This window comes from Crotalus tigris, unplaced genomic scaffold (assembly GCF_016545835.1).
Source record: "Crotalus tigris isolate CLP2741 ecotype Arizona unplaced genomic scaffold, ASM1654583v1 scf7180000020703.81597, whole genome shotgun sequence".
NCBI classification, from domain to species: Eukaryota; Metazoa; Chordata; class Lepidosauria; order Squamata; family Viperidae; genus Crotalus; species Crotalus tigris.
Window position 1 is genome coordinate 13,938 of NW_024098141.1, and position 67,660 is coordinate 81,597.

The 67,660-nt window shown below is 45.6% G+C and overlaps 3 protein-coding genes across 5 annotated transcripts in view; 1 reads left to right on the forward strand and 2 right to left on the reverse strand.

Moving 5' to 3' along the window:
• LOC120319374 (vang-like protein 2-A) overlaps positions 1–1,233 on the forward strand; it is a 13,437-nt gene extending 12,204 nt beyond the window's left edge. Inside the window, exon 7 of the mRNA XM_039368183.1 lies at positions 1–1,233. This exon is cut by the window's left edge and continues 311 nt beyond it. The gene's annotated coding sequence lies outside the window, so the exon portion shown is untranslated.
• Positions 1,234–7,761: 6,528 nt separating this feature from the next.
• LOC120319375 (T-lymphocyte surface antigen Ly-9-like) lies at positions 7,762–21,546 on the reverse strand. Of its 2 annotated transcripts, none has more exons than XM_039368184.1 (7): positions 21,279–21,546; positions 19,437–19,622; positions 17,607–17,867; positions 14,939–15,061; positions 12,524–12,562; positions 11,913–11,974; positions 7,762–10,066 (listed from the first exon to the last, which is right to left on the reverse strand). In XM_039368184.1, the coding sequence occupies exons 1-7, from the start codon at positions 21,316–21,318 to the stop codon at positions 9,956–9,958; spliced, it is 822 nt and encodes a 273-aa protein (XP_039224118.1). In that variant the 5' UTR covers positions 21,319–21,546; the 3' UTR covers positions 7,762–9,955. The 2 variants fall into 2 exon arrangements, with proteins under 2 accessions (XP_039224118.1, XP_039224119.1); XM_039368185.1 differs by lacking the exon at positions 21,279–21,546 and adding an exon at positions 20,290–21,262.
• A 5,786-nt stretch (positions 21,547–27,332) lies between these two features.
• Positions 27,333–59,351, reverse strand: LOC120319373 (SLAM family member 5-like). Of its 2 annotated transcripts, XM_039368180.1 has the most exons (10): positions 59,201–59,351; positions 48,563–48,883; positions 46,876–47,133; positions 45,240–45,275; positions 37,917–38,012; positions 36,952–36,987; positions 34,599–34,651; positions 32,427–32,525; positions 29,144–29,245; positions 27,333–28,658 (listed from the first exon to the last, which is right to left on the reverse strand). In XM_039368180.1, the coding sequence occupies exons 1-10, from the start codon at positions 59,253–59,255 to the stop codon at positions 28,587–28,589; spliced, it is 1,128 nt and encodes a 375-aa protein (XP_039224114.1). In that variant the 5' UTR covers positions 59,256–59,351; the 3' UTR covers positions 27,333–28,586. The 2 variants fall into 2 exon arrangements, with proteins under 2 accessions (XP_039224114.1, XP_039224116.1); XM_039368182.1 differs by lacking the exon at positions 45,240–45,275.
• Positions 59,352–67,660: the final 8,309 nt, after the last annotated feature.

Here is a 67,660-nt window from a genome sequence, read left to right on the forward strand (position 1 = left end):
GCCAGGACGGGGGGGGGGACAACGGCCTGGTGCCAGCCTGCATCTCTCCGGTTTGAGAGGGTCCCTGGGCTCGGTGGGAGACCCTCCAGGGCGTCTCTGGATGCCAGAGCTTCCCCCTCCTTCTCCCCCCTCCCCTTTATGACCCCAACTGAGGGGAAGGGCAGGGGCCTTCCTTCCTTCCTTCCTTCCTTCCTTCCTTCCTTCCTTCCTTCCTTCCTTCCTTCCTTCCTTCCTTCCTTCCTTCCTTCCTTCCTTCCTTCCTTTGTAGCAAAGCCCGCCCCAGGAACTGAGGAGGCGTGTGGGTGACAAGGACAGCATCACCCCTCCCTCCCTCCCTGAGGAATTGCTGGAAGTTACCTGTGCCAAATTCTAAGGGCTAACTCTGTTGGCGCTCTTCACCAGCACCTGCAAACATAGTTGGGCTATGGAACTTTTGTGAATGTCGTTTTCTACAAAACTACACGCCGGCACGTGCACACCCAGACCCAAGCCCAACGTCAACACAACGTCGTCGCTCAAGGCTGTTGTCGTCTCCCTGGGTCTCTGAGGTCCAACTGCACAAGGTTTGGGGGGATCCCCCAGGAAGATCTGGTGGTCCAAGGGGAGAGAGAGAGAGAACCAACCCCTGCCCTGGAGCCATCGATTCAGCCTCTCGAGGTCTTGAGCTGGAAGTTCAACAGGTCAATCACAAAACGTACTTAAAGGCTGGAAGGGGGAAGAGGGTGGGAGATTGTTTAAGACGAGGATGGCTTTTTTGTTAAAAGATCTCTGTGCTTTTTAGAGAAGTCCCGTGTGTTGTAAATACTTTTCCTCTGAGTCACTCGCTCTGTCATTGGTCTGTGGTTTGAGCAAGCTTTGGTGTGAGGTGGGGGTGGGGGTGGCACATGAGGGGTGAGGTGAGCAAGGTCCCCGCTTCCTGCGTTTGAGACAGCAGGACTTTTTTTTTCTTTTTCTTTTTTGCACTTTTGCATGTGCAGAAACTCGATCCGGCTGTTCTTTTTGGGAAGATTCCTGTGGGAAGATCTGCATTCTGACTTACCCGTCCCTAAATTTCAGAGCCCCCCCCCACCCAGCACAAAGCAGCTTGCAGAGGGTTTTCCTGTCCCACCCCCCAAGTTACTGATCAGCTGAGGACCAATCACTCACCAGTAGAGTGATGGCATCACTCTGAGGCCACTGTTCTCAATCTTAGCCATTTTTAAGATGGGTGGACTTCAACTCCCAGAATCCCCCAGCCAGCGACATGGCTGGCTGGGGAATTCTGGGAGTTGGTCCACCCATCTTAAAAGTGGCTAAGGTTGAGAAACACTACTTTAAGGTGACTTTGAGGTCCTAAAAAGACACTTTTTTTGCTGTTCGTTTTTCATGATTTTTTTTTTTTAATGTCACCATAATATCCCAGTTTTTATGTTGGGGTTTTGTTGACAGCTGTTTCTTTTTAATCTAATGTGGGTTTTTTGTTATTGTTTAAATGACTTTCTGAACAAAAATCTGGTAGAGGTTGCAAATAGGGTGTTCAGCTGGTGTTGGGGCTGCTGTTCCAGTTGGGGGTCTTGCATCGAAGGGGGGGGGGAGAGGCCTCCTGGTATATCACTGTGATTCGCCTTTTTAAAATAATTTTAATTCCTGGGAGAGGATCCAGCCACCGTAAGCAACCTATTGAAATTGCATTGGTGGTTTTGCCTTGAACAAATGGTCTTAAAGCCTTTATCTAAATCATGGCCTTGGCTTTGGAGGGTGATGCCTTTTAAAAACAAATCAGTGCTGACATTGGAGCTTGCGTTATATTTATATATTTATACGTTTTCTTCATTCCTCCCCTAACATTCCCTGAAGTGAGCGACTGATGGAGACTAGCCTGAGCTCCTTTGAGGAGAGCTTTCTGCTACAGATAGTCCTCGGCTTACTGCTGCTTAGTGACAGTTTGAAGTTACAGCGGCACTGAAAAAGTGGCTTATCTCCGGCTTGTACACAACCGTTGCAGCATCCCCATGATCCCATAAACAGAATGGGGCTCTCGGCAACTGGCATGTACTTATGTCAGTTACATTGTCCTGAGGTCACATGATCACCACCTGCCCAGCTGGCATCTGACAAACAAAATCAGTGGACCAAGCCAGATTTGCTTAATGACCACATGATTTACTGAACAACTGCGGTGGCTTAATAGCTGTGGCAAAAAATGTCGTAAAATGAGGCACAACCCACTTAACTGTCTTAACGATGGAAATTCTGGGCTCCACCAGCGATCCACTCTTGACTTTGGAGGGTGGTCTCTTGGTTTAGAGCTGTGCTGGCTGCGGAATTCTGGGAGTTGAAGTCCACAAGTCTTCCGAAGTCGCCAAGCTTGGGAATCCCCCCCCCCCAGTTTGGAGGAATTTTTGGGTGGCCGTTAGAGCAGTGGTTCTCAACCTTTTTAATGCCGCGACCCCCAACCGGTCGTAAGTCGAGGACTACTCGACTGGTGCAGCACCGTTTGCAGAATGGGACGTTTGGCGGGCTCAGCAGGGCAGAGACAGCCTGGACAATTCCTATTGGCTTTGGAAAGCCAATAGAATTAGACTCTATTCAAGAGAGTCTCTTCTATTGGCTTTCAAAAGCCAATAGAATAAAAGGGAGGAGCACAGCTAAGGAAAAGGGGGAAAAAATGGCGGACTGCGTTGTTTGGCGACCCCCGTGAAATGGTCGTTCGACCCCAAATGGGGTCCCAACCCACTGCATTAGAGGATACAGGTTGATAACAGAATAGGAGTTCCCCCAATCAGTTGCACTTGGGAAAATCCAAGCACAGGTAGTCCTTGACTTACAACCACAATTGGGAAAATTCGTCGTGAGGCATCACATGACCACGTCTGACTTTCATGACATTTCTTGCCATGGCCATTAATGGAATCGTCTTTGTTAAGGGAGGCGTCACACGACGGGCAAAATTGCGACCTTCCCTGCCGGCTTCCCCATCAACTTTGCTTGTCAGAAGCTGGGACGGTCACAACTGGGAATCACGTGACTTTAGGACTCTGCCACCCCTTGCACATGCAAATTGGTTGCCAAGAAGCGGGATTGTGACTCCCTCGGACACGGGACCCTGCAGTAGTGTTAAGTGCAAGGGCTGTCAGGCGGTCGTTCAGCAGCACCGTTGTAACTTGGAGTGGTCGCTAATGAGTGGTCATAATTCGAGGACTATAGAAACTTTCTAATCTTCATGGGGGGGCAGGGGGTCTTGTATTTGTTGCCCACCCTTGACCCTCTTAAATTTGAAAGCACATCCAGACCTAGTCTCTGAGAAGTAACTTCTTTGCTCCCTTTCCATGTGATTTTCAGAGTTGGAGAAAAGGGTTCAAGGGCCCATCCTCCCCTCTTAACGCTGGAAGCGTTAAGACAGAGACCACTTTTCTTCTCCCTAGCTCAAACACACATACGCACATGCACACCGAATTTAGGAAACCCATTTTCTGACATTTTCCCCCCAAAAAATAAAAGCAGAGAAACCTTGTGCATGCATGTAGAAAATTGTAAAATGTAAATTTTTTTAATATATAAAATTTTGTTTTTACCGTTTGCAGTGGTACTAAGCATTACAATAATGTTAGTCGAGGGTTTTTTTCATAAATAATAGGAAGTAAAATTGTACATTTTTTTCTAAAAAAAAATTAAATAAACATCTTTTGGAGCTTTGGGTATTTCTGTTCTGCCTGGCCTGGTGATGTTTTCAGGGAGGGAGGGAGGGGCCGGGGGCGCTTGTGGGGGCTGGTCCAGCTGGGGAATCGTCCCTGGTTTTTATTAGAATTGAGAGCATCCCTGGCCACAGAGGAGAGGCCCACCAAATTTGGACAACCATTTGTCTGGGATGGCATAGGGCAGGGGTAGGCCACCTTGGCTCTTTGATGACTGGTGGACTTCAACTCCCAGAATTCCTGAGCCAGCCATGCTGAGGGGAAAGGGAGAGGTTTCCAAGCTGAGCCCTGCTGGCTGAGGAATTCTGGGAGTTGAAGTTCATGAGTCATAAAACAGCCAAGGCCTGCCCCTGGCCTAGGCCTAGGCTGCTTTATGACTGGTGGACTTCAACTCCCAGAATTCCTGAGCCAGCCATGCTGAGGGGAAAGGGAGAGGTTTCCAAGCTGAGCCCTGCTGGCTGAGGAATTCTGGGAGTTGAAGTTCATGAGTCATAAAACAGCCAAGGCCTTGCCCCTGGCCTAGGCCTAGGCTGCTTTATGACTGGTGGACTTCAACTCCCAGAATTCCTGAGCCAGCCATGCTGAGGGGAAAGGGAGAGGTTTCCAAGCTGAGCCATGCTGGCTCAGGAATTCTGGGAGTTGAAGTCCACAAGTCATAAAAGAGCCAAGGTTGCCTACCTCTGGCCTAGGCCACTTTATGACTGGTGGACTTCAACTCCCAGAATTCCTGAGCCAGCCACGCTGAGGGGAAAGGGAGAGGTTTCCAAGCTGAGCCATGCTGGCTCAGGAATTCTGGGAGTTGAAGTCCACGAGTCATGAAGGGGCCATAGTTCCCCCATGCTGGCTCAGGAATTCTGGGAGTTGAAGTCCACGAGTCATCAAAGAGCCAAGGTTGCCTACCTCTGACATAGGGTCTCCTGCCTGAGTAGGGGGTTGGACTAGAAGACCTCCAAGGTCCCTTCCAACTTGGTTATTCTGTTAAATGGGTTTCTTTTGCCAAGAAGAGGGAGCCCAGGTGACAGGTCTGGTAAGACCTCACTGAATTGGGGCAAGGAAAAGTTCACCTCCTAAGTCATTGAGTCTGCTCTTGGTGGTCTTGGTCTTCTCCTCCTCCTCCTGCTGCCACTTCAGGTGTCGGGGGACATACAGAGTTCTGTTTCTTGCACATCTGCTCTTGGTGGAACTGGCGTTTTGAGTTCCCCTAGCACTGAGCTGGAGGACAGACGCAAGGACCTTGGATCCAGCTTTTTGTGGATTCTTCCCCCCCTTTAGAGGAGACTTCTCTCCAGAAACCCCCTTAAGAAACCGTAGTTGACCCTTCCTGCTTTCGGTCTAGTGTGGTGTTTCCCAACCTTGACAATCCCCTCTCGGATAGGGCCTATTTAACTAGCTAGTGTAAAATAAATGTAAAGTTTTATATATAAGAGCTGTGGACACAACAAAGGAGGAGAGAGGTATACAATTGGGAAGGGATATTAACCCACAGTTAGTGGAACCCTATTCCCATCATAAGACACAAGAAAACATCAGATCGAACCCTCCCCCTGATACGGCAGGCGTTGGTATTATCGGAAGAGGAGGGGATGCAAGGTTACTAATGCCTCCAAAGACCAATAGTGGAGGGATAGGGAAGGGCATCCGGAGAAAAGAACATAACGTTATAGACACATTTTGGTTATCAGCTGGCCAATCAGGGCCAGTAACACGGTCTAGGAGCCATGCGCAAACACTACTTAAACCTACTTAAACCACCTTTATTGTAATGGCCTTTTAGCCCTGACGATGCTGAGGAGTTCCCCCAGCGAAAGCTTGGCAACTTTTTAGTATAAGTGTATTTTTAGTAAAGTATTCTTACCCTCCCGGTGATCGTGTTTTATTCTTTTATTCATAATTATGCCTGGGAGTCGCATTTTTACCAATGTTCTTGAGTTATATATATATATATATATATATATATATATATATATATATATATATATATATATATATATATATAGGAGGAGACCATACATGTATTCAGAGGAAGGCCTAAAGAGCCAGGAGACCCACTCCTTCCAACCAGCGAGAAGAGCCTTTGGGGATGTTTGACTTAAGTCCCTCAGTGAAGAAAGGTCAGATAGAGGCTGGCTGCTCTGTAACATCTGGAGATCTTCTGGAATGGTGGAAATGCTTTTGCTATTTGACAGGATACTAGTAGGATGGTTGAGCTAGTGGCAGTCACAGGAGAGTTAAAAATATTCAGAAAGGTCAGAAGTATGAAAGATTGGGTCAAACAGCCAAACATACTGTCATGGTTCTGACAGATGAAACTCTTCAAAGAACTTTGAGACATTGTTTACCTTAAAGAATCTTTATTGGAGTAGCATAGCTTGGGCACTAACATAGTTGAAGCCAAAAACTGGATTCCCCTCCCCTGAGCACATTATTTATTTATTTATTTATGAGACTTATATACCGCTTTAAGTGCAAGCACTCTCTAAGCGGTGTACACCAGTAAGCAATGTATATATATATTTACATTGCCCCCAACAATCTGGGTCCTCATTTTACCTACCCCGGAAGGATGGAAGGCTGAGTCAACCTTGAGCCGGTGAGATTTGAACTGCTGACCTGCTGAATACAGTCAGTTAAAGTGGCCTGCAGTACTGCACCCTAACTGCTGCGCCACCTCGGCTCATCACATAGTATCAAGCACAATTCCCTCCTCCAATTAACTGTCCTAAATCACATTCTCCAATTAGTTTGAAATGCAGGCTCTCCCTCCTGTTCTCCAACCTGCCAGTTCTTGTCATCTCTTATTTCGAGCTCTGAATTCACACACTAGTACAACATTGTTGCATCCAACTAACTCCCATCACATTCCTCCTCCTGCCCCAGCATCATCTAATTCTAAGAGTAAAGCATAAGAAAGAAAAAGGCTGCATCTTCATATGTTGTCAAAGCAAGAACATCCAATGTTAGCAGCCTTGACACATACATTAACTTAAATCACCGGCACCACAGATTATATAAAAAGACTTTCAACTGGTATTAACTTGGTGGTTCATTCATAAAAAAGTCTTGAAATTAAAAAAGCAAAGCACATATATCTTCAAGAAACCCATTAAAAACGACACTGTTAATCTAGGATGCAAATGATTTGGTCAAAAACACAAGGCCTTGGGCAGGCAGGAACGTATTTGGAATGGAACAGCCCTATCCGTAGCTCAGAAATGTATCTTGAACCTTCTAGGAAAATTGCTAGAGGAAGTTGGAACATTTATAATATTATGAGTCCTGAAGGAAGGAAAATGGCAACAGTTTCAATTCAGTTTCTGAATGATCAAGCGACGTTTTGCAAAGATTTTTTTTTCCAATGGCGTCTTGGACATTGTAGAGCAGTGATTCTCAACCTTTTTAATGCTGCGACCCCCAACCGGTCGTAAGTCGAGGACTACTCAACTGGTCGTAAGTCGAGAACTACTCAACTGGTGCAGCACCATTTGCAGAAGGGGACTTTTGGCGGGCTCAGCAGGGCAGAGACAGCCTGGACAATTCCTATTGGCTTTTGAAAGCCAATAGAATTAGATTCTGTTCAAGAGAGTCTATTCTATTGGCTTTCAAAAGCCAATAGAATAAAAAGGAGGAGCACAGCTAAGGAAAAGGGGGAAAAAATGGTGGACTGCGTTGTTTGGCGACCCCCGTGAAATGGTCGTTCGACCCCAAATGGGGTCCCGACCCACAGGTTGAGAACCACTGTTGTAGAGAGAGGTGTGAATGGGGTTTCCCCTCCGAAGTTACCACAGCAAACTTCCCAAAAAATATTCAAGATTGCCTGTCACTATTTTCCTTCTCAGAGATACGGAGACATAAAGGTCCTTCTTCAAAGGAACGTTGTTGTAGTTAGGCATCCTGGATTTGCAGTTCACAGTTAACTAAATTTAGAGATGTGAAAGTCGCACCTCTTGCTTGGAAGGGATCATAATCCCGTAAGTGTTAAGATTACACCAAAGGATCGTTTAAACCTGGAGGGCGAAGACTTAATGGCTTACTTTCGCTCAAGAGGAGGTTAAACTGAAGGATTAACACAATTCAAAGAACATCTAAACCAATTTAACTCCTGGCGTTTCTTTATTTACAATAAGGGATTCATTACAGGATCAATAGCTGGATCATCGGCTATGACAGGAACAAGAAAAAAATTGCTACTTCTGTTTGGGATGGCAAATCGCAAGTTTTACAAAGGAGGAAATAATAGATTAAATATTACTCCAGATTATATAACAAATTGATATTAAACTTGGAGCAATAGACGGGCTTATCTAGCTCAGGGTTGAACAGATGCGTCCTTGATGCTCTCTGGTGGTTTTCCTGCAGATGTTTCAGGACCCAACTAGGTAACATCGTCAATGCCAGAAGGAAGTGGGGTGTGCAGAGGAGGAGGACGACAACTCTGGGGTGCTTGATACTTTTTGAGCTTAGTTGTTTTGTTACAGACATTTTATTATCCAACTAGGTAACATAATCAGTGCTAACTGAAGCGTAATCATTGAAATTCCTCAACATGGATCCCAACATTCAAACATTTGAGGCTGGTGATGTTACCAGGTTAGGTAATGAAATGTCTGCAAGAGAACAACCGAGCTCACAGAGAACCGAGGACCCCCAAACTTGGAACAGGTTGACAAGTATCTATATACAGTATGAGCCTCCCCTCCCCAGGTGTGTCTGCCATTGATCCCAGGTGAGCTTCGTTTCCCCCCCCCCGCCCCTTTGACCCATCTCTTCCCCCAGCAGTGGACGTTTTCTTGGCAGCTCCTAGTCAGAATTTGTCTGCTCCTAATTGAGGGAGCCCCTGCAGACCAGGAGTTGGTTTTTACCCCCTGGTGGGGTTTCCACAAGAGGCCGAGAAGTTGCATTTGGCCCCTGAAAGACGGGCATCGTTTGCTTGGCAAGCAGACTGGCAGTTGGTCACAAGGGTGGGAATTTGGGGAAAAGACGTATCATGAGATACTACTCACATTTTGAGGATCCCGTGGGGATCTTCGGCTTCTCCAGAGAAAGAAGAAGAGATGTGCCACTTCATGCCCTTCTCCATAAGGATCGTGCAAGTTTCTGGAAGCCAGGGGTTAGCGAGGGCAGACCTCTTTCTCGTTCCCCCCATATTGTAATGTTGAAATATTATACAGTAGTTCATTTTATAATAGTTGCAAATCTACATTCTCTGTTTTGTCCCCCCCCCATTTTGCAATTATTCATTCCATTTTGTAGCCTCTCTCTTGCCGAGTCTGACTCATCCAGACCATGACAATCTTCAGAGACCCAGTCAGAGTTTCCACTGTGACCACCATTCAAACCAGGATAGGCGCAGATAAGTGGGTATCACCTACAGACTGATGATACAGCATCCTGAATTGGTGGATGACTCCTTCCAGTAGTTTCACACAGATGTTCAGTATGATAGGGAGAGGAATAAGACCTCAGACACCCAGAAAGGCAATCCTCATTTGACCTCCCACTCAAAGAACAGAGGTCTTCTAGTCCAGCCCTCTGCCCAGGCAGGACATCCTACACCATTCTGAACAAACGGTTTTCCAGTTTATTTTTGAAAACCTCCAGTGATGGAGCACCCACAACCTCTGGAGGGAATCCCTTCCACTGGTTAACTGTTCTCACTGTCAGGAAGTTTCTCCTTAGTTCCAGGTTGCTTCTCTCCTTGATTAGTTTCCATCCGTTGCTTCTTCTCCTGCCTTCTGGTGTTTTGGAGAATAGGTCGAACCTCCTCTTCCTTGGGGCGGCCCCTCAAATACTGGAACACTGCTATCATGTCACCCCTAATCCTTCTCGTTAGAAGAGACATTCCTAGTTCACTCAGTTGTTCATTGTATGGTTTAACCTCCAGAACTTTATCATCTTTATTGCTCTTCTCTGCACTCTTTCTAGGGTCTCAGCATCTTTTTTCTACTGTGTTGATCAGAACTGGATACAGCATTCTAAGTGTGGTCTCTTCCACTTCCAATTTTTGGAGGTGGTCCAGAAAGAGAGTCTTGTCAAAAGTGTCAAAACTTATGGTCCTGCTCCTATGGTGCTGGTTTTGCCACCAGGGAAGTTGGAGATGCCAGTCTTGGAAGCCAGGGGCTGCCGTGTGTGTGTGTGTGTGTGTGTATGTGTGTGTGTGTGTGTGTGTGTGTGTGTGTGTGTGTGTGATTCCAGAGCTTCTCACCTGGGGTGGCCAGCCCTCTTTCCCACCACAAATTCCTTAAAATGGGGAGAAGGCAGTGACCCAGAATCTGAAGCAAAAATCATGCTTGAGTTGGAAGTTGCTTCCGTGTATCGGAGGCGTTTTCCTGGTTGCTGATGGTCGATTCTGCTCCTGCAGTGGACGTGTTGTCCTGAGAGAAAGGTTTAATGCCCTGCAAGGAAGAGCAAAACCCCTTTTATTTGTCCAAATTAATATTGTAGCTCTAAAGCAGTTATTTTTTCAACCTTGATCACTTTAAGATTTGTGGACTTCAACTCCCAGAATCCCCCAGCTAGGCTGGGAAATTCTGGGAGTTGAAGTCCATAAGTCTTAAAAGTTGCCAAGGTTTCACACCCTTGTTCTAAAGCCTCAAGTAGTTATTAGGGGCCTTTCGGAGGGAAAGAGTCAAATTATAGCAGTCCAATTTAAAGCCAAAGGCAAAATGCGTGGGTTTTATCCACTCTCTTCTCGAAATGCTGCTAAAATAGCAAAAGGGAGGCAGAATTTGACCCTGCTAATATTCTTGCACTTGCAATAAATAAAGTTAGTCACCATGATAATGAGATCTTTGGGGAAAGCTACTGGAGGGACTAGAAGAAAGAAAACCAGAAACGAGACTATAAGAGAAAGAATTGGCACAGAACCAATCTTAAACTACACACAACAACAGCAAATCGAATGATTTGCTCCTCTGGAGAGGATAGACCCTACCAGGCATATGCAAAAAGAGGAGCGGGTCATAGAACACGAGGCAGGCCCAGAAGAAGATGGGGAGACAGCCCCAGAGACACAATACAACAGCATCAGGTAACAATGGTTAAGGGTGCCAGAAGAGCAAGAAACAGAACTTTGTGAAGGAGGGGGAGCAGGAGGAACAGTGAGAAGGGGGGAGGAGGAGGAGGAGGAAGGGAGAAGAAGGAGAAGAGAAGAAGATGGAGAAGGAGGAGCGGAAGGAGGAAGAGAAGAGGGAAAGGAGGAGGAGGAGGAGAAGAGGGAGGAAGAGGAGGGAGAAGAAGAAGGAGGAAGAGAAGGAGAAGAGGAAGAAGGGAGAAGGAGGGAGGAGGAGGAGGAGAGGAAGAAGAGAAGAGATGGAAGAAGGAAGAAAAGAGGGAAGAGGGAGAAGGAGAAGAGAAAGGAGAGGAAGAGAGAAGGAGGGAGAAGGAGGAGAAGAGAGGAAGAAGGGAGAAGAAGGAGGAGAGGAAAGAAGAGAAGGGAGAAGGAGGAAGAGAAGGAGAAAGGAGACAAGGGAGAAGAAGGAGGAGAGGGGAGAAGGGAGAAGGAGGAAGAGAAGGAGAAAGGAGAGGGGAAAAGAAGAAGGAGAGGAAGAAGAGAAGAGGGAGAAGAAAGAAAGGAGAAGAGAAGGTGAAGAATTAGTAGAATTATTCTTGCAGCTCCTGACTCCTGGTGGCAGCAGACATTTAGGAAAGGCTCACCCCGGTCAAGGTGAGCAGTTGAGGGACTCCTGTCCATCCCTCTGGCGAGAAGCCATTTCTCCTAGGAAGAGGAGCCATCTTTACAGGTGGTCCTCGACATAGGACCACAGTTGAGCCTGCTTATTAAGGTTGCATGTCATGATGGCCAAAAAATGACTCAGTCACGTGATCAGCCAGTTTTTACCACTTTTTTGTGGTGGTTGTTAAGCAAATACAATGCTTGTAAAGCAATCACAGTGGTTGTTAAGCGAACCAGTGATTCACTATGGTTTTGTTAAAGTGCCACTTTTGGGAAAAAACATCATAAAACGTGATCACGTGACCGCAGGATGCTGCAAACAGCCTTAAATGTGACCGCGTTACGGAGCGGGTGAACTTCGGCCAGGTGATTGTGGAGAGGGCCCGACTGTCGGAAATGGGTTGTAACCAGCCCCAAGGTAGGTCTGTTGCAACCCGAATGGTCTGTTAAGCAACTGGTTGTAAGTCGAGGACTCTTTCTATTTCTCACGCCATGCAGAAGACCAGGCAAAGGTGGGAGCGGGAATGGGGCTCCCGTTCCCCTCCCCACAAGGCATAACCGATTACCTCAGGAAGGAAGCTGACCTCTGCCATCTGTTCCACCGAAGGAGGCACCTCATTGTCGGAGTCTGAAATGAGAATTCGCTCTGTTCATGCTCAGGATGGGGAATGGGTGCTCCACCTCCAGACCTGTTAGAACTACAACACCCAGCATCCCCCACCATTGAATGTGCTATCTGGGGCTGCTGGGAGTTGAAAGTTGGCAAGGTTGGGTTCCTCTCCCCCCCCCGCTCTAATTTACAACCCTGATGTAGGAGATGACCAGGCTGAGTCCAAGGGAGGGAGGGAAGGGCCAAGTGGGTCATCAGCCATGAGTCCCTTCGCACCCACAAGAGAGCTAAGTCCAGCCCACCTCGAGTTCTGTTGACTCTTACCTGCCGCCATTTTGCTTTGACCGTTAGTTGGCCAGATTCTTATAGAGAGCATGAGCTTGCAGTCAATGTTTATGTTCATTTGAACTGCATGGACTTCCTGATTTATTGAGCATGACACCCTGTTTACTGCTACATGAAAGTACAAACCCCCAATTCACAGGACCCCAGAGCGGGCACTCAAGAAATGTGAATGTGGCCCGGCTGTGGCTCTTGATGAGGGCTACGGTTACAAAGAGGATGTACCTGAAGATTCATTGATGGACTCCATGCTGCTGTGGATTTCTGTCAGATGGGAAAGAAAAGAGACATGAATTCTTTGGAGGATCTGCTGCTTGCGTGCATGATGGCCTGCTGCAGGCGTTATGCGGGGTACCCCACCCCCTGCCCTGCATCTTGCCCATGGGCAGGACTGGTGGTTGATTCGTTGGCTAGTCCTGCCAGCCTTGGATTGGGGTGTGAGGGTTGTGAAACGTCAGTCAAGATCCTTCCCAGAGATCTGAAGTCATGGAGAATTAATCTGCCAGCAAGTAAACTTTGATCAAGCTACTATCTCTTCAGTGGTAGCCCAGGGAGTCCTCACTTAAGGACCAGAACTGGGTCCAGCTACTTGGTCATTAAGTGAAATTGTTGGCAAGTGAAACCACAATTGTACTTACAATCTGACTTCAGCTTTTCTTTGCTTTACAGACTGCAAAGATTGTCAGAGTAATAACTGGTTGCAAAGTTACTTTTTCATCATAATTGTAACTTTATGAGGCAGTCACTAATCTGTAGTAATCTGGCAGGAGGCTCCAAGTAGGACATAAAAGGGACTGAGACATAACCTGTTGGCCACCTGCTTGCTAAGTTTCCATTTTAAGGCAGGGGGTTGGACTAGATGACCTACAAAGTCCCTTCCAACTCTTGTTATTCTATTCTATTCTATTCTATTCTATTCTATTCTATTCTATTCTATTCTATTCTATTCTCCAGGACTTGTTTAGGTGCCAGTACTGGAGGTTTCAGTCACACAGTCTGGTTACTGAATTAATCCATAGTCTGCTTGCACTAAATTATAAACTGGCTGGATGGGCTGAGCTGGAATTCCTGCTGAGGCAGCCTCCCCTAATCAAATTGTCATGTTGCACAACATTCACTTGGTTATGCACGCAGGACATTTTTTTTGGCAGAGGTGAGATTTTATTCCAAGCCACTGTCATTCCTGGTCAAATCTACACTGTGGTTTTTTTAGCCTTACAGAATCCAGAATAACAGAGTTGGGAGGGACTCAGAGGTCTTCTAGCCCAACCCCCTGCTCAAGCAGGAGCCCCTATGCTGTTTCAGACAAATGACTGTGCAGTCTCTTTTGGAAGACCACAACTGCTGGAGGGAAGCCATTCCACTGATCGATTGCTCTCACTGTCAGGAAATTTCTCTCTAATTCTAGTTTGGATCTCTCTCTCTCTCTGTCCAAATGCACCCTTCTCCAGTAAATGGGAGGGGTGGAGGTGGAGAGGATTTGCCCTGCTGCTGAGGGTACTTTGCTTGATCAAGAGCCCCTGGGGTCAGAGAGCATCCCTTCTGCTAAGGCAATCCGCCTCAGATTTAGGGAAGGAGAGCAGTTGCAGGTAATTTTGGCTCGGCTTTGCCCAGCCCTTCTGGCCTAAAGCCCCTCTCGCCGAAGGACTTTGCAAGATTGTCTGCCCTCAAACAGGTGCAGGTGCCCAGCAGTGGTCAATGTGGCTCTCCTCTTTTCTCTTTAAGTTGTATGGATTTCAGGCAAATGAGCTAGTGCCTGCACAAGGGGGTTCCCGGAGATTCAGTGGAAAAAGATGTATTTCTCAAAAGATAAGCCTCAGATGTGGCTGCAGCAGGGAGGATGTTGTTAACCAAGGCAAATTTAGAGCAGTGTTTTTTTACACTTGCAAACTTTAAGATGGGTGAATTCTGAGAGCTGAAGTCTGCACACCTTATGCAACAGGCATCCAACTTGAAGATTTGTGGGCTTCGATTCCCAGAATTCCCCAGACAGCATAACTGGGAGTTGAAGTCCACAAGTCTTCAAGTTTCCAAGGCTGGACACCCCAATCTTGAAGCATGCTGGCTGAGGAATTCTGGGAGTTGAAAACAACCCATCTTCAAGTCATCAAGTTTGAAAACACTGATTTAGAAGAAAGGAAGACAGCGTTTCTAAAACCTGGGATGAAATCCAGGGAACAAAGGAATAACACAATTGGAAGGGACCTTGGAGGTCTTCTAGTCCAGCCCCCTGCCCAAGTAGGAGACCTTATAACGTTCTGAACAAATGGCTGTCCAATCTCTTCTGGAAAACCTTCAGGGATAAAGCACCCACCATTTCTGGAGAAAAACCATTCCACTGGTTATTTCTCCTCACTGTCAGGAAATTTCTCCTTAGTTCTAGGTTGCTTCTCTCCCTGATTAGTTTCTACCCGTTGCTTCTCGTCCGGCCTTCAGGCACTTTGGAGAATAGCTTGACCCCCCTTCTTCTTTGGGGCAGCCCCTCAAATATTGGAAGACTCCTGTCATGTCACCCCCTAGCCCTTCTTTTCTCTAGACACATCCAACTCCTACAACCATTTATCATGTGTTTTAATAATTATTATTCATTGGTTTTGCAAATAAATGTTTCTGCTTAAAGAACGAAAAGTGAATTCTCACCTCTTCCTCTTTTTCGTCTGTACATTAAGAAGAGGACCAGCAAGATCACAAGAACAATCAAAAGCGGGACGATATATTTAGCATAAAAAGATGCCGAGAGGTATTTGCTGGGGATAGACGGATCTATAGGAACCCAAAATAAAAGCAAAGTCAATTAGATCCTTCCCCGAACCCTATTTTTTTCTAGCAAAATTGCAGAGTGATTTAAGCATTTTTATGATTTATAGCAAGTCTCCCCAAAAATGACCCACCAGACTGGTAACCCCAACCCAAATGATGGGCACCAGGTTGGGGAAGGTTGGGGTACGGATTTAACTCTCATCAACCCCGATCAGTACACCCAATGGGGGGGAGCTGCCAGCCCAAAATACATAACTCTGGTATTATGGTGTATTTAATCATAGAATAATGGATTGGAACGGTCTCGGTAGATCATCTAGTGTAGCCCAGGGACTCACTCCTACAGTAGGCAAGGATGCTCTTGAGATTCATCTCTGGTGACCATGCGCAACACGCTGGCAATTGTCTTCAACTTCCTGAGAGTACAAAAGCCATCATCAGCCAGAGGAACAGGCTGCCACTGGGAGTGGTGAGGTTTTTCAACACAGGCTGGATGGTCGTTGGTCACAAAATCCTTGTCAGTCCTGCACTGGAGAGGAGTTGGATTGACAGAGGAGAATATTTGTAGCTCAGGGATGAAATAAGGGGTCCTTGGTGCTCTCTGAGCTTGGTTGTTTTCTCGCAGACGTTTCATTACCCAAACTAGGTAACATCATCAGTGCATGGTGGCTTCTAAATTCCCTCCAATTCCATGATAAGATTGACAAGAAGTTGCGCCATCAACATTAGCCCAAACTCTGCGTCTGGAAATTGAAGAGCCTGCTCTTCTTAACTGTAGCATTAACCTTTGTTAAATATTCCGTGTTATCTACCAGTTAGACTCAAATTCAAACTCTGGACATTCCGCTCTGCTACCTGAGGTTATACATTTTCCTGGGTGAGTCATACCCAATGAATTTTCTTCCTGTGCTCTCCTGCGCCAGGGCCCCCCAGGACTGCAAACACCTTTTGCCACCCTCTGGTTAGACAAGGAAGATGGCTGTGCCTTAAAGGCCACCCTGGATGCCTGCCAGGTGCTCCGTGTCTCCCGCTTTTGTTACAAACACGATTTTAATTAAAGAGAAATAGAAACAGAGAAAAAACTGTAGATCCCTTGGTGCTCTCTGAGCTTGGTTGTTTTCTTGCAGCCATTTCATTACTAAACTAGGTAACATCATCGGTGTTGGTGAGTGTGGGGTTTTCTCCCTATTTATATATAGTATTTTGCTCTGCCAGTAGTGGGGTGTGGTTTTCTCCTTGGTAGTTCCTTAATTAGGTTATTGTTTTTCTGTTTGATTGTTTGTCTGGTGTTAATCCCTGCTTACCTGGGTGTTGGTTACTGGAAAGGATATGTTCTGATCTTTATGGTTCCTTCTTAGTTTTATTAATTGTCTTTTTGCAACGGCATGTAAATGTAGTTTATCCCTATGGGTCTGTTGATGACTGATTTGTCAGAGGCTAGACTTCTAGGAATCCCTTATTTTTTGGTTTAAGATAATTTCCCAGTTGAAATTATGGTTGAGATTCTTCATCTGTTGTGAGATTAAAGAGTTTTCATTGTGTCTTTTGGCTGCTAATAAGCATTCATAGATGTGCTCTGCTAGTCTTCCATCTGTTTGTCCTACATAGTGGCTGTTACAGTCCTTTCACTGTAGACTGTGGATGATTTTGCTTTTATTGCTTGGGCTGTTGGGTGTTTTGGTTTACTTAAGGTGCTGTGGAGGGCTTTAGTTGGTTTCTGTTGGCAGTTTTATCTGCAGAGTTCTTTGAAGACGAACAAGGATGAATAAGGATGATCTAGGAGCGTCATTTTGGGTACTGAGATCAGCGATATATAAATGTAATAAATAAATATTTATAAATATCATAACTATAATCATAACTATAAATATAATTTATAAATATCATAAATCTCCATCTTCTTCTAAATGGATTTTTTGACTGGCACAGCTACTGCAGCAGCCATGTTGTGTGTGTGCCAGCCTTTGTCTTCACAACTTCAAATGTACCCACTGGACGACCCCCAAACGTTGCTGTACCCCTGGGTGAAGCCCTCTGGTGCTGTCAGAATCCAATTATATTTCATCTCTAGTTATCAATTATAAAAAAACCCATTTCTGCCTTCTAGGGATTCTGCCATACAATGAAGGGAAGGGGGTGAACAAAGGGGCTTTATGGCTCTCACTTCCTTCAGTACACTTCAAAGGGACTGGATATGTGTATTGCCAAAAGAGCTAACCATAACAATGGGGCTATTACCTTTCATGTAGTTCTCTCTGAAGTCTCCATCCAGTCGGCAGTAAGGAAAAGGGGGTGGGAGCGTAATGCCTGAGACTGTCGCTGGAAGAATGGGGTGATTGGGTGGGGCTACTGGGGAACCCCTTAAAACCTTGAATGGGAGAACTTGGACTCCAAGTCCTGTCTAGAACGCCTGCAACCATTTTCTCTTAATAAAGGATGCCTGTTGGAAGAATTATTCCAAGAGTTCTGTCTTCTTAAGATGCAAAGTGGGGTGGGTCCTTACAGGTGCATTAACATCACCCGCTTTTGTAGCAGAATCTGCACTCACCCTGGCAATGCTCCTTCAGCGAAATCACACTGGAACTTTCACCCGCCTGGTTGCGAACAGTGCAGATATAGTCTGGGACGCCCTGCTGAGGCTTCTGGGAGATCTGCAATGTCTGCGCCGTGGAGAGAACCTCGCTGCCATTGACCTGGAGCCAGGTGAAATTCAGGTGGCCTGCTTCTTCTTCTGCCCCAGCACAGCTCAGGAGGACCTGGCAGGTCCCGTTCTGGGCCTGGACGATGATGGTGGGGGCCGCCAGCCTCCCTGAAGGAGCCAGGAAGGGGGAGAATCAGTCGCTGTGATGTGGGGACAACGTTTGGGGGAGAAAGGAGGCCTCCATTTTAAAACTATAAACTTTTCTTTGAAAATATTTCCAAAATCAATAAATTCTAATACATCTTCTTTTTTTTTTACTTCCTTTTGACATTCGGCATCTGGATTTTGTGCTTCTGATGGAAAATAATGAAACTTTGATTTTGACTTGGCTGATTAGATAAGCTTATTGTTATAGAAATGGTTCTCAACTTGCTACAGTTCATTTAGTGACCATTTGAAGTTACAACGCCACTGAAAAAAGTGACTTATGACCGTTTTTCACACTTAGGACCCCTGCGGCATTCCCCCCATGGTCACGTGATCAAAATCCGGATGCTTGGCCACTGGTTCGTATTTATGAGGTCGCAGCGTCCCGGGGCCACGTGATCCCCTTCTGCGACCTTCTGACAGCAAAGTCAGTGGGGAAGCCGGATTCACATAACAACTGTGTTACTGCCCTAACCGTGATTCATTTAAAAACTGTGGCAAGAAAGGTCATAAAATGGGGCAAAACTCGCTTAGCAACAGTCTCGCTTAGCAACAGAAGCTTTGAGCTGAATTATGGTTGTAAGTTGAGGACCACCTCTATTATTGCATAAAAGGGACAAGTTGGGGTGGAAATGTTACCATCTTCGGTTGTGCTAAAAGGAGTCGGAAGTCAATGCCTTTTTTTTTTCTTTTTCCCCTTCTACCCCGCACTTTCTCCTCTTCCCTTTTCCCTCCCCTAGATTCCAATTATTTTCATTTTCTTTGTATTTTATATTCTGATAAACTAATAAAATTTCAATCATGGAGACCGGGGTTGGACTAGATCAGTGGTTCTTAACCTTTTTGAACGAATCGCCCCCTTGAGCCAATGAGGAAGTTGTCATCGCCCCCCTCCCCCAACATCACCTCTCAATCACGACATAGGAAAGAATTCTTCAATTTACTCAATTTTTTTTTGTTTTCTTTAAAATTATTCATCAGGACATATCGATGCAAATAATTTATTTCCAGTCTTTTTCCCATATCTCCCATATTCTGGCTAATGGTGCCCCACTATATGGGTAGAGGCTGCAGCGCAACGCGCATGAAGATAAGCGATGCATCTTCACATATGTACGGCGTTCTGTACTGAAGCTAGCTGGAGGAACATTTGAAAACACAATTCAATCCACTAAGAGCGAGCGATCTGATGTTTTTGTATGACAAATATACAGCGATTCACTGTACGAAAAAGTCTCAAAAGTGTCCCCAAAACTTCTTGCTCCATCGCCCCCATATCGCCCCCTTTTTGTTACTTTGCCCCCGCGTTGCCCCTTTTAGTTCCATCACCCCCCCTGAAAAATGAAATCGCCCCCTGGGGGGCAATATCGTCCAAGTTAAGAACCACTGGACTAGAAGACCTTCAAGGTCCCTTCCAACTCTTGTTATTCTTTGGTTATAGCTGTGCACCCTCAGGGAAACCGGATGGCAGCCTTGAAGAAGGCAAGGCTCTGGGATTTGTATTCCTTCCCCCCTCCTTTGGAAGCTTACTGGCTTTGTAGTCAGGGCTGCTTTGCCCGGTCAGGAGAGGGCCGCTTGTGCTGACCACCCAGGCTGATCTCCAAGGGGCGCTTGTCTCATTCTCTGGCATCGTCTTGTTGCTTCTGCTGAGCCCGTCTCGAAATTCTTGCTGAGACCCCTTGGAGTCTTTGGAGTCATGATCCACCCCTTGGAGGGCTGGAAAAATTAAAAAAAAATGACATTGCAAGGTATCACTGCAAGGTCTTCAGCAAATAGAACATCTCCCCTATACTTTAAATAAGTCTATTTTCAATCTTTTTTTCAGAGGTCTTGGTGGTGTTCCAAGGCTGTAAATGTGATCCTGCTGAAATTGTACACATTCAGATGAACCAGGCTGCTAAAACAGGCTGCTATTTAGCCAACATCTGATAAATCAGTCAGAACTGAATGTGCAGCCAACCCTGGCTGATAAACCATGTCATCTGTTCCTAACCAGGATCTGCTACATGCCCCGAATGTTGCATGCTTTCAACAGATGCTGCTCCCTCCTCCATCTCAAGGTAGGGTATTTTTCTCCCAAGTACCACAATTAATAATAAAACAGAATACTGAATTAAATTAAATTAAAAATTAAATTAAATTAAATTAAATTAAATTATTAGGGAGACGACCTTGCAGGTGCGAGGCAAAATACCCATAAAAATACTGATGCCCCCAGTCTTGTTTATCTCCAGGAGGGACCCCTCCTCTGCAACCAGACCTTGCCGAGGCCAGGGGATGGAGGTGCTGGGCCTCTCCGGATTGATGCTGCAATTCCCACACCCTGTGGGAATGTGACACACAAACAGGGCCACTTCAGGATTGTGAAAAAATGCCACCCTACCATTCTGAAGAGGATAGGGCCTGTGTAGTTTGAGTGCGTGGCGTTTGGAACTCAGAATGCAGCCTCCGATTATTACAGGTGATTACAGATAGACCTCGATTTATGACTATGATTGAACCTGGAATTATAGTCATAAATCATGCCAGTTATTAACAGAGTCACCACTTGACTGCACCAGATTTTACAATCTTTTTTGCGATCAGGCCATTAAGTGGATCATTTTAGCCAATGTTTTTTGTTGGAAATCAGAAGTAAACACTAGTTGCCAGCGGAAAAACAAAAAAACATCGTAAATGGGCTGTGCTGTGTTCAGACAACTCATTAATCTCAGTTAACAAACTGACCCATTTTCTGAGCTTTCAATCCTTTGAACCATAATCTAAGTAAACAGGATTTGCACACCTGGCTTGACTCCCCCCAAAAGGGCAGAAACCACCTTTCATTTTAACCAAACTTAGCATGTGATGGAAATGAAGCTGCTGGCTCTTTAACACAAATGAAGCCTGTTGCATGCATTCAGCTCTTAAATTTCTTTGCTGGGTCTTTCTCTGCTTTTCTCATTTTTTTAAGCTCTTTTGTGAGCTGATTCAAACAGGGAAATTTGGGGGGAACGAACGAAAGAGTGGGCGTGGTTAGTTCAGTTTTTAATTCTCTCTGTTTCAAACTGCTCACAAGAACTTCTTCAGAACTTGCTCCACCTATGAAGCTCAACTTCATTTTTGGAAAATGGCTCATCGTCCTGTCACAATCTGTGCTTTCCCAGGGTTTTTCTTTTGGTTTTGCGTCTGCAGCTGTGGGCTGGGGACAGGAATCCCCCGTCCCCCCCAGGCCCCTTTCTGTCTCAGGGTTCCTCCTGGCCAGAGGAAGTGAAGCCGAGAAGAGTCCCAACTCTCCTGCTGCCGACCTCGCCCAACGTGTTTGTCCTGTTCCTTCCTCTGCCGAAACGTGGCTCTTCCCTACCCCAAAATCTTCCTGACTCGAGAACTCACCTGCGAGAGGAAAGAAGGCCATGATCCAAAGCTGCCACATGCTTTCTCTGGTTTTTTTTTCGTGACCAGTGGCTCAGGTGGGACAGAAGGAACCAAGAGAGTTCCTCTTTCAGGGTGGCTTTGCTTCCTCTTCGCAGGAGGAAGTCGAGAAGATCTGAAGAAATCTCAGGATGATTAAGACGAAGTTGTACGTGCCTCTTCTTGCTCTTTTCTGTTTAAGAGTCGGCTCAGGCGCCTGGCCACGTCCAGGCTGAGCTTCCATCGCTGAACCTGGGACCTCCTCCTTGGACTGTCCTGAGCGCCTCCTCAGCCCACCCGACTGGTCCTCTTTCCAAGGAGGCCACTCAGGTTCTCCCCATCCTCTAAACCAGGGGTCTCCAACCTTGGACTTCAACTCCCAGAATTCCTCAGCCAGCCATGCTGAGTTGAAGTTGAATTCTGGGTATTGAAGTCCACAAGTCATAAAGTTGTCAAGGTTGGAGACCCCTGTTCTAAACCACCTCATGTTTTCTGCTGAAAATCCCTTCCCTGCTGTCAGCTGCTTTGTGGAGAAGAACATGGAGGTCCAAAGTCCACAACGTGGGACCCCTCACCTCCTCCTCCTCCTCCCCCTGCAGCCTGCTGCCCTCAGGGGAAGGAGGAACATGAGAGAGGAAAGGGAACACACATGCAAATACAGAGGAAGGGAAAGCTGTGCAGATAGGTGAGTGGCTTTCTATCTTTGGATGGAGGCAGCTGGATAACAAGAGAAGCTGATCCACTTGGTAAAGCCTGTCAGACACCCAGCTCACATTCCCCCCCCCCCCCGGCCGGCCACAAACAGCAGATTTGGGCACCAAGAGCCAAAAACTGACTCCCTGCAACTCAGGGGATGGTTTTGGAACAGGTTTTCGCAAACTCAGCAAATTTTAAATGGGTGGACTTCAATTCCCAGAATTCCCCAGCCAGTATGCTTAACCCTAACCCAGTGGTGGGATTCAGCCAGTTTGCACCACTTTGGCAGAACTGGTAGCTACTTTTTTGTTGCCTAAGCCCAGAATGGACTTCCAGAAGCGGCATCCACACAGAGAACCAGTTGTTCACATATTTGAATGCCACCACTGCCCTAACCCCAACTAACAGAGCTGGAAGGGACCTTGGAGGTCTTCTAGTCCAGCCCCCCCCCACTCAAGCAGGAGAACCTACAGTATACCATTTCAGATAAGCGACTGTCTAGTCTCTTCTTAAAAACCTCCTGTTAGGAAGTTTCTCCTTAATTTTAGATTGCTTCTCTCTTTGGTCAGTTTCCAACCATTGTTTCTTGTCTTTTCTTCGGTGATGCTTTGGTGAATAACGTGACCCCCCCTTCTTTGTGACAGCCCTTCAAATATTGGAAGGCTGCTATGTCTCCCCTATTTCTTCTTTTCTTTAGACTAGCCAAACCCAAATCCAGCAGCCGTTCTTCATATGTTTTGGTCTCCAGGCCTTTGATCATCTTAGTTGATCTTCTCTGAACTCTCAACATCTTTTTTGTGATATGGTGACCAAAATTGGTTGCAGTATTCCAGGTGTGGTCTTACTAAGGTTTTATAAAGCGGTACTATACTTCACGTGATCTTGATTCTATGCCTCTGTTTATGCAACCCCGGATTGTATTAGCTTTTTTGGCTGCTGCTGCACACTGCTGGCTCATGGTCAAGTGATCGTCCACTAGGACTCCAAGGTCCCTCTCACAATTACTGTTTTTGAGCCAGGTCTCACGTAATCCGTACTTATATCTTTGATTTTTCCTGCCTAAATGAAAAACTTTGCTTTTCTCCACATTAAAACTCATTTTGTCGGATAGGTCCCATTGTTCCAGTTTGTCAAGATCTTTTTGAATCCTGACCTTGTCTTCTGGGGTGTTGGCTGTTCCTGCCAGTTTAGTGTCAAATCTGCAAATTTGATGAGTTCCCCTTCTATTCCCTCATCTAAGTCATTGATGAAGATATTGAAGAGTACTCGGCCTAAGACGGAGCCTTGTGGTACCCCACTGCTTACTTCTCTCCATGTGGATGTAGTGCCATTGAGGACTACTCGTTGAGTACGGTTTGACAGCCAGCTACAGATCCATCTGGTGGTGATGTTGTCTATTCAACCTTTTTCTAGCTCTTCTCAATCCCACCACAATTCCATCCAATGCCCCATCCCACAGAACAAGCCAACCTCCCATCCAATCTATCTACCTAGCCCAGCCTACAACCCTCTTCCCCCAGCCTACAATCCTCTCCCCCCCATAGAATTGGGAGGGATTTTGGAGATTTTCTAGTCCAGCCCCCTGCCCAGAGCAGAGTGCAGACTATTCTGGACAAATGACTGTTCAATTGTTTATTGAACATTTCCTGGGATGGATCCACCCAAACTTCAGGGAATTCTGAACCTCCTAAAGTTGCTAAGGTTGACATACCCTATCCTAGAGGTAGGAGGACAGAAATCCCAAAAGATCTGAGATTTCTTAAGAAAAGATCAGAGGCTTTTATAGGGTTTCCTGAAGGGATTTAAACGGGATTTCTGGTGGACTACATTGGACAAAAAACAGTGTCTTGATGCTACATGAGCCAAAGGCCGAACATAGCAATTTCTCCTTAGTTCTGCTCTCCAAAGCATGACGTTTTCAGGCCAAGTGTTATTTTGGTCAACTGGTGGCCCATTTTTGTGTTCATGCAGGATCACAGGAGGATGGATGACCTCTTCAATCAACATTTCTCAATATTGGATGCTCCCATTTTCTTGTTTCTCAGAATATTGTGACTTGAGTTTTTTTCCAATTGTGCACATAGAATCATCTGGCTGGAAGAGACCTTGGAGGTCTTAATAATAATAATAATAATAATAATAATAATAATAATAATAATAATAATAATAATAATAATAATAATAGTAGTAGTAGTAAAGTTGGAAGGGACCTTGGAGGTCATCTAGTCCAACCCCCTGCTCAGGCAGGAAACCCTACACCATTTCGGACAAATGGCTGTCCAGTCTCTTCTTAAAAACTTCCAGTGTTGGAGCATTTACTGCTTCTGGAGGCAAGCTGTTCCACTGATTAATTGTTCTCACTGTCAGGAAGTTTCTCCTTAGTTCTAGGTTGCTTCTCTCCTTGATTAGTTTCCACCCGTTGCTTCTTGTCCTGCCTTCAGGTGCTTTGGAAAATAGCTTAATTCCCTCTTCTTTATGGCAGCCCCTGAGATATTGGAATACTGCTATCATGTCCCCCCTTGTCCTTCTCTTCGTTAAACTAGACATACCCAATTCTCGCAACCGTTCCTTATATGTTTTAGCCTCCAGTCCCCTAATCATCTTTGTTGCTCTTCTCTGTACTCTTTCTAGAGTCTCAACATCTTTTTTACATCGTGGTGACCAAAACTGGATGCAGTATTCCAAGTGTGGCCTTACCAAGGCATTGAAGAGTGGTATTAATACTTCGCGTGATCTTGATTCTATCCCTCTGTTAATGCAGCCTAGTACTGTGTTGGCCTTTTTGGCAGCTGCCGCACACTGCTGGCTCATATTTAAGTGATTGTCTACTAGGACTCCGAGGTCCCTCTCACAGTTACTACTATTGAGCATGGTGCCACCTATGCTGTACTTGTGCATTTGGTTTTTCTTGCCTAAATGTAGAACCTTGCTTTTTTCACCATTGAATTTCATTTTGTTAGTTAGTGCCCAGTGTTCAAGTCTGTCCAGATCCTTCTGTATCTTGAAGCCTGTCTTCTGGAGTGTTGGCTATTCCTGCCAGCTTGGTGTCGTCTGCAAATTTGATGAGTTCCCCATCTATCCCTTCATCCAAATCGTTGATGAAGATGTTGAAGAGTACTGGGCCCAGAACAGAGCCCTGGGGCACCCCACTACACACTTCCCTCCATATAGATGCAGTTCCATTGAGGACCACTCGCTGAGTACGGCCGTCAGCCAGCTACGGATCCATCTGGTGGTGGTTCTGTCTACCCCACATTTTTCTATCTTGTCAAGTAGTAGGTTGTGATCTACTTTATCAAATGCCTTACTGAAGTCCAAGTAAATTATGTCCACAGCATTCCTCTGATCCACTAATTTTGTCACTTGGTCAAAGAATGCAATAAGATTTGTCTGGCATGATCTATTTTTGACAAACCCATGTTGGCTTTTAGTAATGACTTTGTTTGCCTCTAGGTGTTCGTTGATTCGTTGTTTGATTATCTTTTCCAGGATCTTCCCAGGTATTGAGGTCAGGCTGATAGGTCTGTAATTTCCTGGATCCATTTTTTTTCCTTTTTTGAGGATGGGAACTACATCAGCTCTTTTCCAGTCCTCTGGTAGTTCCCCTGTGTTCCAGGATCTTTGAAAAATATAGTTCAGTGGCTCCGATATCACATCTGCCAGTTCCTTGAGAACTCTGGGGTGTAATCCATCTGGTCCTGGCGATTTGAACTCATCTAGGCTGGACAGGTGCTCCCTAACCATTTTCTTGCCTATCTTAACTTGTGTTTCTTCTGTTTTGTTTTTTATGGCACTATTTTTGATAGGTTGGTCTGTTTTTTCCCTTTGTGTAAAGACAGATGCAAAAAATGAGTTAAATAGTTCTGCTTTCTCCCTGTTGCTTGTCACCTTCTTGCCACTTCCACCCACTAATGGACCAATCATTTCCTTCACTTTTTTCTTGTTTTTTACATGTTGAAAGAAGCTTTTTTTGTTATTTTTGACTTTGGTCGCAAGCCTTAGTTCATTTTGAGCCTTGGCTTTCTTCACTTCATCTTTGCAGGCTCGGGCTATTTGCTGATATTCTGACTTAGTTATGTTCCCCTCTTTCCACTTTCTGTACTTGTCCTTTTTATCTTTCAATTTGTCATAGAGTTCTTTATGCAGCCATGCTGGTTTCTTTTGAGAGCTGTTATTTTTCCTCTTTGTTGGTATTGTGCTAGACTGGCTTTTATTATCTCATTTTTCAAAATTTCCCAAGCTTCTTGAGTTGTTTTCCCCTTGAGGATTCTCATCCATGGAATCCTTCCCAAGCCCTCTCTAAGTTTATTGAAATTAGCTCTCTTGAAGTCCAAGACTCTAGTTTGACTGTGTTCTATTGGTTGTGCTTCTATAATGTTGAATTCTAATATTGCATGATCACTTCCTCCCAGGGTTCCTATGGCTTCAACACCGTCTATCATTTCATCTCTGTTAGTGAGAATTAGATCCAAAATGGCTAATCCCTAGTTCCCTTCTCTACTTTTTGGGAGACAAAGTTGTCTGCTAGGTTTGCCAGGAACCTGTTTGATCTTCCACTTGGTGCGGAGTTTGTCTCCCAGTTGATGTCAGGGTAGTTAAAGTCCCCCATTACTATTGTGGTGTGCTTCCTACATACCTTAGTTAGCTGACTAGCAAAAAGTTCATCATTCTAGTCCTATCTTCTGCTCAAGCAGGAGGCCCTATGCCATTCCGGACAAATGGCTGTCCAATCTCTTCTTAAAAACCTCCAGTGATGGAGCACCCACAACTTCTGGAGGCAAGCTGTTCCACTGATTCATTGTTGTTATTGTTAGGAAATTTCTCCTTACCGGTAGTTCCAGGTTGCTTCTCTACTTGATTAGTTTCCATCTGTTGCTTCTTCTCCTGCCTTTAGGTGATTTGGAGAATAGATTGACCTCCTTCTCTCTCTGACAGCACCTAAAGTTCTGGAAGACTGCTATCGTATCTTCTCCCCATCCTTCTTTCAATTAGACTAGACGGAACTAGTTCCCTCAACTGTTGATCATATGATTTAGCCTCCAGACCCCTGATCAGGACTGGTCTGCATTTATTGCCATTTGCAGTCTCCAGACCCCCAGTCATCTTTGTTGCTCTTCTCTGCATTCTTTCCAGGGTCTCAGCATCTGTTTTGTATTGTGGTGACCAAAACGGGGTGCAATATTCCTTATGTGGTCTGACAAGTGCAGTATAAAGCACTATTAACACTTTACGTGATCTTGATTCTATCCCTCTGTTAATGCAGCCTAGAACTGCGTTGGCTTTTTTGGCTGCTGCTGCACACGGCTGGCTCATATTTCAATGATGGCCAACTAAGACACATAAGATCATACATGAAGGTGTCCATTTATTCCTCTAACTTAATGTTAAAAAACCCAAACACTTCACACCATATATAAATATTGGGCTTCCCATTTTTCTAAAAAACAAAACAAAACACTTTTTTACACATCTACCAAATGTTTACCGAGTTAAGCTTCCCTCCTATAATGCTTCTATAAATTATTTCACAGATCTGTGCATTTTATAGGAAGTCTTCAACTTATGACTGTAATGGAGCCTGCCTATCACAGTTGTGACAGTTTTAAAATAGGCCACCCATGTGACTGACCCAATCTTATGACCTTTTTCACAGCAGTCATTAAATGAATCAGTGGTTCGCTATCAGATGAAATCCGGAAGTTAATGCTGGGGTTTGGCAAAGATGTCATAAAACCCAGTCGTGTGACCATCGTAAGCTGCAAATGACAATAAATGCAGGCTGGTTGCTAAGTACTGGACATACGGTCACATGACCTTGCAGGGGGCAGCCATAGGGACTTTGGAACTGCATCCTAAGTACCCCTGGGAGGACCTTCATAACCTAGAATAACCTGATCTGAAGGATCGAGGACTGGCTGTACACAGATTTTCCCACTTAATCCTTTTTTCAAACACTGGTGAAACAATTCTGCAAAGGTCAAAGAACTTCAGAGCGGAACAGTTGAGGTTCCATTTGTGTATCGATTAAAAATAAGAAACGAAAGGAAAGAAATTATTTTCTCTCCCCCCTCCCTGAGGGGTCTAGGATAGCTCACCACGGCCAACTCGCCGTGGTCACCCGCCACGACCAAGTCAACGTGGGACAAACTCGCCACCGGACAGTTCAAGACTATATTCATCTTTTCATTCAGTTACTTTTATTATTGGCGACCATGTTTTCATTGGAATTATTGTAGTCCTTGTACTTCTGGATTTTATTATTATTGGCCATGGTTCCACCAAAATTGATTTAATTTTGTATTTGTTGTACTGCCCCGTGGCGAGTTGTCTTGCACAAGTCGGCCGTGGCGAGTTGTCCCATCCCAGTCCCTGAGTCAGAAGGATGAGCGTCTGGTGCAGGTGCAGGTCCAGGACCGAAAGTTGGTGCCGATTGTGGAATGAGCCCGGGCTTGTCTTGTCCGCTTGTCTCTCTTGTGATTGGGATCTTCTGCAGGTGCTCCAGGCTGCCTTTTGAAGAAGGAACTCAGGTACTCTCCCAGCTCTGGGGGGGGGAGCATCCCCTGCTAGCTTTGGAGGGGGGGTGTTGAACAAAGGCTACGAGGCTAGATTTGACGGGCGGGGGTTTTGCACCGTTTCATAGATGGTCTTGATGTTTGAGTCTTCACTCTGCCAAGGAGAAGACAGGGACACAGTTATTTGGAGAGCTACCTGGAAAAAGAGGGATTATGGGGGGAGGGGAGCTTTTCGTTTCCTCCTGCAATGAAGGTGAGAATGGACAGGAACACAGAATAACAGAGTTGGAAGGAACCATGGAGGTCTTCTAGTCTAACCCTCTGCTCAAGGCAAGAGACCCTAGATCAGAGGGGCTGAATGTGCTAGGGCCCCCACTTCCTGGCTTTGTTATTAACTGGCCAAGTGTCTCAGCTGTTAAGAATATTTGGTTTGGATAAATATTTTTATTTAGTTTTTAAAAATTGTTTTAAAATGTTTTTATTGATTTAATTGTATATTATAATACTAGCTGTAGTATGTTGTGTGAATGCAGCACAATTGACTGTTTTCAATTCAGGATCCCAGTAATTAGCTTTGTTTAGGTGAAATGTATACTGGAATATTGAGGTGTCAAAAGCAGAAGCAAGAAAGCCACGTGCCTCCTGAGGCTTGGTGATCTCCGAATAAATCGTTTTATCGCCTTGGTTCTGATGGCTGCGCCGACCCTTTTGTATCTTCTCATCATCTGTTTGTAAAGGATTCTGCAAAAGAGAAATTGTTAGCCCGATGTTTCTCAACCATATCAACTTTAAGATGTGTGGACTTCCACTCCCAGAATTCCCCAGACAGCCATGCTGGTTGGGTAATTCTGGGAGTTGAAGTCCACACATCTTAAAGCTGCCAAGTATAAAAAACGCAGTATTAGACTAAGTCTGGAGAATCTGAGCCTTTGCCTTCCCAAAAAATATCTTTAGAAAAGGCCACTACAGGTAACCCTTTACTTACGACCATAATGGAGCCTGCCCATTATGGTTGCAAGTCATGACCGTCATTCAGCAAGATCTCAGAGATTGACTTTGGGAAGGAAAGCCAGATGATCCATCCCTCAGTTGCCCTATACCAGTGATGGCAAACCTTTTAGAGACCGAGTGCCCAAACTGCAACCCAAAACCCACTTATTTATCGCAAAGTGCCAGGGCTGCATCAGTACAGTGGTGCCCTCAGGGGGGGCGTGGGGGCATGGCCCACTGGGTGGGCATGGCTGCAAGGGTCATGGCAGACTGAGTGAGCGTGGCCAGGGCCAGGGTGGCGGGGCCCAGTCCCTCACTATCTCCAGGGCATCCCTGGGGGCCAACACCGCTTGCTCGCTCACTTCCTGCCCTCTCGCTTCCGAACACCACGTGCTCGCTACTCTGGCGAACTCTGTTGGAGCAACGGCACGCGTGCCCACAGAGAGGGTCTGAATGCCGCCTCTGGCACGTGTGCCATAGGTTCGCCACTACTGCCCTATACTGTATGGTGCCCAAATGGCACCATCTTGAATTCATTCAATTCTTTGCAATTGCTCCCAAAATGGAACTGCGCTGAGGTGGCGCAGCAGTTAGAGTGCAGTACTGCAGGCCACTTTAGCTGACTGTGTTCAGCAGGTCAGCGGTTCAAGTCTCACCAGCTCAAGGTTGACTCAGCCTTCCATCCTTCCGGGGTAGGTCAAATGAGGACCCAGATTGTTGGGGGCAATGTAAATATATATATATATATATATATATATATATATATATATATATACATACATACATTGCTTACTGGTGTACACCGCTTAGAGAGTGCAAAGCAGTATATAAGTCTCATAAATAAATAAATAAATAAATAAATAAACAAACAAACAAACTTTGGAACAGTGCCAGATGGCCTCTGTGTAGGAAGGCAGTGTGGAGCAGTGGCTATATCCTGAAGGAGATTTATGGAAAAGGTAAGTGGACCAAGTTGTGACAGGAGGTAGGGTGGGAAGAAGTGGAGACACAGCAGGGAGGGATGAAGGGTTGATGTGGGGTGTCATGGTCAACTCACTACGTGAACCCAGCTCACAACCAGACATCAGAAACAGGAGGAGGAAGGGGGGGTATCGGGGAGGGTAAAGGAATGCAAGTGTGCCAACTTGAAGCCTGGGACAGATCCAGCACCCCAAGGTCATCGGCTGGGAAAGCCCGAGGCGGAGAAACCATTCCCCAAACAACACGAGTGTAACCGATTGGCTAGACAAATGGACAGTGGGAGGACCAGGGGAAGGTTTTCCCACGCTGTTTGCATGCAAACATGTTAGAAGTGGCTTTTCCACTTCTGTACCCACATGGAATTTTCAGTAAAGTTATACCCTTGGTAAAAGATGTCCCATGAGTCTCCTTTGCTGTTTCAACCAGTGGGACGGTTGACGTGGGGGCCACTGCCGTGTCTCTGAAGTTGGTTGTAAGGGACTAAATTTTGTTCACGTGACCCCAGAGACACCACAGCAGTTGTAACTTTGGGCAAGGGTCTTAAGTCTCTTTGTTCAGTGCTACCATAATTTCAAATGGTTGTTGAATGAACAATTGCAAGTCAAGGACTACCTGTGTGAATTTCTGGACACCGTAAACCTTTTAAGTATTCCAGTTTCCTAGAGTAGCTTTGCAGAACAGTTAGCAAATGTACCATTTCCTCTGAAGAAGAAATATATGACCATATACGCAGCTTCGTCTTTTTTTGAAAAACAGAAAATTTGAATTATTTATTTTTAGCATGATGGCAGGAAATTGGACTCTGCTTTAGAATTTGCACAATCCTTTTCGAAACTGGAAGCAATTAGGGCAGTGGTTCTCAACCTTTCTAATGCCGCGACCTCATAATACAGTTCCCCATGTTGTGGTGACCCCCAACCACTTATACATCACCGGGTGCCAGGGGCGTGGCCAAAGAAAAGGGGAAAAAAATGGTGGACAGCCTTGTTTGGTGACCCCCGTGAAATGGTCATTCGACCCCAAATGGGGTCCCGACCCACAGGTTGAGAACCACTGAATTAGAGGAAGACAGGATGGCCATAAGCAGCAAATCCAAACGTCTAAAAGATCACTTGTTAAAAAACAGAGGACAAACAGCACGAGCCATTTGCACTCTCTTTTCTCCAAGTACCGTTCTATTTATATTCATAGCAAAAAAAAAAAAAAGATTTCAACCCAAATTTCCAAACCTTCTCCCCCCCCCCAGTTGTAATCTTTTAGCTCAGGGATCTCCAAACTTGGCAACTTTAAGACTTGTGCACTTGGCTGGCTGTGGAATTATGGGAGTTGAAGTCCACAAGTCTTAAAGCTGCCAGGTTTAGAGGCCCTTCTTTTAGCAGAATCACAATTTATTCTTTGTGGCCTCTAGAAGTGAGTGTATGTGTTTTACCAACACAGCCTCTTCCAGCTTGGTGCCCCTCTGGCTGCTTTGAACCACCAGACCCATATGGCTGGGATTCCAAGACCAGTGTTCAAAAAGGCTGCTGTAAATGGAAAGAGTGAAGGTCCACCTCTCCCCTATTGCACCCACCCGGCCCACCACGATGGGATATCAGGGCATGTTACGGGTCCCATCAATTAGGAATGTACATCTGGTAGGACCACCAAAAAGAGCCTTCTCAGTGTTGGCGTCTATGGAACATCATTCTCCTATAGCTACAGTTGCCCCCCATTCCGTCGCTTTTTCAGAAAGGGCCTCAAAATATAGTGGTGTTGGTGATCTCTTGGGGACCCTGAATGGAGACGGAGCTGATCAAGTGACTGATCTGTTGCTGCTACTGCCGAGATGGGATATGAGAGTGTGGGATTTATGTGTTTGTATGTTGTGATTTTTAACATTGTAAGCCACCCGGAGTGTGAATTGGACAGCTATATAAATTTAATTAATAAATAATCAATAAATACGTCCTACCTGCTTGGGATGCTGCACAGCTGTATAAATGGTGTGGGGCATCTCCTGGTTGTTCTTTGGTGTTCTTCTAGCTGGCTGATTTGTTTTTCTCTTGGTTTGCTAGGTGTTAAAAAAAAGAGAGAAAAAGTGAAATACTGTATTTACTATCACCTGCCAGGTTTACAGCCATTCTGAACTGAAATGGGTTGATGCTGTGGAGAGAGAGTCCCCTGCTTCTTCTGACTCTGGTTTCAACCGGGTGGGGGGTGGGGTGGGAGGGTTATTTTCACTTTCACTCTATTTTTTGCTATACTCTTTACCTTTATTTTACTGTCATTTTCTACTCTAGTTTTTACTATACTTTACCTTTACTTTTTATCCTACCTTTATTTTTTTACTTTCACTTTCACTTTCTATTCGTTACTAGACTCATGTTACCTCGCTTAGTTTTATTTTATCTTTTTTACTTTCACTTTCACTTTCTATTCATTACTATACTCACTTTACCTCACTTTACTTTTATTTTATCTTTTTTACTTTCACTTTCACTTTCTATTCGTTACTATACTAATGTTACCTCACTTAGTTTTATTTTATCTTTTTTACTTTCACTTTCACTTTCTATTCATTACTATATTCACATTACCTCACTTTACTTTTTTACTTCACCCTGACCTTTATTTTTTTACTTTCACTTTCACTTTCTACTCTACTCCAGAGGTCCCCAACCTTTTGGGCACCAGGGACCGGTTCCGTGGAGAGAGGTTTTTCCACGGATTGGAGAGTATGTGGTTTTGTGTCCTGCCTTCATCCCGCGGATGGGGCTTTGCTTGTTTCTGCAGACCGGTGGCTGGCATGCTGTGGCCCAATACCGGTCCATGGACTGGGGGTTGGAGACCCCTGCTCTACTCTACTTATTTTTATTTTATGTTTTGCTTGGCTTTACTCTTTCCTTTATTTTTCAAAGTCACACACAGCCTCTAACCCTTTGGTTGGCTACTGTGTCATTCCCAAAGGCCTCTTTTATGGCAGAAGGGCCACCAATGATCGGGCAGCAGTGATACATTTCAATGCCAGACCAACAAGCAGTTTCTCTTCAAAGTTCATTGACTCTGGGTGTCCCTCTGGAAAATTTAAAATGAAGAAGCTATGAGTAATTTTAGTGAGATTTATTTTTAATTATACACTTGCTGTAAGATCTAAAGCTAACACATTTTTTTCCTCTTAAAGATGGAAAAGTGTCATTTTCTACCTGATTATCTGAAAGTTATCAATTATTTCTTTTCTCTTTAAAAAATTTACCGTAGGATATGCGTCACAAAATTGAACACAACTCAAACTTACAAAAGAAGGAAAAAAAATACAACTTTAAAGCCACAGCACCTCAAGGAACACCCACAACATTCCAATGCATAGCAAGTGGGTGCCCGTCACCAAGTCTGATTCCCCCGCCCCTTTTCTGGCCTTGAGCTCTTTAAAGGAGCCTTGTGAAGACCTCAAATCAGGAAAAGAAAGAAGAGATATCTAGACAGCCCATAACATGCAACTCCATTTTATTCTGTTGAGAAGAACACCTTTCCCCACCTATGGACATCTTCTGCAAGTGTGGATTTCAGTTTCCAGAATTCCCCACACACAAAACCGTGGTTGAGAATCCTGGATGTTAGATCACCTAGCTTAAGAAAGACTTGGTTTTGAAAACCTGATAGCCTTTTCAGATTTCATCTCAAGGGTCTTCCTTCCCCTTATGGAGGACACGGGATTGAGTTGGTGATACTTCAAGAAGAACCAGAGCAGGAGTCAAAATTGGCCCATAGCAGCTGAGCAAAGATCGGGAGGTGAATTCAAGGGGGTGATTTGGACTTCAATGGACTAGTGCAGGGGTCTCCAAATTTTGGAACCTTAAGACTTGTGGACTTCAGCTCCCAGAATTCCCCAGCCAGCAAGGTTTAGCATTAGTGTTAGAGTTGGCTAGCATGGCTGGCTGGGGAATTCCAGGCAACTCCCAGAATTTAAGTCCACAAGTCTTAAAGTTGCCAAGTTTGGAGACCCATGGACTGGTAGATCATCCTGGTCCATTCAAGGAGCTTTGGAAGACCTTTGTTGAGGACCTGGGGCAGGGGGTTGGACTAGAAGACCTCCACGGTCCCTTCCAGCCCTATGATTCTATGTTTCAGGTTCTTATGAACTTACCTTGGGCTGGTCTCCTATTAAGGTGGAATCACTCCTAGGTGGGTTTTCAATCTCTGCAAAGAAAAATTGTGACTGTTATCCAGACGGGCCCTGGTGGAACTCAAGGGCTGGTTGTGACCGTTTGGACTGACAACTCCCAATCCTTTTCAGGGTAAGATAAAGAAATAAAATTAAGCAGTCAAAATATAATTTCCTTTCCTCTGGCCTGGCCTTTTATTTCTCTGTTGCTAAAGGGTGTCTCCCCCTCCCAAACGAGGCTGAATCGAGCGGACATTAATTATTGTGTTGATATTCACTGAAGCAGGCAATTAATTTAATTAAAGGGTTCAGTTTAAACATCAAAACAGAAGCGGAGGAAGGTGCATTTAATAAGCATTAATGATTGTGTGCAAACCTCATTAAGTGGGCCACAAGTCAGTCAGTTAGTCATGCAAGTTGAATCAAGTAGATGTTTTATTTCGTGTTAGCACAAGCAAAACAAGCCTTCCCCCCCCCCCCACAGAAGACATTTACAACAAAAGTAAAGATACTTCATTTAGTAACAAAGAACAAACCACACTTTGTGTAAAACAACTCAGCCAAACAAAACAATGCATACATTGTAAATCCTGTCTGATTCCTTGAATTGGAAATAAAGTGAAACATTTCCCTGTACACATTGAGACCCTCACAAAGTCTAAAACAGGTCAGATCATCCTTTAAAAAAAGAGTTTTTTTTTTCTTATTTTAAATACATTGGTATTTCTTGTTTAGGAACAAGAGAAACAAAATTTACACATGTAGCATGTTCCAACTAGAAATGTAGCGGTAGCTTTCTGGTCAAGCAGAAATGTTTTGCAACCAGCTAAAAAGAAAGCACCATTTTTTTCCTCCTATCTTTTCGACAGTAAATGTGTTTTCTTAGGAGGCCATTTTCTCCTCCGTTCCGTCATGCCTCTGTCTGCTCCAAGTTAATTTCCATGTCTTTTCTGATGGCGGGACGTTTTCCTCCTCCTTCCCACTGGCCACCCTTCACCAGCCAGGTTGTGCTTGTGGGTTGTGCTTCTGGAGAGGATGTTGTGTGTGCCTATCTGCCCTCTGAATTCGTGTTTTCCAAAGCACAACTCTCAAAAGCAAAATATATGCAAACTTTCTAGAGAAGCATCCAAGGACTGCGTGAGGGAACCTCTGAGGACAACTTCAGAAAGGAACGGAGAGAACGGCAGGCCCTCACAACATGGACCACAAGTCACAACAAGCCAAATTCTGAACATTTGTCTTGGCCATCGCATCAGACCAGATGATATTGGATTGTACAGCATGCAGCATCATAAGCTAATCAAACAACTCACTAAGACACACATACAGAAACCCATCCCAACATTTTAATACTGTTGGCCGCCCCACTTCACATCCCTTTGTTTAGTCAGTTTTTTATTTCACGGTAGTTCACCTACTCTCCTCTTTCTTCAGAAATAGAGAGAGAGAGAAAAGAAAAAAGGAAATGAAAAGAGAAAAGGAAGGAAGGAATGAAGGAGGGAGGGAAGAAAAGGGAGGGAAGGAAGGAAGATCTATGTGGTTAGTGGGAATAAACTTCTACTGAATGATTCAAGCTCTGCTTGAAAGGAGCAGAACAAAAGCAATTATTAGTCTGAGTAGTTCTTGTTGTTGTTATTTGCTCTGGGGTCACCAGATACTTGTCCCCTGTCTCCAGTCCTGGGGAAAACAGGAAGGGAGGAAGAAGGAGGGGTATGAAGGAAGTCCCTCTTGTCCCATTCAGGAACCTGTAGCACCATCTGCCAAATAATTGGGAGAAAAAAAACCCCAACAGCCTGTGATTAAAACTTTGACATTAGTGACAATTATTCTCTGTGAGAGCCCCCCAAATATTGGAAGACTGCTATCATGTCACCCCTGGTCCTTTTCATTAGACTGGACCTACCCAATTCCTGCAACCGTTCTTCATATGTTTTAGCCTCCAGTCCCCTAATGATCTTTGTTGCTCTTGTCTGCACTCTTTCTGGGTTCTCACTTGATCAGTGCTCACTTGATCAATGCTGCCAGCCCCCTCTGAGCATGCTCTTAACATCATTAATGTGCACCAGCCTCCAAAACCTGGGGGGGCCCCCCTGAAATTTAGCAATGTGTGTATCATTACAGCAACTCATCTCCTGGACATCTCCTCGGAGGTGTTCAAATCAATTATCTCGGCCTTTGCTATGATGGTTTCATTTCCCCCCTTTTATTGTCTTTCTGTGTCTTTCTGTGTGTGTCTTTTTAATCGTCTTTCTGTTTGTGTGTGTGCATGTGTGTGCAAACCTCCCTGTCTTATGTGGCAGATGTTTGCTGTCTCTTGGGGGAGGGGTCTTGTTACCTGGGTGCGTTGTAAAATGTTGATTCCTCTCGGTAGCTGTGGAAAGAAATAAACCAAATGAAACACAGGAAGTGGGTGGGTTGTGAGCCACAATTGCTCTGTTTGGTGTAAAGCTGGAGGCGTGTTGGAAATATGTTGTGGCTAATCTTGGTGAAGCCCATGAAAAGCGTTGGTGGGCGGACAGGGGGCAGAGTCTAAGGTAGATTTTCCAGCAAAGTTTGGGGTCTCCAGTTCTTGCTGGGGGGGGTTTTCTCCTACCAGAACCCTCTTACCAGTTTGCAATGGGGGGTCTGCTGGGCAGAGGTTCTGTAGAAACCAAAAATGGCACTTTGCCCAGCCCACCAGTTGGCAGCTGTCCAAATGATGGTGGTGAACCAGAGGATGCGAGGAAATTTCTCTTGGCCAGGTAGAGAGGGACAATTCTTGAGGTTGCTGATATCTCCCACCAGATGCAGAAGTTGCTCTGTGAAGCTGGGAGATAAGATGGGCCTCCTGGGACCCTTTCTCTTTGCCCCCCCAGGGAAGCCGTGGGTGCCTGAGGCCTCCTGGGAGATTCTCTTTGCCCATAACTTTCTTTATAGCACCATAAGGAGTCAAAAAAATCAAGATGGTGGACACAGCCATGGGGTCCAAGTCCTGGCCTTTTCATTGTGTGTTGGCTGAGCTCTCTTTCCAAGACCAGCCTCGGAAGGGGATGGCTTGGAGGCCTGAAGGATGCAAGGAAGAGCCCAGATTAAAATGGTTGGGCCTTCCTACCTCTGGAACATCCATGGTGAAGTAAAAGGTCCCCTGGGATGGGGAGGAGAGCATGCCCACCTAGTGGCCCACAGACGCCTGGGTGACGTTCTGGTTAAGCTTTTTTCTCTTTTTGGATGGAGGCAGAAGGAAAGAGAACGGGAGCGGGGAACTCAGTCAGTGGAAGGGGTGCTTTGCAAGGGGGGACACAGCTGAGAAAAATCTTGTACCTTTCTTCCTCCACACACAAACGGCAACAACTAGCAGAATGAGGAAAGGTACAATCACGCCTACGATCAATGCACTGCTTGCACGCGGCCCATTTTCTGCAAAAAAGAACAGAGGTTGGGTCAATCCTGGTCAAACATGAGAAATCCTGCAGAGGTCTCTTCCCTATACAGGTAGTCCTCATTTAGCGACCATTTGCAGTTATGACAGTGATGAAAAAATAACCAATCCTCTCTTTGACAACCTTCGCAGGTCTGTAAAATGAAGAAAAACTGAGGTCAGATCATCAGCACAGTTATGTGGTTTCAATTTAGAAACTGCTTTGTTTAATGACCAAGTTGCCAGTTCCAATTGTGGTTGCTAAAAGAGGTCTCCCTGCATGGGGTAATTTTTCTTTATCCACAATTCCCTGCAACTTACAGAGCTGACCTGGCAACAGCAGAAAGATATCATCTACAAAAATCACCAGAATAACGCAGCCTTCCCTCTCCTTGTCAGGATCATGCTCTCCTCTCATAGAACGCAGAATAACAGGCTTGGAAGGGACCTTGGAGGTCTTCTAGTCCAACCCTCTGCCCATGGAAGGAGATCCTATACCTCCATATCTGGATCAGGAGCTGAAGAAACGTGACTGTGGAACTTTGATTAACTTTCCAATTTGGTTGATGCAGGAATATTGTCCCTATTGCTGAAAAACCCCTTTTAAGTATCTTTTCCAATAACAGGTGTTTCTGCCCAGAAAATCTGCTTCCTATTGGATAGATGTTGAGAAAACCCTGAGCCATTGAGAGACTCCGGGCAGCAGTTAAATATCTTTCAGCCTTTTATTTACAGCTCCTGGATAATGTAATTTCCCTTCTTCTTGTGCTCTGCCACAGCACAAGAGTTCTGCAGAAGTTTCAGCTATTTATTTATTTATTTGAGATTTTGTTAATCTGCCCTATAACAACATATTTAATGGGCCTTACTCCTCCTATTTCCCCCACAACTCCCACCCTTTGAGGTGGGTTGGGCTCAGAGAGATGGACTGGCTCAAAGTCACCCAGCCAGCTTTCATGCCTAAGGCAGGACTAGAATTCTCAGTCTCCTAGTGATTGGCCCAAAGTCACCTGGCTGGCTTTCATGCCAGGATAGAACTAAAATTCATGATTTCCTGCTTTCTAGTCTGACTATCTAGACCAGACTGGCAGAACAGAACTAAATGGAACTATCGGGAAATGGAAGACATGAGGGGTGTGTAACTTTAACAAAAGAAGATTTGAGATCTGAATGGCTATCCTAAGCTAAGAATTAGATTTCATGATATAACTCACTAACAGTAATAGTTTCATATGATTTCAACCATTTACTTGATTGTTAGTTGCCTAGGGTTACATCTTGGCAAGATGGGCTGCATATGCATTTAATAAATAAATAATACATAAATGTTATTTGCAAAGCCCATCACTAGATATATTGTATGAATAGCACTATCTCATCAGGAACTCAAAATAAAAATTAAATTATTTCTCAACATACTATGTCTCAGCACAATAATTTCTCAGCGTAACAACAAACCTCATTCTGGCACTAAAAACTGCCAAATCATCTCTGTATATACCATACATTTGTAGATAAGCCTCAGCAATCATTAAAACTCACATCATGCAATTCATTTCACATTTTTTTCAGCCTCCTCAAAACAATACATAATTGAGAGCCCAATGATAATGTTGGATCACCTCAAAACAGCAACGGGCCTGCAGTTTTAACCACTTTTTTTTACATTTGGTTAACTGGCCTATGAAAACAGTCATTGTGTTTGGTGATTGTGCACTTAGGCTGAGGAATTCTGGGAGCTGAAGTCTGCTTACAGCAGTGTTTACCAAACTTGACAATTTTAAGGCATGTGGACTTCAACTCCCAGAATTCCACAGCCAGCAACGCTGGCTGTGGAATTCTGGGAGTTGAAGTCCACATGCCTTAAAATTGTCAAGTTTGGGAAACACTGGTTTACAGTATGCTGGCCAGTTGGAGAATTCTGGGAATTGAAGTCCACAGATCTTAAAGTTGTGAAGGTTGAAAAACCCTGTTTTAGGCAGTTGCCTCAGTACCTTGGACAGGAACTGATGGAAATGTCAGGATTCCCCTGAGGAAGCCCATACTTTTGGCTATTTGGAGTGATTTACACAATTACAACATTTTTTGCCGAAAACTGGTCTTTACTCCCAGTTTTCAGCAAAAATGCCCCATTGTAAACCATGACATTCACTGCTGCAAAAAAGGTTGTAAAATCGGCCCCACTCATATGATGACCTGCTTTACACAATGAATTATGACCATAATGGACAAATTCCAGTACAGACATAACTTGTGGGACGACCTGTATAATTTTCCCAGCCCTGTCAGAAGTTATTAAGGCTGTTTTTGAATAATATTTAACACTCCTCTAAAATAACCTTACATCCATGCCCAAGAAGAGCCCAACAAGCACCTCAGATTTAACATAAATTTTCAAAGGAGCTGCCTAATCAACTGATTAGGATACATGAAATGTAAAAATATAGGGATGGTGTATGTCAGGGGTCTTCATACTTGGCCCTTTTATGACTTGTGGACTTCAACTCCCAGAATTCCTTAGCCAGCATGCCTGCCTGAAGAATTCTGGGAGTTGATGTCCACAAGTCATAAAAGGGCCAAGTTTGAAGACCCCTGCTTTTTATGATATAAAATACAATGCTGTAAAAATCAACCTAGCTAAAAAGGATTATTAAAATTATTAGAATTAATTATTGATAGAATGAAGCATATTGACAATATTGGAGGGAGGGGGAATTGTCTGGAAAAGTCTAGAACAGGGGGTCTTCAAAGTTGGCCCTTTTATGACTTGGACTCCGACTCCCAGAATTCCTCAGCCAGCATGCCTGGCTGAGGAATTCTGGGAGTCGAAGTCCACAAGTCATAAAAGGGCCAAGTTTGAAGACCCCTGGTGTATGTGAATGAAAAGTTTGGATATTTAAATATAATTAATTTTGAGAAAATTATGAATGATAAGAGTGATTTGAATACAGTGGGGAAATTAAGCTTAAATAAGAATCTTGAAAACAGGACACATAATGACTTAATAAGATGACTTTTATAAATACAACTGAAATATAAGCTGATTAAAAAGATGTTATATGTTGATGTTATTGTTAGTTGTATAAATACTAGAAAAATGTTTATACTCAATCTTGTATATATCGAAAATATTAAGAATTATATTTATTTAATACAGACAAAAGGAGAATACTATTGGAAGAAGAGAAGATCAAGGAAATATATCATTGATTAACATATTGATTAATTATAGAAATTAATTATTATTGATTGTTTTTAAATATATGAGCCCAAACAACACACTGTTTGCTAAGCACTAGGGATTGTTATTGTAAAAAATTAATAAAATATAATAATAAAAAAGAAGGGGATTAGTCCAGAAAGCTAAAAGTGTCCATAGAACATAGAATAATTCGGTTAGTGGAACCTTGGAGGTCTTCTAGTCCAGCCTCCAAAAGAAATACAAAATGCTCGCACAAACCTCAGAGCAAGTTGCAGCAGAAGGCTAAATTGGCAGCTTCGACCATCTGTGAAAACATGCCTTCTTCCCAATTTCCCTTAATATTACAGTGAGTGATTTATCGATGCTTTCCTGCCTGCTGGGGGGGGGTTTTAAAAATTTAACTGGGTGTCAGGCATAAGCAATAATGAAATTCAGTAACTTTATTGTTTATTGCCTACGTTACAAGAATCGCTCCAGACTACTTGCCTTTGGCTGGGAAAGATTAGATAAGATTTCAATGATCTATTCAAGAGAGTCTCTTCTATTGGCTTTCAAAAGCCAATAGAATAAAAGGGAGGAGCACAGCTAAGGAAAAGGGGGAAAAACAAATGGCGGACTGCGTTGTTTGGCGACCCCCGTGAAATGGTCATTCGACCCCAAATGGGGTCCCAACCCACAGGTGGAGAACCACTGCTCTAGGAGAAAAATATTCCTGAATGGCCGAGTTGGGGGTAACTGCTGAGACGAGGGGTGGGAGAGCTGCCCACCTCAGTGGCTTTTTCTAAAAGGAGGGGAAGAGAAAGGGGAAGAGGGTTTGGAAAAGAGGGACTGGGGTGACATGAGGGCAGTGTTCCAATAGTTGAGGGGCTCCTGCAAAGACAAGGGTGTCAACTTATTTCTCCAAAGCACCAGAAGGTAAGTAAAAAAGCAATGAATGGAAACTAATCAAGGAGGGAAGCAACCTGGAATTAAGGAGAAATTTCCTGAGGAGAGTTACTCAGTGGAAGGGGTTCCCTCCAGAAGTTGTGGGTGCTCCATCACTGGAGGCTTTCAAAAAGAAACTGGACTGCCTTTGTCTGGAATGGACTCCTGCCTGAGTAGAGGGTTGGACTAGAAGACCTCCAAGGCACCTTCAGACTCTGAGGAGGGGGGAGGCTCCAGGAGTCCCTGTAGGCAGGTGGTCCTCTCCCTTTTCCCACCTGCCCGCAATGCTGCAACTTGGGCAGGGTGTACTCACCACACCCATCTGAGAGATTTGCCTTGGGCACCCTTGTGTATGTATAAACTCTGCTCTATAAGCAGGACTGGGAGAAAAATTATTAATTTCTTGCCATTGAATTAATAAGGCCTGCTTAAAATGAATGACCTATAAATGAGTTTCAGTTATACATTTTAATTACTATACCCCCACACCACAAGGATGCGAATCTTGACAGGCACTCTTGTATTTGTGGTGGGAACAGGAAAAAAAATAAAAATAAAGGAAAAACCAGGTTGGAGAGACGTGGAAATATCGAACAGAAAAAAATAAAATAAAAAAAGAAAGGAAATGCTGCCTTGTTTGGGTCTTGCAAAAAGCAATTAAAATTTGCAAGGCAAAAAATGCTAAAATCCGGGAAGGGACAAAACGATAGGCATGGAAGGGGGGGGGGGAAATCCAGGTGATTGCCACTGTGCAAGAAGGAGGACTAGGGGTGACAGGATAGCAGTCTTTGAGGGGCTGCCACGAAGAAGAGGGGGTCAACTTATTTTCCAAAACACCAGAAGGCAGGACAAGAAACAATGGATAGAAATATGTCAAGCAGAGATCCAACCTAGAATTAAGAAAAAAATTCCTGACAGTGAGAACCATCAGCCAGTGGAACAACTTGCCCCCAGAAGTTGTGGTTGCTCCATCACTGGAAGTTTTCAAGAAGAGACTGGACAACCATTTATCCAGAATAGTATAGCATGTCCTGCTTGAGCAGGGGTTCCCCTCCAACTCTGTTATTCTGTTATTCTGATTAATGGGGTGGTAGCTCCCAGCAGTATCACTTTCAATAGTTCAGCTTTTAGGGCTGGTTTATCCCAGGGTTTTGTTATCCCATCTTCCAGGATTCATGAACTGTGTGAATACAGCCTAAAATTCATTCTTGCATTAATCGGGATAAGTCAAGTCTAAATATTTCTTTTTTTATTAGTTTGTTAGATTCATGTCTTGCTTTTCCTTCTGGCATTCTGACTCTCTGCCCTGGAAGACTTGGGGCTTGGAGGAATTTTCATGGGGTTCCTGAGCAGAGTGTGCACAGAGTGTGCTACAAGTTGTATGGGAGCCAGAATCTGGTTAGTAGAGAGACAAGATAAAGCAGCAAACTTAAAGTGCAACTGAAAGATAAAGAAATAAACTCAAGCCAGACATGATTGGCTTAAATAGTGTATCTCAATAACAATATGCTATCCACTTTTTATTGTTCTTTGGAGTTTTGTTTTACAGACTCACTGTGTTATGTACAACATACAAAAACACATCGGCTTTATTAATCTACAACATACATAAAAACATCAGCTTTATTAATCTACAACATACGTAAACACATCAGCTTTATTAATCTACAACATACAAAACACGTCAGCTTTATTAATCTGCAACATACAAAACACATCAGCTTTATTAATCTGCAACAGACAAAACACATCAGCTTTATTAATCTGCAACAGACAAAAACAATCGGCTTTATTAATTTGCAACATACAAAACACATATTGGCTTTATTAATCTACAACATACCAAAACACATCAGCTTTATTAATCTGCAACAGACAAAACACATCAGCTTTATTAATCTGCAACAGACAAAAACACATCGGCTTTATTAATTTGCAACATACAAAACACATATCGGCTTTATTAATCTACAACATACCAAAACACATCAGCTTTATTAATTTGCAACATACAAAACACATATTGGCTTTATTAATCTACAACATACCAAAACACATCAGCTTGATTAATCTGCAACATACCAAAACACATCAGCTTGATTAAATCTACAAGGGCTCTTAACTAGCTTTAAGCATTATGGCATGATGGCACATGATAGGAGGACTGTTAGCATGTGACTGACCTGGGCCTGTTGACCTGGGCCTGGGGAGGACGGATAAGGGCCAGGCGATGGAAATGTATTTAAACTGCTCTGTTACCGGAGTATGGTCTCTTACTAGCAGCTTTGAGGTCCACCAGCCTTTGCAAACGCTTTGTAAATAAAAACTTTGTTGTTTCCAACAATTTAAGTGTGAGCCTTGTTTCTCGCAGATGGTTTTTGATGCTCTTTGTCTAATTGTTGATTGATGTTTTGTGCTAGCACTGATGAAGCCACCTAGTTTGGGTCATGAAACGTCTGCCAGGAGACCACCCAGCTCAGAGAGCACCCAGGACCCCACTGTCCAACCCTGAGCTGCAGATATTCGTCTCTGTTTATACACTTTCCAGAAAGGGGCTGCAATTGCAGATAGTCCTGGCACTTACGACCACCACTGAGCACAAAGTTTCTGTTGGTAAGCAAGACAGTTTTTAAGTGAGTTTTGCCCCACTTCATGACCTTTCTTGCCACAGTTGTTAAGTGAATCGCTGCAGTTATTAAGTCAGGTTGTTAAGTGAATCTGGCTTCCCCCATTTGATTTTGCTTGTCAGAAGGCCACAAAAGGGGATCACGTGACCCGGGGACTCTGCGACTGTCATAAGGATGAAGCAGTTGCCAAGTGTCTGAATTCTGATCACGTGACCCTGGGGAGGCTGCAACGGTCGTAAGTGTGAAAAATGGTCATAAATCTCTCTTTTCAGTGCCGTTGTAACTTTGAATGGTCAATAAGTGAACTGTTATAAGTCGAGGACTACCTGTATAGGAGTTTCCTTAGTTTTAGTTCATCCCCCCCTCCTTCAAGGATGGATCTATTAGGTACGCTTGGGGGGGAACCCCTTGGAAAACTATCAAGAGGGAGGGGCAAGGAAGGGTGGAAGCTGTAAGGATGGGGTGGAGCTCACCGTTCTCTTGGGGGGCCTCCGTCTCAGGTCTCCTCTCTGGGGTTCAACGTGATGGGCAGAATGCAAGTGCGAGAGAGCAGATCGAAAGGAAACAGAGATCAGGCAGTGAGCAATCGTGCATCTCTGGCTTGGTTTAGCCATCGCATTTACAGTTACCAGACCCACTTAACCCTCTCTGAAGCATATTGTCAGGCCTAGTTAATTTTATAACCATTTTCTCAGGCCAAAGCATCTTTCTCTATTCTTTACTACAAACACAAAACTATTGCAAAGGAAAACAGGAGTAATAAAAGCAAAAGTGAGGCCGGAAATGCATATGCAATGAGACCATTATCACATCTCTGAGTCAAGGCTTGCAAAACGAAGGGAGTAACTGCATTCATCTAATGCCACTGAGCAGCCTGAAGCATTAATACGCCTCTTCTTTTAAACACAAAACATATGTATCATTAGCTAACTTAAAGTAAAACCATTTTCTCTACCAAAGTGCAAAATATATTTCTGTCCAACGGCTTTGCCAATTCAGGAGGTAGATTTAACTAGGTGAAATATATTCTCAATAACTGGAATGTCTGTGCAGTGTCATCATCACCTCGCCATCTAGAGATCTGTCTAGCAAGGAACCAAACAAGGAATTTTGACTCCTTGTTTGAGGATCCTTCCAGGTTCCTATTTCCCCTGATTTAGTGTCCCTGTTGGAGAGCAACTATCCCTGTTGGGAGGAGGGCTCAGGTGGGGAATTAGCCTAGACACGCTACAAAAACACAAGAAGATAAAATCTGAAAGCCTTATCCGGTCTTTCCCAGGTGAAAGCTGCCCATCTGGACAAATTCCTGTATTATAGTCAGAGAACAATAAAGTAGCCAATTTGAACTCTACAAGTGTGGGTCTGGTTGTTCACACCTGACAATTCGTGGATCCTACAGTTAGGATAAACCAAGGCAATTTGGCTGCCTTCTCCTAAATTAACTGATCAGTTGTGCCAGTCGCCAGTTCTACATTTCATTGTCTGTAAACCCAGTTTCTTTTCTTGGAGATGATGTATATGGGATTTGCTAACAGAGTGATCCAAATGAAATGTTGCTGGTGTTATTATTCACAAGGGAAAGATGCACACAAGGTGCCTCAGTGGTCAATCTCAGGAAATGCTGAAATGCTTAGTAGCTTCATAACTGGAGAAACTCCTCAATCAGCTGCTTTCTGATTCTTAATGCCACATATGTAATCCAATGGAAAGGGAAAACTAAAAGGCTAAATAGGATTTCAAATTCCAGTTAGAGATGCCTTCCCCTCAACCTGATTAAAAGAGGAAAAATAAATTAAAGGAATATAATTGGTGATGGTAGGAAGTAGTGCTTAATAACTTTAATCCATATGCTTGCACAGACTTCTTTGTGGATTGTTGGTGTAGCCCAATCCCTTTTGAAATTCCATGGTTCTTCTGCAGGACCTTCTCCAGGACCTTTTGTCTCCCAGCTAAATGTAATAGTAACAGTATAACAGAGTTGGAAGATCTTTTACATCTTCTTGAGAGTCTTCTAGTCCAGCCCCATGCTCAAGCAGGAGACCTTATATTCCAGAGAATCTCAGATCCACCTCTGGTTTCACGGCCTCTTTTAAGAATATAAAAACTTACCCGCACAAACTTGTTTTAAGGAGACCATCCTGGATGCACTGCTAACAGGGTTTTCTGCTGTGCATGTTGCATTGAGATCTTGGGAAACAAACTGGATCACAGAACTCCCAGGGCTGGGATCCGTGCTCTTAGCGACTGAAGTCCAGCTGATATTCACCCTGTCTTCCCAGGTCTTGGTAGAGCAATTCAGCTGCCAAGTTCCATTTCCAGCCCCATCAGAAGTGCAAGTCACTTTCAGCTGAGAGTCCAGCAACTCTCCTAAGCAGGAGATGGAGAGACACCGTTTATGAAAGACCAGAAAATTACAGGAAGGCCAACAAGGGAAGAAAAGCAGCAACAGCATGGATCAGCCAGTGGTTTTGTTTATGTAAGGACCCACCTCAATTCCTTTTCCCATGAAAGCAAAACTCCTGGAACAGCATCTTTCCAAAAGGAACTTTTATTGGGAGAAGTTGACAATAGACATAGAAGGCAGGATCTAAAGGTTTCCCATGGGAAATAATAGTTTAAAAGAGTCATTCACAAACCCCATCCCAACTGTCTGTTTGGATGGTTCAAGCTGGCCAATCCACAGGCATGAAGTGGTGGTGGGAAACAGGACCATAAAGTGCCTCTTTCAAGGCTGCTACTTCGTGCCTTGATGTCTGCGGCTTCAGTGGCCAGAGGGAAGACAAATGGCCCAAGGCACATTCCTTTCTCACCCCAAGGAACATCAAAGGGATAGAGTAAGGCACAGGCATGAGAAAGAAAGCAGAGAGTGATATAATGTAGCACCCCAGCGTCCCCCCCCTCCCGCTGAACTAATGGCGGAACCTGAAAATAAGACCCCAAATGAAAGAAATGGTTTTGACAGTTTAGATTAGAGGAGAAAAAATATGCATCACCCATTTGTGTCACAAATAACAATCCCAAAATCTTCTCCAGTCGCACCTGTGACACTCATGGGTGAGGCCCACCAGGGAGAAGACAATAGGACCCTTCATCCTCTGCCCTCCACCAAACCCTTCTGAGAACAGGATGATGAGTCTCCAGGCTCACCTCCTCAAGCCCCCTTGACTCTTCCCCAAAGAGCTTGTGAGTCCAGCCAGTCCCACCAGATCCATGGAGGGGGTCCTGAGGGTCTTCTCTGGAGAGTCCAGCCTCAAAGCAAACCTGCCTTTCTCCTCCCGACACCCCACCCACCTGGCTTGCTCTGGTGCAGGCTGGGCCACATGGAGGGGGAAGCCTGGAGAAGGCTGGGCTGCCCCCCCCCTCAGGCCTCCTTCCAAGGGGAGGGGTTCAAAGGAGACCACTTGAGCTCCACTTCTAGCCCATCATAGAAATGCAAGTCCTCAACCGTGCCAAAGCTCCTGGCATGGAAGATGGTCAGCAGGATGGAACAGACAGGGAAATGTTGGCCTATAAGTGGAGCAAAGATATGCTAGGCTACGCCTGAGGAGAACATCGAGCCAATTTGCATTGTATAAATGGACCAAACTCTGCCCAAACATCTGACGGGCAGAACATGCTGGAACAAAAGGCAAAAAGGAAAGCAGTAGGTGAGCAGTTCTGGGCTCCATCCAGAAAGTGTGTCTCTTCAGAAACTGGACACCCAAAGCCCCCCCCCAGCAGAAAAGCCCCACCTCTCCACATTATCCTGGGCAAAGGAGGGAGGCCAGGAGTTTGCTGCCATGGCTGGGATACTTACTAAAAACCCGTAGCTCAAAGAATTCTTTCACTGCCTCTCCAGTTTGTAAAACAATTTGTGTAGTGTATTGTCCTGCATCCTCTTTCTTCACATGACTGAGAAGTAATCCTCTGCAGTCCTTGGAAACAGTCACTCTGTTTTCAAAAGCTGGTAGGAGGACCAGAAGGGCACATGGCTCCCTAAAGGTCACCACAGCAATATTTCCAGATCCGATGCCGGAAATTTTATTCCAGGATATTGATTTATAGGGTCCAGTGATCTTCACTTGGAATGTGACAGTTTCCCCCAGAACCCTGTTCAGTTCTTCTGCTCCGGAAGCTTCTGCATGGTCAGAGAGAAGAGAGAGAAGAAGCCTTCAAGGTTGGATCACAAGAGACCCTCCAAGCATCCCATTTCTGACCCTCAAATTTCAGGGAAACCTTTTCTAAGAAAGGGCAAAATGGTTCCCGGATAAAGGACATGGTGGTGTTTCCCTGGGCAAAGGCCTTCTCTTCTTAGAGAAATCAGAGGGGTTCAAATGTCCTATGTGGGAGCTCAGTCCTCCCTTTGGGGTTCAAAAGGGGGGGGTCTGCCCAACCAGGGAGACCCAAAGCTCCACCAGGCCCCAGGCTGATCTGCTCAAACTGAGTGCCCAAACTGCAACCCAAAACCCATTTATCCCAAAGTGCCAGGGCCGCATCAGCATTGTGCTGCCCTCAGGGGGGGCCAGGGGCCCCTGGGTGGGTGTGGCTGTGGTGGTCATGGCAGACTGAGTGGGCATGGCTGGGGATGAGTATGGCCCCCTCGATATTGCTTGTGGGGGGGATGCCTGTGGAGGCCGGGCAGGGTTGAGGAAATCCAGGGGGGTCTCTGGTGGGTGGGGCGGTGGGCAAGAGCCTCGTCCTGCAGGATGAGGCAAGGCAAGGCAGGGGACAGGGTGGGGGTGCCATTGCTTTGGGGCAAGGTGAGGCAGGGCCCGGGGCGGCTGCTGCCTGACACTATTGGCTCCTGCACACAGAGGCCAACGACCACATGGGGTCGACGGTGTCCGTCAGCAGCCACAGCCTGCCGGTCCCTCAACTCTCCACTCCGCAACCTGCTGCCAATACTGCGCCAGCCCTCCAGCAGCAGGCAGAGTAGGGGAGGGGGGAGGCACATGATGCAGATCGCCAGATGCGCCTACTTCATCCCATCTGTTTTTGCTTGCGGTTGGAGAGCAGGTCACTGCTGGTTATCTCCTTAGCCCCCTCGCAGATTTTGGCCGTGGGCCAAACATGAAGCCTGTTCCCCTCACACACCCAACACATTTTGGCCCTGCCTCGGGCTGCCGCCGCCAGCAGATCACACAGGTCCATTAGGCTGCCACCACTGCCCGGAGTGCCTGCCCCGCCCAGCACAAAGGCGAAAAGACCAGCTAGCAAGCTTGAGTAGAGGTGGTAGAGCACGCCCACGCCCAGCAAGCCAAAGTCCACCCCGAGCGGGGAAAGCCGGATCCCCATCGGCACCATGGCCCTCCAGTTTCAGCTAGGATTGCATGCCTCCCCCCATCTCTGCTGGGCCTGGGCGGCCATGACGCCAATGGGGATCCGGCTTTCCCCGTTTGAGATGGCCTTTTGCCTGCTGGGCCTGGGCGTGCTCTATCATCTCTAAGTAGGGTTTCCTAGCCAACCGCTTTGCCTCCTTCGTGCTGGGTAGGCCTGCAGCTGGGGGCTACAGCCTAATGTCACTCATGCCCTTGTCACCTCATGTCTGGACTACTGCAACGCGATCTACATGGGGCTACCTTTGAAAAGTATTTGGAGACTACAGTTGGTCCAGAATGCAGGCGCGCAAGTGATAGTGGGTGCTCCTCGGTACACCCACGTTACACCTATCCTCCGTGAGCTGCACTGGTTGCCTATTGGTCTCCGGGTCCAATTCAAGGTATTGGTTATTACCTTTAAAGCTCTATATGGCTCAGGGCCAGGCTATTTGTGAGACCGACTACTACCTCATAGTTCCCTTCGTCCAGTTAGATCCCACAGGCTGGGCCTCCTTCAGGTCCCGTCGACCAAGCAGTGCCATTTGGCGGGGCCGCGGGGGAGGGCTTTCTCTGTGATGGCGCCCACGTCTTGGAATCAGCTCCCCCCGGAGATTAGGACCGCTCCCACCCTGTTGGTTTTCCGCAAGCTGCTTAAGACCTGGCTTTTCCGGCAGGCCTGGGGTTTATAAAATCTGACCCCTGGATGAATGTTATTGTATTGTTTGTTTGTTAAGTTATGTTGTGTTTTTATTGTAAACCGCCCGGAGTCCTGCGGGAGTGGGGCGGTCTATAAATTTTAATAAATTAAAAAAAAATTAAAAATTAATTAATGGACCTATGCGAGAGGCTGGCAGCCACAGTAGGTAGTGAGGTGTGCAAGGGGAATGCGCTCCACCCGCAGGCCAAGGGCAAGATGCTCAGGGCTGAGGAGATGACCAGTGGTGACCAGCTCTCCAACCAAAGAGATGGGATGGAGTAGGTGTGTCCGGCGGTCCACATCACGTGCTCCCTCAACTTGTGCTGCCGGTGCCGCCATAGCACTGCTGCTGGAGGGCGCAGGACTGGTATTTATAGCAGGCTACGCAGCCCCTGCTGTCTGATGCTGTTGGCCCCCGTGCGCTCACCACCTCCTGTGCATGCGCTTTGGGGGCTGCTGGGTGGGGCCAAGTGGGGCTGGGGCCAGGGCGGTGGGTGCCAATCCCTCGCCATCTCCGGGGCATCCTGGGAGTGGCAACGCTGCTTGCTCATTCACTTCTTGCCCCGTCGCTTCCAAACGCCACGTGCTCGCTACTCTGGCGAACTCTGCTGGGGCGACGGCACGCGTGCCCACAAAGAGGGCTCTGAGTGCCGCCTCTGGCACGCGTGCCATAGGTTCGCCACCACTGTACGAGGGAAACTGACTGTCCTTGGGGTATCTCTGCTGTCATTTTATTAAGGAGCTCCTGTAAACTTGTAAGCAATTTGGGTATTATCTCATTTAGTATGTATGCTTAATGCTCTGCTTTTAAATCTATTTAATTGAGCTAATAAAGTTTAATCTCCCTTTATTTATTGGGGTGTTCATTATCTCTGGATCCAAAAGAACCAATTGCCCGTGCACCTAATCACTGCCCTAACATTTCACAAAATGGTTAGTATTCATAACATGCATTTTGCTATGTTATGAACTTGATCTCTCTCAAGAAGATCCCTGTTCCAATGATGGTGCATAGATGTGCAGCAGAATCCAGAGGATTAACTATTCCTCTCCCCTCAGCTGCATTTTTCTTCTAGGACACAACCATCCATTCACTGAGATCCTTAGGACAGTGTTTCCCGAACTTGACAATTTTAAGGCATGTGGACTTCAACTCCCAGAATTCCACAGCCAGCATTGCTGGCTGTGGAATTCTGGGAGTTGAAGTCCACATGCCTTAAAATTGTCAAGTTCGGGAAACACTGCCTTAGGAGGATCTCACAGTAAACATAATGAATATGGGTGGGGGAGACTATGACTTGGCCATGGTCTCTTCTGGCCCATCTGGCACCTTTTTATAAACCCAAATTTGAGCCTTTTCCTTGTGACCTATATTAAACCAAATTCAAGCTCTTTATCACCATTGTTTTTTGGGTTAAAAGACAGTTCCTTTTTCCCTCTTCAGAATCTCATGAACCTTTCAGGGCAGAATTCCAAACTTCATTTTGTGATTTTATAATGAGGGATGGTCAGCAAGAGTTATTCAGCTTCATACTCCTTTATGTAGCCTTCTGAGAATAATCACACAAGGAGCCCGAAGTCCAGTCATTACAGGATTGAAACCTAAATATTCTGTTGTTTTCATTTTTAGTAACTGGTAATTGTTTAACTGTTCTCATAATAGAGTAGTATAGGTTGGTTCTGTGATTTAGACTGTTACAGGTTTTTTAAAAATGGCCTGTTTCATCTTTATAAGGTTTCTTTCTCTTACAACTGTCTTAAAACTGTACTTAATTTGGCCATATAAAGCAAACTAACTAATGTTCTGTCACATGCAGAGAACTTATTTAGTTTTAGAGTGCACAGAAGGATCCACATAACACACAGTCTCTGTCTTGCTAATCTTTCACCCCAGGATCTCCTGTCTGAGTGGGATAATTCCCTCTGCCTGATGGATGCTCAGGGAGGCTCTGACTGTTTTCAGGCCTTTCAACTACTCTAATCATAGAATCCTAGAACCATAGGGCTGGAAGGGACCTGGGAGGTCTTCTAGTCCAACCCCCTGCTCAATGCAGGAGACCCTATACCATTCCAGACAAATGGTTGTCCAACCTTTTCTTGAGAGCCTCCAGTGATGGAACGTCCATAAAGAAGGCTGTTCTTTGCTAAGCGCTTCTCCGTGGACAAAGGATCCTCAAGTTCCATTTCATGGTTATGAATTCCCCAAATGGGAGCATCCACTAATAGCTTTTAAAAAATGACTTCAAAAGAAATGTGTTGCTACTCATGTGGTCTTCGCCTCTGCTCTCTCCCACGTTAACAGCTTCGCTTGTGATGTTCCTTCCCCATTTTTGTGTTGTTGTTGTAGACACAAAACCAAAGAAGCTCTCAAAATATTATTGCAGATGACTTCTCTTGAAAACCGCCTTTCGCCACATGACCTTGGGATAACCCATGCTCAGCACCTGGGAGCATCCCATGTTTAGATGCAACTTCACTCCCTTATAGTTTTCAGGGTCTCACTGACTGAAGGAGGGCATCCTCAGAGTTCCCTTGAATCGTCCTTCAAGTGACTGAACCAACTGAGAGGAGATTGCTCTGCCAACTTTGCCAACGCTTAGGGTGGTTCACCTTTTTTTTTCCAGAACTATCACATGCTTTTTTCTCAAAATAGTTGGTCAACAAGGGCATGAGTCTTGCTTGGGAAAATCTTGGATTTGATTCCAATCAAAAGTGAAAAAATGGCAGGGTGGAGGATGAGAAGGATGAGCCTTACCTGCTTTTTCCAAGTACTCACTGAACTCCTGAAAGAACCTGTTCATACACCTTGGACCAGGACTTCCCAACCTTGGCCTCTTTAAGACATATGGACTTCAACTCCCAGAAGTCCCTAGCCAGATGGCTGGGGAAAACTAGAAGTTGAAGTCCATGCATCTTAAAGGGGCCAAGGTTGGGAAACTGTGCCTTAGACACACCCTTATGGAGCTGTTCTTGGAGAAGCACTCTCTGGACCTCAGATGAGATGGAAAGTACCAGGTTCTCCTCTCTCAACCATGTTCACTGACATGTGCCTCCTTCAGATGGGTCTCGGATGACCTCCTTCCTCCCATTAGGCACAAAGACTGAGCTGGAAAGGGTCCTCAGGACAGTGAGAGAACAAGCATCTTGATTATGGCTGGTCATCCTGGTTTTACCCAGCCAAATCTTAGACTAGATACTCCACCAAAGAGAAAGGCCTGGCTTTCTCCTCTTGTAAGATGGAGGAATGTTGCTAAAGAGATGAGTAACTAAGAATTAGGCAAGTGGGGAGTTGTCTGGTGGTTTTGAAAGAGTCACAGTTGACCATAAAGAGGAAACTTCCAAAAAATATTGAAACAGAGTCAGAAAGGTGAAGTCAAAATTAAGTCAAATTTCTCCAGACTTAAAACATAGAATATAGCATGATGGAATGGACCTTGGAGGTCTTCTAGTCCAACTTCCCGCTCAAGCAGGAGATTCTATACCATTCTAGATAAACAGCTGTCCACTCTCTTCTTGGAAACCTTCATGATGGAGCACCCACAACTTGGAGGCAAGATCAACCTTGATGTAAATAGAGCTGAGGAGGCAGAGGAGCTGTGGTCCTCGTGAGTTAGGGATAGAGAATATTTGGAGAATAGGGATCAAACCTAAAGGCTGAACAAGAAGCAACAGATGGAAACTCATCAAGGAGAGAAGCAACCTAGAACTAAGGAGGAATTTCCTGACAGGGAGGACAATTGACCAGTGGAACAGCTTCCCTCCAGAGATTGTGGGTGCCGCAACACTGGAGGCTTTTAAGAAGAGATTGGACTTTATCTGAAATGGTGTAAGATCTCCTGCTTGAGCAGGGGGTTGGACTAGAAGATCTCCAAGGTCCCTTCCTACTCTGTTATTCTGTGAAATGCCATTTTCAGGAGAACAATGGTGGGAGGTGGGTCGATCATCCCAAGCATCTCAGAGGCATCAGGGGAGCCATCCAGAGGCAAAATACTGGGTTAGGATGGACTTTTGGCCCAACTCAACTGAAGCATTTTTACAGAAATTCCAGAGGAACCTGATTAATTCCCTTGTGATCTGTGACCGGCAGAGAACACAGTTTTAAAGTTTGCATCAAGTCATTGAAAAAGTTATATATAAATAAAAGGAAGTACTGCTGAATATAGTACGGGTGACTTCTGAGTAAGATGCTTATGACTGCAATATAAATGGGGCTATGAATATAATATGTCCGTTGATGAACTTCCCCCCAGTAGATGCTGACATGAGCTCGTGCAGAAGGCTGGGAGGGGAATACATTTTGGCAAATCCCTGTTGCCATCTGCTCACTCCACCTGAAGGGAGCATTCGCAGCTCAGGGTTGAACTGAGGGCTCCTGGGTGCTCTCTGAGCTGGGTGGTTTCCTTGCAGACGTTTCATTGCCCAGCTAGGCAACATCATCAGTGCTAGAGGGGAGGGGGTTTGCTATCAGCTTATACAGGTAGTGCTCATCTTACAACTACAGTTGGGACCAGAAATTCTGTTTCTAAGCCACAGACTCTTGGAACTGGATCTAAAGCCACCCAGAATCATTGGGCACAAGATAGGTGGCAAATAAATATCCTAAATAAAGAAATAAAATAAATAAATAAAGCATGGCCCTGCCCTATTCTGGGTCCTCTATCCTTAGTTTAATCCTCTGCCAGGGACGTCCACAGATGCATTCAAAGCCCCTCAGAGCTGCCATCTTGACTTTTTTGACCAGTCCCGAGGAGACCCTTAGTCCTCTGCAGTGGTTGACAGGACAATGATGATGATTTCAAATTTTGCTGCTCAAGAGGACTTTCAAAACCACTAAAAACAAAACCAAAACTTAGTAAAACTGTAATAACAGATGGGTTGTTTTGTGGTTTCCTTTAAGAGGCCCTCTTTCCTGCAAGCAGGGCTGGCTGTCGTCACAATAACTTGGGTTGGGTTGATTGCTGTTAGAATACAGGAGAACCCTGATCATTAGCATTTAAGCTGCTCTCTCTGGGCACTTTACAGTGTTGAAGCATTCTTTGCATCTTGCCCCCAACAATCTGGTCTTCTGGAGACCCTCAGTCCTCCAGGTCACGGTTGTCCCAAAGGTGCTTTTCCAAAAGGCAGCTGGCCTTTCTTGGTTTTTTCCTTGAAGACATTTTGCTTCTCATCCAAGAAGCATCTTTGGTTCTTCTACTTCAGCTTCACTTCAGAACTCATGAATCCTCTTGGATGAGAAGGAAAAAAGCCTTCAAGAAAAAGTCCAGTTGCCTTTTGAAAAAGCACCTTTGGGGGATAATCTGGGTCTTCGTTTTATCAACCTCGGAAGGATAGAAAGCTGAGTCAACCTTGAGCCCCATCAGGATCAAACTCCTGGCTGTGGGCAGAGTTAGCCTGCAATACTGCTCTTTAATCACTGCGCCACTAGGCAGCTATTATTTTTATATTAATGTTTTTATATATATATAATTATATTATCATCAATATATTATTATTCACATTATTCTGGTAGATTATGAATAATAATGTCTTAAACTAATGTTGGTATTTAATGCAAGATGTGGAATGCTTTTTTTTTTTTTTGAAAGATCCACAATTGCTAAAAAGTTAAGGGAAAACATGCTAAGTCTGAAATTCATTGCATACAAGCTGACTGTGTCCCCCCTTCCCTATCTAAGGAAGCTATTCTTCTTCCTGTTTTTCAGCCCCATCATGCCTGCCCTCCACACCAGGCTCTTATCTGCAGCAAGGCACATTCTCCAAATGCGCTGAGGGGTCTTATCAGGAAGAGCCAAGATGCCTGTCTCCTCCCCCCTAGATTTCCCCATCTCATTGCATTTTCATTTCCTTCCTAGTTTCCTTTGTGACTGTAAATAGGCCCCAAAACTGGGTCCGCCCACCTCCTTCAGACCATGCATGGTCTGTTGTGGTGACCTTTGTTCCGGGCTAAACGGTCTCACATGCTGCATAACATGAGGATGGGCTACTCCTTATTTTCTCCCACCTCCTCGTATGTCCTTGTGTGGGTATTTTCCACAATGTCCGTGTTGCAGACTAATAACAGAATAACGGAGTTGCAAGGGACCTGGTAGGTCTTCTGGTCCAACCCACTGCTCGAGCAGGAGATCCTCCTTTAACACCTGTGGGCTTCAGTTCCCAGAATTCCCCAGCCAGCCACGTCACAGCTATGCTGGCTGGGACATTCAGGGAGTTGAAGTCCACAAGTTTTAAACTTGCCAAGATTGGGAACGCCAGCCCTACACTATTTCAGATAAATGGTTATACACATCTCTTCTCGGAAGGTGGCCTATTTGATTCTTCCTATCTTTTTATGCCATGCTAGGACTTAAAAGATAGAATCATAGAGTTAGAAGGGACCTTGGAGGTCTTCCAGCCCAAAGCCCATCTCGAGCGGGAGGCTCTCTATCATCCCATCTCTTTTGAAAGACCTCCCGTGATGGAGCACCCAGAACGTGTGAAGGCAAAAGCAGTTCCACTGATTATTAGATGTCGTCACCACCTTGAGTTATTTATAAAAATAATAATGGTGGGATCTAAATAAATCAATAGATTTTCTTTGCCACTGATGTGAAGGCACTCTCTATATGAAAATGGGTGGTGTTAATCTTCCTCATTGGAGTCCTCCTTCAGGGCTCAACTTGCAATTTGTCCCTGGATTCACTGAAACCAAGGATCTATCACAAAAGCCCCGAGGGAGAGATTCCTGAATTCATGGACAGCTGGCAGGAACTCCTCGCCTCCAAAGGTTGGAGGCTCCAACACTGGAGGCTTTTAAGAAGAACTGGGCAGCCATTTGTCTGGACTGGCATAGCGTCTCCTGCATGAACAGGGGGTTGGACTGGAAGACCTCCAAAGTCCCTTCCAACTCTGCTATTTTCTTATTCTAATAGACTGATGAACTTGGATTAACTACAGCTCCTCTGTATTTTTGGGACGGTTTAGAAATATGAAATATAAACAAACAAACACAGTGATAATAATAAGCCCAAAGGTTTCAGGGTCTCCTTTTTTTTTTTTGTAAAAAAATTTTTATTTTCAATTTTACGTTACATTCATAAAAATTACCTCAGATAAAAAATAAAATAAATTTATACACACAACTTTCGGTATTGCTCACCCACTTCCCCCCAAACCGCATCCACCCTCTAACCTCTTCTCTCCCTTCCCTCTTTCCCTCTTCTTCCTCACTCCCCCCCTCTCCTCCTTCTCCTCAACCTTCCTACTTACTTCTCCCCTTCCTCCTATCTTCTCACTCCGGATGCGGTCCAGGGGAAATGCCCTAGCAATTCCTCTCTCCAAATTAAAACATCAATATTATGTACAATAAAACTATTTCTACTTATCTGAACTATTTAACCTCCAACCCATCCTCCCCCCACCCCCCTGGTTTCAGGGTCTCCTTGATGGTCTCACAAATACCAAGAATTTTATCACCTGACTTACATCTGCTGTTCTGCCCTGCCCTCTCTCTGCCCCGTGTCCTCCAAACTCACACTGGTTCAAATACACTCCAGAAATGGGTGAGGGGCTCATGAAAGCCCCAGACCTTGTGTTCAAGAAGGTGGTCAGAAAAGGGTCCACCAGACACTTTCAGATTTCGACCTATCAGTCTGGTAGTTCAGAATATTAGCATTTCAGTATCCAATCACAAAGTAGTATTATAATGCACTCAAATGCTTCTTAGCATTTAGATATTTTTGTGTTTCACTATTTGCCTTTGTGATGTTTGGTAATCTGAACCATTTTATTTCCTTCAGCAATTCTTCCAAAACGTTTTTCTGCATTTTAACCTTGCACAAAAGTCATATACAAAACCTCACCAAGGTCCCTAGCAGAGATACTGCTGTTGGCAAACTACAAAGGCATCTGATAATTAAAATATTAGCTAGGTATATTTCAAATTGTATATATTTCTTGGTGATTATAAAGCTGTATTTCCTGAACTTCGTTTTTTTTTGCTTTTTTTAAAAAAATCTGTTTCCTGTTTTTAACTTTTTTTGCTTTTCTTATTTATTTAAATAGCTTGTAGTTATTTTAACCAACATAAAATGATAAGAGACTTTGAAATTTTTATTTACATGCTCTCGACTTGCCGTATTGTTAGATTTTGATCTGAAATTGGCTTTTTAGTCCTGTTAATTTAGACTATACTGTTGAGTAACATCAGAACCATACGAAACATAGATAATGGGGTTATCTTTATGTTTCTTATGTTTTGTGAAGAAAAATGGGGGAAATATCTTCTATTTCTTCTGCTAGAGTTTATTCTTTCAACCTTATCTGCCTTTTTCTTGATGTTCTATTTCTCAGCTTTTCAGGGTGGGAAAAAAGTTTGTCAAGAGTTTTATATCTATTCCAGCAAAGATCCTGCCTGGACTCAAGGAAACAAACCAATAAACAGCATCTAATATTAGAAACTTACCAGCTCCTAAGAGAAGGATTGAGAACCACAGTCTGAGAATGCTCTTGTGCGACATGCTAGCAAAATGAAACCTTGCCTAACTTCTGCAAAGCTCTTTGTCTGGGAGGAACCCTGTGACAAGCCTACAATTTCATTGAGGGCTGCATCAGCATTGTGGTTGCCCTTGGGGGGGCAGGTGGGTGTGGCCAGGGTGGGTGCAGCCTACTGGGTGGGTGTGGAGGGAGTGGGTGTGGCCCATTGGGTGGGCATGGCCAGCTCTACATCATTCGCCTCAAGGGTACCCGTGGGGGCCTGGGCAGGAGTGGGACAGATCTGAGGGTCTCTGCAGAAGGGGGTGGGACCAGGGCAAGTGCCAAGACATGGAGGATCCATGTTCCTCTCAGGCCATGTGGGAGGGCTGGATGGTGGTGCAGACTGCCTGGAGCCCTGGGCAGCAGAGGTCAAACACCCAGCCTGGCCCTTGAGCACCTGTGGCACCAAGCCCAGCCCCACTTCCCCAAGGGGGCGCCCAGCTGCACTTACCTCCTCCTCAAGGCTGCTGCTGCTGAGCTTGCTCTCCTTATCCAGGTTGCTCATGATGGGTACGAGGGCAAAGTCAGAGGGAGGCTCATTCCCTCGCCATGGGAGGAGACCCGGCTTTGTATCCAAAGCTTCCTTAGCAATAGGATGGGAGACCCCCAGGATAGGCCAGGAGGAGGGGGCAAGGGGATGGTGAAAGGACAGCAGGGCAGGACTTCCCTCAGACCCTTCCTTCCTTCCTTCCTTCCTAAGTACAGAGTGGTGGGAAAATATTTGAGATGAGGGAGGGAGAAAAACAGGCAAGAAATGCAGCTGGGGAGGTGTCACCTGTTAAGTCCTCCGTTCAATGGCGAATGATGAGGAGTCATGACGAAGTTAACAGCTCTTTATTTACAATCACCAACACTTGAAAAACCACAGGCTCGCAGGCCTCTCTCTTAAAAGCAACCAGAGACCCGGATAGAAACATAATAAAGTATCCGGCGCCACTCAGTCTGGTCCTGGGCAGCTTCTGGAATGCCCGGGACCATTGCAACGTCCCGAGCCTGCTTTTGCAGCCTCAGGACACAACCCCCCTCCCCCCTAGATGGAACTTCTCTGCACACATACATGTACAACCTAATGTGGGGAAGTGACATATAGTTCCTTAAATCAAATGCACTGACTGTGGAAGGCTTGAGGTTACCCTCAGGCAAAACCCCCTCCACTTCATTTTGGGAATACATGTATCCGAAATCAGGAAAAATAATACAAAATAATATGCCTTTTATTGAGGGCTCTTATGAGATGTTCCCCTTGAACTTGACAACAACTTCACAAAGTCCCTAAGATATTTGGGTGGGCACTTGGCCCACTGCGACCTCCTCGGACCAGGAGAGATTGCTTGGCCCACCTGCTCGCCTACCAGGCCAGGTGGGCCAAGACGTTGCTGCCCTAAATTTCCAGGTGACCCTGGTACTGTTGCCTGGCCTAGCTGCTCGCCTACCAGGCTCGGCAGGCCAGGACTTTGCTGCCCCAAATACCCGGTTGACCTGCCCATCTGCTGGCTGGCTGGACCCTCTAAGCCCAGGCCAACATACCTAGGAATTGTGGCATTCCCCAGGTCCACAATGGAACCTTCTTGGGACCACTGTCCCTCGAACCCCAGGCCAGCAGATGGAGATTGCTCGGTGGTGGAGGTACCCCAATACTCCGTAGCCCCCAAGCATGTGCCCAAGGTGTCAGAGTCAGGAGTTGCCTGTGTGGCAACCCCCCTAGCTGTTGACCTCCTTTTGGGAGCAATTGCAGAATTTGGCAAGTGTTCCTGCTGGCATTCTTTTTCTCTTGTAGTTTGTGGGTTGTGTGGATAGCCCCGGTCAGTCTCCCTGTCTGGAGCGCTATCTGTCATGTATGAAAACTGTGAATAACCCCGGTGTGACTCCCTGTCTGGAGTAATTATGGATGTGTGGGATGACCCCCTATCCATTGAATTCCTGTTTGGAACACTTGCGGAACCGTGGGATGAATCCCAAGTAGCCTAAGTATCAGCTATAGACGCCCTGTGGGCCAGTAAAACTGAGCCTCAGAATGCATGTTATGGTCCTCCTCTCCCCCCCCAGAGCAGAGTCAGGAGCAGAAGAGTGAGAGTCCAGTCTCCAACGCAGTTGGTCTCTGTGTCTGCACAGAACGCGGCCGTCTCCCAAGGCAACTTCGTATGACAACGGCCCAGAGACCTTGCAGACCACAGCTGTGACCCAGAGATGGCCAGGCCCATAGTTCCGAGCCCAGATCGGATCGCCCACTTGGAGTCTCTTAAGTGCCCGTGGTTGTGACACCTGTGAAGCCACCCGGTCAGGGTGCAACCTGTCCAGTTTAGTGATGAGGCGTCGACCCCAGCGGAGTTCAGCAGGGCTCTTCCCTGTGGCAGTGCATGGTGTGGTGCGGTGTGCAAGAAGGAAATCTGCTAACCTGTGATGCCAGTTACTGTAAGTCAGTTTCTTAAGGGCATCCTTTGTGGTGCGCACTATTCTCTCTGCCAATCCGTTGGAGGATGGCTGGAAGGGAGCCGAAGTTGCATGGCGGATCAGGTTGGCCTGAAGAAAAGTCTGGAACTCAGAAGAGGTAAGTTGAGGACCGTTATCTGAAACCAGAACATCTGGAAGGCCATGTGATGCAAAAATTCCTCTCAACACCTGGATGGTCCTGGCAGTAGTAGTGGAGGAAACAGGAACAACCTCTAGCCACTTGGAATGGCTATCAACAACAACCAGGAAGAATTGTCCCTGAAAGAGCCCAGCATAATCTATATGTACCCTAGACCATGGGGTTTGAGTTTCCTCCCACCTATGTACTGGTGCCTGAGGCATTTCAGGCCGAGACTGTTGGCACACTTGGCACCCGTGCACCTGGGCCTCGATGGCTTTATTGAGTCCAGGCCACCAGAGATGGCTGCGCACAAGCACTTTCATCCTGACTATGCCAGGATGACCCTCATGCAGAGAAATCAAGATTTTAGACCTCAATGAGGCTGGGATCACTACACTGCTTCCCCATAACAGGCATCCCTTGAAAATGGAAAACTCATGCTTCTTGTGCCAGAAGCTTTGGAACTCAGCATCTGGGCACTTGTCAAGCCATCCTGACAACACCCATGTCAGCATGCGTATAAGCGTGTAATCAGTGGCAGTTTCTGCAGCCACATCCCTAGCATTGAGGGGAGACTCAGGCAACTCCTGAATGGACAGAATATTGACTGCTGGAGCAGGATCTGGTTCCAATCTGCTCAGGCCATCAGCATGACCCATTTCTATTCCTGGTGTAATGTAGTCATATGCAGACAGGAAAATGGACCATCTCAGCATATGAGAAGAAATGATATGTGGGGTCTGTTTGTTAGTTGTAAACAAACCCAGCAGAGGCTTGTGGTCAGTATAGACCGTGAAATGGTGGCCATATAAGAAATCATGAAATTTTTTAATGCCAGCCACTATAGCCAATGCTTCTCTGTCAATTTGAGCGTAATTTCGCTCTGCAGAAGACAGAGTCCTTGAATAATAAGCCACAGGGACCTGTGTCCCATCAGCCTTCAGATGGCTAAGTACAGCTCCCACCCCATAAGGAGATGCATCGCAGGCGATGCAAACAGGCATTTGCTCATTGAAATGAGCTAAAACAGAATTAGACGTGAGCAAGGCCTTAACCTCATTGAAACACTTGTCATGGACTTTCGTCCACTGCCAGGGAGCTTGCTTGTCTAAAAGCCTATGTAATGGCTCTGCCACAGCAGCCTTATGAGGGAGAAAAGCATGGTAAAAATTTAATAGGCCTAAGAAGGCTTGCAATTCACTCTTGGATTTAGGGCTTGGGGCCTGCTGTATGGCTTGCAATTTCGTTTCAGCAGGCTTAATTCCTTGAGTATCTATTCTGAATCCTAAGAAGTCAGTAGAATTGACTCCTATCTTACATTTTTCCTTCTTGAGTTTAAGGCCTGTTCTTCGAAAACGAAGCAAAACAGCCCTTAATCTTTCAGCTAAATTCTGAGATTACTCCCCTGCGATGAGGACATCATCGAAATATGGACAGACCCCCGGAATACCTTGAAGTGTGCTTTCCATGACACTTTGGAATATGCCAGGGGCTACATTTACCCCAAATTGCAGTCTCTTAACCTTGAAAGCCCCCCTGTGTGTTACAATAGTTTGGGCCTCTGCAGCTGCCTCCTCAACAGGTAACTGTTGATAGGCCTGTGCCAGGTCAACCTTAGCAAAGATGTGGCCTCCCTTGAGGGTACTGGGTAAGTGTGCTGTTGCAGCGCCTTATTCAGTGTACACTTGTAGTCTGCACAAATACGTATGTCCCCATTAGCCTTTAGAGGCGTTACTATGGGGGTTTCCCATGGACTTGAATCCACAGGTTCCAAAATGCCTTGCTGGAGCAATTTGTCCAGCTCAGCATCAATCTTACTCTTGAGAGCGAAAGGTACCCTCCTAGGCTTATATGATGGGTGTTATGTCCCGAGCCTTGCAAACGGCTCGGGCGTTTGCAGGCAGTCCCGGGCAGGTGCAAAGCTGCCCGGGACCAGACAGGCTGTCGCCAGCGCCGTGCGCATGCGCGGGTGCTGGCGCGGGAAAAGTATCGCATTTACCCGGGAAATGTCTATATAAGAAGTTGGGAGGTTTTGGGAGCTGCTGAAGCCATCTACTTGTAAGCTGAACGCAGAATAAAGAAAACTGAGAACTTCAACTGCTTCTCGTGTCTGCTTCCCGCCACGGACTCAACACTGGCGACGAAGGTGGGATTGCCTTACACCGCCTGGAAAGGAAGAAGTGTAAGCTTACCCAAGTGAGTCCTGAGCGGCGGAACGGCGTCGACTCGGCAGCTACCCGCCAATCCAGTGCGCATTCGGGGGTAGGCTGGCTGATAGACCCGTCTCCTGAAGATGGCAAAAATCAGAAGGCTTTCGGAATTCGACGTCTCACATCCAGAGCGGTGGGAGTCATACGTAGCCAGGGTGGAGAACTACTTCAAGGCAAACTAAGTGAAGGAAGAGAGCTTGAAGGCTGCCACCCTGCTTTGTGTTTGTGGCCAAGACGCCTTCGACATCGCAGAAAACCTTGCAGCACCTGTTCCAGTAGAGTCTGTAAGCTACGCAGATCTGAAGAAGCTACTGAAGGAGCACTTCCACCCCAAGATGTCCGTCATCGCATGGCGCCACACCTTCGAGCAGAGGGATCAACGGCCCGGTGAGTCGGCCAAAGAATTCATCGCCGCATTACGAAAGGCCGCCAAGCACTGCGAGTTCAAAGACCTCGAAGAACGACTGAGGGACCGATTCGTGTGCGGGTTAAGGCATCGAGATCTACAACAGAGACTTTTCGCTAAAGAAGAATTGTCCTACCAAGATGCCTTAAGGGAAGTCACCGCAGAAGAAGCAGCAGGCGGCGCTGTCAAGAACATGCGGCCGATCAGAAACAGTCCAGAGGTTGCATCCGTGCACCAGGAAGACGTCCAAAGAAACTCCGAGGAGGATCCGGACGAGGAAGTCGACCGTCTCCACCCCACGAAGGAAGAAAAACAGAAGGGAAGTTCTTCAGCTCCGCTCAAGTGCATCGGCTGTGGAGGTCGCCACAGGAGAACCGACTGCAAGTTCCGCTCCGCTACCTGCCGGGCATGCGGCAAACAAGGACACATTGCAGCTGTGTGTCTGGGCCGACGAAAGGTACAACCTCAGGAAGAACTGCGCCTGAAAGGTACCAGATTCCCCAGCCAGAATAGGGTAGGGTTTTGTGCTTCGCGAAGAAGCATCCTTAGGACAGGCACACACAAGCCCATTAAGAAAAAGCTGTCACTCAAGGTGAAGCTACAAGGGGTTCCATTATCTATGGAACTAGACACAGGGTCTGCCTTTTCAATTATCTCCTTGCATACATTTAGGAAGATTTGTTCCGGTAGTGGAACTCAGGCCAAGTTAAGGCCTTCTGACATTGTGTTAACAGATTTTCAAAATTCAAGAGTGTGTGTTAAGGGGGAGGCCACCCTTAACGTGCAATACAAGAGTTTTGAAGGTCCACTAGACTTATTAGTAGTAGGGGGTGAACGAACGAGTCTCATAGGACTCGATTGGTTTGAGGCCCTGGGGATACACGTCACAGGACTCAACAGCTTACAAACACTCGACCTACAGGAAGTCTGCAAGGAATTTGCAGATGTTTTCAGCCCCCAGCTGGGCACATTCAAAGGACCCCCTGTGTCCTTAAAGCTAGACCCCACTGTCACTCCCATTAGAATTAAAGCAAGAAGGGTCCCTTTTGCTTTAAAGAGTAAAATTGACACTGAGTTAGACAAACTGATCCAACAGGGAATCCTAGAACCTGTTGATTCCAGTCCTGGGAGACCCCCATTGTCACGCCTCTAAAGGCAAATGGGGACATTCGCATTTGTGCTGATTACAAATGCACACTCAATAAGGCATTGCAGCAACATGCCTATCCTGTTCCTGTGGTCAGTCATATTCTGGCCTCCCTCAAGGGGGGGCGCGTTTTTGCAAAGCTTGACCTAGCTCAAGCGTATCAACAGCTGCCTGTTGATGATGATGATGCTATAGCTCAGACTATTGTGATCCACAGGGGAGCCTTTAAGGTAAAAAGGCTGCAGTTTGGAGTGAATGTCGCTCCTGGGATTTTCCAAAGCGTAATGGAAAACACACTGCGGGGCATACCGGGGGTTTGCCCCTACTTTGATGATGTCTTAATTGCAGGAGACTCAACACACATTCTAGCTGAAAGGCTAAGAGCTGTTCTGTTAAGATTCAGGAAATCAGGCCTCAAGCTCAAAAAAGACAAATGCATGATTGGGGTGCCTTCTACTGAATTTCTGGGGTTCAAAATTGATTCTGCTGGGATTCACCCTGCTGAATCCAAACTGACTGCTATTTTAGAAGCACCTAGGCCAAAGTCCAAGGCCGAACTTCAGGCCTTCCTGGGCCTCCTGAATTTCTACAATTCTTTTCTTCCACAAAAAGCTAGTGTAGCTGAGCCTCTTCACAGGCTACTAGACAAGCAAGCAATGTGGCAGTGGTCACAAACGCATGAGGGTTGTTTTAACTAAGTCAAGGCTTTGCTCACTTCTAACAGTGTACTTGCACATGTCAACGAGTCTCTTCCTGTGTGGATCGCTTGTGATGCGTCCCCTTACGGGGTTGGAGCTGTCCTGAGCCACCTCAGGTCTGATGGAACTCAGGTTCCTGTTGCATATTACTCCAGAACATTGTCTTCTGCTGAGCGCAACTACGCTCAGATAGACAGGGAGGCTCTGGCTGTTGTTGCGGGAATTAAAAAATTCCATGACTTTCTATATGGCAGGCACTTCACGGTCTTCACTGACCATAAGCCTCTGCTGGGGCTGTTTACCACACGTAAGCAGACTCCCCAAATCATTTCCCCTAGAATGCTTAGGTGGTCTATCTTTTTGTCTGCATATGATTTTTCCTTACTCCACAAGCCTGGAAAAGAAATGGGCCATGCTGATGGCCTCAGTAGATTGCCTCTGCCAGTAGTAGAAGCTGTCAACATTCTATCAATCCAAGCCTTGCCCGAGCTCCCTCTTAGTGCCAGGGATGTTGCCGCTGAATCAGGTACAGATCACACACTTTCACGTGTCCGTTCCTGGGTTTTGTCTGGTTGGCCTGAGCACTGCCCTAGTCCTGAGTTTCAGAGTTTCTGGTCCAACAGGAACGAGCTGTCCCTTTCTCAGGGTTGTCTGCTTTGGGGAAACAGAGTTGTCATTCCCACCTCAATGAGGACTAGGGTCTTAGAATCCCTCCACGAGGGTCATCCTGGCATTGTTCGTATGAAGGCTCTTGTGCGCAGCCACTTGTGGTGGCCTGGTTTAGATAAAGATATTGAGGCTAAGGTGCATGCATGCCACCTGTGCCAACGATCTCGCCCAGAGATGCCCCAAGCTCCCGTGCATAGATGGGAGGAAACACAGTCCCCATGGTCTAGGGTTCACATTGTCTACGCTGGGCCCTTTCAGGGCCAGTTCTTCTGGTCCTTGTTGACAGCCATTCAAAATGGCTTGAGGTTGTACCTGTCTCATCCACCACCACTGCAAAGACTATTCAGGTACTGAGGGGGATTTTTGCTGCACACGGGCTGCAGATGTCATTGTGTCCGACAACGGCCCTCAATTCACTTCCTCCGAATTCCAAGCTTTCTTACAGGCAAACATGATTCGTCATGCCACGTCTGCACCCTTCCACCCGTCCAACAACGGTATGGCTGAACGTATGGTGCGCATCACAAAGGACGCATTGAAAAGACTCACCTACGGGGACTGGCATCACAGGTTGGCTGACTTTCTCCTTTCTTATCTCACCACACCGTCCACTTCTACAGGGAGAAGCCCAGCTGAACTTCGTTGGGGGCGTCAACTTACTTCTAAACTTGACCGGTTGCATCCGGA

Bases quoted from the DNA above. Each gene is read 5' to 3' on its own strand.
- LOC120319375 (XM_039368184.1), bottom strand. From the start codon at position 21,318: ATGTGGCAGCTTTGGATCATGGCCTTCTTTCCTCTCGCAG. The intron at 19,623-21,278 runs GTGAGTTCTCGA...TAATTTTTCCAG, and splicing joins GGCCTTCTTTCCTCTCGCAG to CCCTCCAAGGGGTGGATCAT. The intron at 10,067-11,912 runs GTAATCGGTTAT...TCTTCCTTGCAG, and splicing joins AGGTCAGCTTCCTTCCTGAG to GGCATTAAACCTTTCTCTCA.
- LOC120319373 (XM_039368180.1), bottom strand. From the start codon at position 59,255: ATGTCGCACAAGAGCATTCTCAGACTGTGGTTCTCAATCCTTCTCTTA. The intron at 48,884-59,200 runs GTAAGTTTCTAA...CTGACCATGCAG, and splicing joins AATCCTTCTCTTAGGAGCTG to AAGCTTCCGGAGCAGAAGAA. The intron at 47,134-48,562 runs GTAAGTATCCCA...TCTCCTGCTTAG, and splicing joins CTTTGAGCTACGGGTTTTTA to GAGAGTTGCTGGACTCTCAG.